This window comes from Acanthochromis polyacanthus, chromosome 13 (genome assembly GCF_021347895.1).
Source record: "Acanthochromis polyacanthus isolate Apoly-LR-REF ecotype Palm Island chromosome 13, KAUST_Apoly_ChrSc, whole genome shotgun sequence".
Taxonomy (NCBI): domain Eukaryota; kingdom Metazoa; phylum Chordata; class Actinopteri; family Pomacentridae; genus Acanthochromis; species Acanthochromis polyacanthus.
The window spans coordinates 1,088,497-1,160,585 of record NC_067125.1 but is presented as its reverse complement, the minus strand read 5'-3'; the positions used below and the strand labels follow the sequence as shown (position 1 = coordinate 1,160,585).

At 40.5% G+C, this 72,089-nt stretch overlaps 1 protein-coding gene, 3 long non-coding RNA genes and 3 other non-coding genes across 15 annotated transcripts; 4 read left to right on the top strand and 3 right to left on the bottom strand.

Annotated features, from left to right (window-relative positions):
* Positions 1-23,787: 23,787 nt before the first annotated feature.
* trnag-ucc (transfer RNA glycine (anticodon UCC)) lies at positions 23,788-23,859 on the bottom strand. Its single transcript has one exon. It is a non-coding gene; the product is annotated as a tRNA-Gly (tRNA).
* Positions 23,860-24,259: 400 nt separating this feature from the next.
* On the bottom strand, positions 24,260-29,377 carry LOC127536936 (uncharacterized). The gene is made up of 2 exons (XR_007946176.1): positions 28,704-29,377; positions 24,260-24,870 (listed from the first exon to the last, which is right to left on the bottom strand). It is a non-coding gene; the product is annotated as an uncharacterized LOC127536936 (long non-coding RNA).
* trnas-aga (transfer RNA serine (anticodon AGA)) lies at positions 24,664-24,745 on the top strand. The gene has a single exon. It is a non-coding gene; the product is annotated as a tRNA-Ser (tRNA).
* On the top strand, positions 28,498-28,579 carry trnas-aga (transfer RNA serine (anticodon AGA)). Its single transcript has one exon. It is a non-coding gene; the product is annotated as a tRNA-Ser (tRNA).
* An 8,501-nt stretch (positions 29,378-37,878) lies between the features above and the next one.
* LOC127536932 (zinc finger protein OZF-like) lies at positions 37,879-65,584 on the top strand. 6 transcript variants are annotated; one of them, XM_051958387.1, is made up of 6 exons: positions 37,885-38,121; positions 38,824-38,988; positions 39,320-39,421; positions 42,208-43,239; positions 59,877-61,076; positions 61,444-65,584. In XM_051958387.1, the coding sequence occupies exons 3-6, from the start codon at positions 39,404-39,406 to the stop codon at positions 61,690-61,692; spliced, it is 2,499 nt and encodes an 832-aa protein (XP_051814347.1). In that variant the 5' UTR covers positions 37,885-38,121; positions 38,824-38,988; positions 39,320-39,403; the 3' UTR covers positions 61,693-65,584. The 6 variants fall into 6 exon arrangements, with proteins under 6 accessions (XP_051814352.1, XP_051814349.1, XP_051814348.1 ...); XM_051958390.1 differs by having other exon boundaries at positions 37,886-38,121; positions 61,447-65,584; XM_051958389.1 differs by lacking the exon at positions 38,824-38,988 and having other exon boundaries at positions 37,880-38,121.
* Positions 44,298-56,448, bottom strand: LOC127536934 (uncharacterized). The gene is made up of 3 exons (XR_007946174.1): positions 54,940-56,448; positions 52,693-53,015; positions 44,298-44,421 (listed from the first exon to the last, which is right to left on the bottom strand). It is a non-coding gene; the product is annotated as an uncharacterized LOC127536934 (long non-coding RNA).
* LOC127536933 (uncharacterized) lies at positions 45,188-59,479 on the top strand. Of its 4 annotated transcripts, XR_007946173.1 has the most exons (4): positions 47,142-47,445; positions 50,086-51,483; positions 53,410-53,566; positions 57,590-59,479. It is a non-coding gene; the product is annotated as an uncharacterized LOC127536933 (long non-coding RNA). The 4 variants fall into 4 exon arrangements; XR_007946169.1 differs by lacking the exons at positions 47,142-47,445; positions 57,590-59,479 and adding an exon at positions 45,188-45,443 and having other exon boundaries at positions 51,393-51,483; positions 53,410-54,113; XR_007946171.1 differs by lacking the exon at positions 57,590-59,479 and having other exon boundaries at positions 47,140-47,445; positions 53,410-54,113.
* Positions 65,585-72,089: the final 6,505 nt, after the last annotated feature.

Below are 72,089 nucleotides of genomic sequence, written 5' to 3'. Positions count from 1 at the left end.
CATGTGTTCCTACACAACTTGAGTCAATAACTATTAAAGACTAGAGCATGCCATATTTGTATGTGACTGATTATATTGTTTAGGAGAATTGCTTTAAATTAATAAATATATTATTTATAAAGCAACTGTTTGTGAGTGTTTTGGGCTATTTTTCTGTATATCCAGGTAAAGTGTTCTTTTCTGGGGAATTCAGAATATCTGTTTAACTGAGTTTGAAGCACAGAAAGCCCCCTGACCCACGGAAAACCCCTAAAAATGGGGGGGACTGAAAATTTTTCGCCCGCGAGCTGGAAGTGTGTCCTCTTTTCAGAGAAACAGAATATGGTCACCCTAAGCTACTGGGTTCTTTAACATGGTAAGGAGCTGTGCCTCTAACTCTCCTCCAGAGCTACAGATAAATTCATTTATTCCAGAAACCATTTTCACTGAAGGAGGCGCTGAGCAGCTGAACATACGACACACTGAGCAGGAGGAAGACGCCATGTTTAGCTGTTAGCTGCTCGGCTAGCGGATCCGAATCACCAACTATATTAATATCTGTGGAGCATTTTGCATAAAAGCGCTTTAGGAGCAGTCTGTGTAGTGATGTAATTTATCGTACAGACGGGTTTTAGTCCGAGAAGGCAGAAATTAATAACAATAACTGACAAAGAGCTGGAACATTTTTAACCATAGATATGAAGAGTAGATACGACACGCCCCTCAGAGCAGCGTGTCTACAGAGACACAAAGCGGGGGCAAAGTGGGGGCAAAGTTTCAGTATTTTCCATTGGTGTGTACGGGGCGAAAACAAAAAAAGCAACAATGCCGGCTCATTGCACTGCATTTAATTGCACACTACATCGAACGATCAAGACAAGGAAACTTGGAATAACTTTCCATTGGTAATAGTTTTTGGCTCTTTTTTCATTGTTAAATCTTGTTGAGAGTCTATGAGAGCTAACTAGTTAGCAGCTAGCAAAACACTAACGCGAGCTAACAGCTGGAACACAGTTATTTTACAGTCTGAAGAGAAATCCTTCGTGCTTGAATCACAGAGTGACTATTTTCTCAGGAGTATGTGTGATGTTGTGACTAGTTAATGTTGTTGTCATGTTTATGTTATCTATTTAGTGGATGTTTCTATTTTCTGCATGTGCTTATTATGGTAACGAGCCGATGTCACGGCAACGGTACGCTCGTTAAGCGTATATGAAGCCACTCAGTGAGTTAATCCGAGTCACGTGAAGCTCATTATTCTGTGTTTATTCTACACTTCATTTTTTTATTCATTAGAAATAAATACATGAAGTGTAGCTTTTGGAGGCTGGAGATGAAGATCTAAAACTCTGATTATTGTCACAACCTCCTTCAACAATCACAGTCTTCTCATTGGATAGAAATCAAACTGCAGTTCTGCACATTCAAGTCCAATAACCAGAAAACAGAGCAGCAGATTTAGTTTGTTGTTGAAGGAGTGGTGGAATTCACCGCTTTAGATTTCCTCATACTTCTGGCTGATTGACATGTTGTTTTGTTTTCAGTCACAGTTGTTCCTCAGAAACCAAAGTTTGAAGAATGTGGAAGAACTGGAACAAGAATGTACATGACACTGAGCTCCAACCTGACTCCACTGGTTCTGGTCCAACACAAACATGAAACCTTTACCCGTACACTACTAAATATGCGAACACTGCTAAAGATTCTAATGATGCTAACACTGCTGACAGTGCTACTGACTCTAATGATGTTTACAATGCTAACCTGAACAACGAGGTGGAGCTAAAAATAAAAGAGTTTTAAACGACTCACTGCAGCAGCATGAAACAATTTAATCAGCTGCCTTTATATGGAGTTTGTTGATTTGAGCTTTTCTCCACAGAGTCCTCCCCCTCATAGAGCTGAACTGAGCCCAACAACCACCTGAAGCTCATGTCTGACTGTTTCCACAACCTGCTGCTTCTGTGCTCAACGACTGCTTACAATTAGTCACCAGCTGAAGTCATTTATTGTCAGCTCTCATAGAGTTCATCTGGTCAACATGAAGCTGCTCTTCAGCCCCTTTCTGCAGCAGTCATTTCTGTTCGCTGCAACCCGGTCTCACAAGGATTTGTGAAACTGTCACGTAAATTTTTGTTTGAGTTTCGTGCGCACCAACACGATTTTGTCATGTTTTTTGTGCCGCTCACAACAAAATGTTTTTCGTGTTGCTCACAACGAAACCCGCTGTGGTAATCACATCTGAAAGTGGTTTATACCGGCGGATTCATGACAATCTAAGCTGTCCATCGGCGTATACTGTTTGTGTAATCGCATTTGCAGCCGTCGGACATTCTTATAATCGCGTTTGCAGCCTTCGGACATTCTTTAAATTCCTATGCAAATTGGTAAGTGTACCACTGGGTTATGGTTAGGGTTATGGTTATGGTTATGGTTGGGGTTATGGTTAGGGACAATGTAATGCAAAATATAGTGTTGGATTCGCAACGCTTTTACATTAAAAATATAATATACCCATTCGTTTTAAATTCGTTCTGAGTGGCACGAAAAGTCCCCCGTTTAAAATACATTGGTGTGAATTTCGTTGTGAGCGGCACCAAAAACATGACAAAATCGTGTTGGTGCGCACGAAACCCAAACAAAAATTTACGTGACAGTTTCACGAATCCTCGTGAGATCGGGCTGTCTGTTCTGTTTCCACCTGATGATTTACTGCCCCCCACTGGTCAAACTGAGTCATTACAACTCTCTCCATACAGTAACACTGACATTATTGCACAGCTGCTGCAGCACTGAAATGCTGCCATCATCCAGTTTGATCATGAAACCGTACATGAGACCACAGACGTTATTAAACTGAAAAAAACTGAGATTGTTGGTCGTAATCAGAGAAATTTCTGCCCTCCAGTGGTCACTCTGAGTCACTACAACAGCACATCACACAAAGGCTGCATTCTGAGTTTAACACTTTTTCTTTTTACTTTAAGTACCTCAGCTGTCCTTCCAAAGTACTTCCTGTTCTGTGCAGTATGAGTACATTGGGGTCGTACTACTTGGTCTTAATAATCTTAAATTTGAACATTGCATTCAGTAAAATGAGTCGTCGTCTGTCAATGTGGTTCAACTTTCTTTCTACTGCAGGAGGATTGTGACCAGTTAAGTGTACTGGTTTATATACTCCACAATCTAACCAGATATAGAAGGACATGTGGGTATTTTGGCATCCTACGTTTGACAGATTGTGTACTGGGACATCCTAAATCTATCTCTGGCATACTGTACAGTATATTATTATGCTTTAATGCAGACGTCCCACTGATTGAACTCAAAGACTTTAGCTTCATTTAAATAATATTTCAACTCACTATATCAGAGAAAATTTAAAACACGATAAAAGCACGTCAGTCAGCCCACTTCCTGTCTGTTTTGCCACATTAAATTTGACTCAGTGTTTTTATTATTGTGATTATTAAAGATAAAAGCTGAAATGTTGACCGTTAGTTGTCATCATGTCATTGACTGAGAACCTGCAGTGATGGACAGTAGATGAAATAAAGTGAGAGTCTGAAGCCAGACATGATGAATAAAGTCAGAGACAAACAGACTCCTGGGGCCTATTTCACGAAGCAGGTTTAGTGAAAACTCTGACTTTGTTACCCCTGAAATGAGGGGAAACTCAGAGTTTTCCGTTTCACGAAGCGAGGTAACTCTAACCAGGGAATGCGGGGTAACTCTAGCCTGTTTCACAAAGAGGGGTAACTTCAACTCTCGGTCAGTTACTGCAGTAACAGACTCTATGACTCTAACCTGGGGCCTATTTCACGAAGCAGGTTCAAGAAACTCTGAGTTTCTTCCTCAACTCTGAGTTGATCTACTCTGAGATAGAAAACTCTGAGTTTTCGGTTTCACAACGGCTGATTTAAGTTGGGTTGATCAACTCGGAGTAGGTTGACCCGGAGTTACGCGCCTGCACCGCAACTCTGAAAAGACAGCATCAATGGAACCCCGATTCAACGAGTCACCATGGAAACGGGGAAGCGAAAGGCTGCGTTTTTGAAATGGAAGTTTTTAACACTCTCATATGGCGAGTTTGAACACGTTTTTAGAAAGAAGTGCAACACCGCTGCAGCTGCAAAAGAGAGAGAGAGAGACGGCGTGGAGAACACTGCTGCCCGGATCAATGCGTAAAGTTTAAATGTAGTCCTTTGTAATCGTAATAATATTACAGGGAATAACTGTCTGAATAGCAGCCTAGTAAGTTATTTCATTTAGGTGAAATCCCGCTGGGGAGAAGCACACGGGGCAGCGGCTTAAGATGAAATATAAAAACATTGTTCAAACAGGTCAGACCTCGGCATTATTTCATGGAGGTACTTCGTGTTGATCATGTTTTACATTGTAAAGTAGCCTAAATATTAAGTGGCTGTTTGACTGTGCAGTTGTTTTATCCACACATAGCCTAAATGTCTGCATCCATATCATGTTCTGTTAAATAATTAAGCCTATTTAAACTAACACAGACTTCTGCTCAGCCAACAAAAAGAAAGTAGAATAAAAGATGCATATATATATGGTGGAATAAAAGATGCATATATATCTATATCTATATATATCTATCTATATATATATATATATATATATATAATTATTTAGTTCTCTTTTGTGTCTTTTTTGTCTTTTGGCCCCTTCACACCACAGACCTTGTAACTGTAAGTAGGCAATACTCCAAAGATTTATGTAACATCAAAAGGAGTTCCACAGAATTGCAGGTGAATGATGTAGAGATCTGTTAAATTCATTTTAAATCATATTCTGTTAGTGACATTGTGCTGGAGCCTCACACTGGGATTAGTCATTTGAATTTCTTTTAGGATTTCCCAGTGTGATTGGCTGCATAGATGCACACACATCCCCATCACAGCTCCCTCTCATCATGAACAGGAAGTCCATTCACAGCATAAATGTGCAGGTAGGCTACAGGTAGACTGACTACTGTTTCTAAATGTTAAAGACTGCATCATAGTTCAACATCTGTCATTCTCTGCACTGTCCAGATCATATGTGATGCTGCATACATCATTTCTAATGTGGAGGCCAAGTGGTCTGGGTCTGTTCATGACTCCAGGATTTATGGAGAGTCTAACCTGAGCAACAGACTGCAGCATGGTCAGCAGCCTAAAGATTTTCACAATAGAATTCTCTTGTCTCCCTCCTTTAATATACTCTGATGGATCCACTATACATTACAGGAGAGTTTGATGGCCTTCTGCTGGGTGACAGGGGTTACCATAACAACCCAGGCTGATGACCTCATACCCTGACCCTGAACCAGGTCCCCAACAGAACTTCAACCGGGCTCACTGCAGGACTGGAGCCTGGGTGGAGATGACCATAGGCCTGCTGAAAGCCCGTTTCCAGAGCCTACGTCTCCTCAGGGTGACCCCTGAGAGGGCCTGTGATATTACTGTGGCATGTGTTGTTCTTCATAATATTACCACTATTAGAGGAGAGCAACACCCTGCCCTACAAACTGAAGACCCAGATGATGAGCCCATCCACCTGCAGCTATCCAGGACAGCAGAGCAGTCAGAGACACCGTATGCAATAATCACTTTAGAGTTTAAGTCACCATCATCACCACCACAGCAAATAAAGACATGATACACATTTCATTTTGTCTTCTTTATTTCTTACAAATAAAAGATAGTTCAGTTCATGTTCCAGTAGTTAACATAATTCACCTGTGACCATCACCACCTCTAACTTGTGCTCCAGTATTTCAATTTCCAGATCTGCCCTCCTAATATGTTGTTTTGGATTTTTCTCAGCAAATGCAGTTTGTAAATCTGTTTTACTGATAACTGGGAATACATAGAGGACATTAAATTATACAGTTGCACATGAATTCCACAGAATGAAGCTCTGGTGTTTCCTGAACATCCATCTCACTGTGTCAGTCTGTGCAGTGGAAGTTGAGGAACCATCCTGCTGCTGTCCAGCCATGCTCTGTTAAAAAGGATGAGAATGTGCGATACTTCAGTGTAGGCTAAATGTCACACTCTATATTCCACCCAAAATGTGAATGAGAAGAGAACTATCAGTAACATACCTCTGTATGCCTTTCTGGATCCCCCTCTGTAAAGGCAGCAGACACAGTTTCATCCTCTTCATCCTAGATCAGTGACATGTTTCAGTAAACTTAAACTACCATTTGGATAAATGTTTGGAGTATTGACTACTTACAGTTACAAGGTCTGTTGTGGTGTGAAGGGGCCAAAAGACAAAAAAAGACACAAAAGAGAACTAAATAATCTTATGTACATATATATATATATATATATATATATATATATATATATATATATGCACATGCATCCATGACCTTTTATACCACCGTTTTACAGGCATCTGCTTTCTTTCTGTTGGCTGAGCAGAAGTCTGTGTTAGTTTAAATATGCTTAATTATTTAACAGAACATGATATGGATGCAGACATTTAGGCTATGTGGATAAAACAACTGCACAGTCAAACAGCCACTTAATATTTAGGCTACTTTACAATGTAAAACATGATCAACATGATAAGATAAGATAAGATAAGATAAGATAAGATAAGATAAGATAAGATAAGATAAGATAGACTTTATTAATCTCACAAAGGAGAAATTTAACATTACAGGGCTCTTAGAAACAAAAACAAAAAACAGGAGTGCAAAAGTCACGAAAGTGCAAGAACAAGATAATAAATATTGCACATAATAACAACTACACAGTAGTGTTATACAGTCTGATGACCTGCAGTAGCGCTCCTTCTTGCACTGAGGGTGTCTGAGTCTCGTGCTAAAGGAGCTGCTCAGCTCCACTACAGTCCGGTGCAGTGGGTGGGAGCTGTTGTCCATGATGGATGAGAGCTTGGTCAACATCCTCCTCTCACCCACATCCATCACAGAGTCCAGTGGGCAGCCCAGGACAGAGCTGGCCCTCTTGGTCAGCTTGTTCAGTCTCTTCATGTCCCGCTCTGTGCTGCCCGGGGCCCAGCAGACGACAGCGTAGAGGAAAGCAGAGGCTACCACAGTGTCGTAGAAAGTCCTTAGTAGAGGTCTGCACACTCCGAAGGACCTCAGCCTCCTCAGAAGGTGGAGGCGACTCTGGCCCTTCTTGTACAGAGCATCAGTGTTGTGGGACCAGTCCAGTTTATTGTTGAGGTGAACACCCTGGTACTTGAAACTGTCCACTGTTTCAATGTCCTGCCCCTGGATGTTCACTGGTGGATGTGGGAGTGTCCTTCTCCTGAAGTCGACCACCATCTCCTTCGTCTTACTGGTGTTGAGGCACAGATAGTTGCGCTCACACCAGTCCACAAAGTCCATGATGACCGACCGATACTCCAGCTCGTTCCCCTCAGACACACGGCCCACAATGGCGGAGTCATCAGAGAACTTCTGGAGATGGCAGCTGTCCGTGTTGTAGGTGAAGTCCGAGGTGTAGATGGTGAAGAGGAAGGGCGAGAGGACGGTGCCCTGGGGTGCCCCCGTGCTGCAGACTACCACCTCTGACTCACAGCCGCGCAACCGCACGTACTGTGGACGGTCAGTGAGGTAGTCAGTGGTCCAGGCAGCGAGATGTCCATCAACTCCCGCGTCCACCAGCTTCCCCCGCAGCAGCGCCGGCCTGATGGTGTTGAAGGCGCTGGAGAAGTCAAAGAACATGACTCTCACAGCGCTGCTGGCGCTCTCCAGGTGAGTGAGCGCTCGCTGCAGCAGGTAGATGACAGCGTCTTCTACCCCCATGTTGGGCCTGTAGGCAAACTGCAGCGGGTCCAGGTCGGAGCTCACCACTGAGCGGAGGTAGTGGAGGAGGAGCCTCTCCATGGTCTTCATGAGGTGGGAGGTGAGGGCGACAGGTCTGTAGAGGGCCAGTTCCTTGGCGTGAGCTGTTTTAGGGACTGGGACCACACAGGAGGTTTTCCACAGGACGGGGACCCGCTCCAGGCTGAGGCTCAGGTTGTAGAGGTGGCAGAGGACCTCACAGAGCTGGTCTGCGCAGGTCCTCAGCAGCCTGGGACTGATGCCGTCTGGTCCAGCAGATTTCCTCTGCTTCAGTCGCCTCAGCTCTCTCCTCACCTGGTCCGGTGTGAAGGAGAGGGGGGAGTGAGGGGGGGAGTGAGGTGGACTGCAGGGGGTGGGAGTAGTTCGTGAGGGTGAGTTGGGGGCCGGTGAAGGTGTCGCAGGAAGGGGAGGGTCTGCTGGGCTGGGGATGTGTGAAGAGGGGGGAGCAGGAAAGGGGGCAGAGGGGGTGGGGGGAGAGTCAAATCTGTTAAAGTAACAGTTCAGCCCGTCCGCCCTGCGCTGGTCCCCATCAGCTGTCCCTCTGGCACTCTGTCCATGTCCAGAAATGTTCTTAAGTCCTCTCCACACGTCCCGCGCGTTGTTCTGAACCAGCTTCTCCTCCAGCCTCTTCCCATAGTCCTTCTTGGCCCTTCTGATCCGCCACTGGAGCTCACGCTGCACTCTCTTCTGCTCCTCTCTGTCCCCTGAGATGAAAGCCCGTTTCTTCTGGTTCAGGAGGGCTTTGAGCTCAGGGGTGACCCAGGAGAGTTGTTGGAGAAGCACCGTACCGTCCGAGTTGGCACAGTGCTGTCCACGCAGAAGTTGATGTAATCTGTGATGCAGTGCGTGAGGCCATCGATGTCATCTCCATGAGGACTGTAGAGCACGCTCCAGTCTGTGGTCTGGAAACAGTCTCTGAGTCTCTCACTGGCCTCATCTGTCCATGCCTTCACAGTTCTCTTCTGCACAGGTCCTCTTCTCACCTTGGGTGTGTAGTGGGGGAGCAGATGAACCAGGTTGTGGTCCGAGCAGCCCAGTGGGCGGAGGGGGGCAGCGGTGTAGGCGCCTTTCACATTCACATACAGTAAGTCCAGTGTCTTGTCGCCCCGCGTGTGACACGTGACATACTGTGTGAAAGTTGGGAGAAAGGCAGAGAGGGAGGCGTGGTTGAAGTCTCCACTGATCAGGACGAGCGCCCGGGGATGGCGGCTCTGGGCTTCGCTCACGGCGCTGTGGAGTCTTTCACACGCTGTCCCTGCATGAGCTGATGGTGGGATGTACACGCAAAACACAATCACATGCGAGAACTCCCTCGGTAGATAATACGGCCGCAGCGCCACCGTAAGCATCTCCAAGTCCCGCGTGCACAGCTGTTCCTTCACATGCACGTTTGCTGGGTTACACCACCGCTCATTCACGTACACAGCCAGTCCTCCCCCAGACTTTTTGCTGCTTCCCACCGCGTTCCAGTCCGCGCGCGTGAGTGTAAAACCGTTCAGGGAAACCACAGAGTCCGGTGTATGTCCATTCAGCCACGTCTCCGTGAAACACATGAGGCTACACTCACGATGCTCCTTCAGCCACGTCAGCGTGGCCAGCTCCTCTACCTTGTTGGTGATGGAGAGGACGTTCCCCATGATGATAGACGGAAAGTAAGTCCTGCGCTTTCGCCGTCCTTGCAGCCTCTTCTTTTCCTCCATATCTCCGCGGGGACATGGGGCCTCTCCGTGTAGAGAAAGGATGAGCTGCGGAGGCCGAGAAGGGTCTCACGTGTGTAGCGTCTTTGTTCCTCAGAGCGGCCGCCGCTGTGTCCAGAGGGCTCACCTGAAGCAAGTCCAAAAAGTGCAAAAAACAGCACAACTCCGAATAAAAGTGTGATAAAAGTGGGTTTCCTATATGCACGATTGCACAAAGCTTCACCCACTTTAAGGAAAAATAGGAAAAAGTGCCTATTTACAATAGAAAAAACGAAAAGTAAGAAAAAAGGGTTGAGAGCTCCCGTAACCAGCTGCTGCTCGCACAGCGCCATCATAGACCTGCAGACACTAATAAAACTAGTGGCTCACATCAACATAGTGTTTCTGAGGTCAGTTCAGGCAGCAGACTCTAGAAAGTGGAATAAACATCCCAGTCCTCTACAAGTCACAGCTACTAACGTTCCATTGAGGGAGCTGTCTGTTCTATGATCAACCTGATGATTAAAGTCAACATACTGGAGGAGATTGAGGCTTTTTAACGCTTTAATCACTGATGGTACTGACAGGGAAACAGGCAGAGATCACAGTCAAATCCACTTAGTTTGAGCAGTGGGATCATTTTCAGTCCTGGAGTTTGAGGCCTCAGACCAGCCCACTTTAGATCAGAACCCGTTCTTATTAAAATCATGTCATTAGAACCTCACATGTTCAGTCTGTTATAGAACACTGTTCTGTAAAACCTCTAGTTCAGTGTATTTTTCTACAATATTTCCAATTCAGAACAAGTAAGGGTTGCTCTAAAAACATGCAGGTTTATTTCAGATTACTTTCATCTTCTTCCCTTTCAGTTGTGTTACTTTTTATGATCAAAATAGAACAGGTCACTATTATGGTGTGAGCATAGAAAGTGGTTCTATTGGAACTAATGCTTGTTTGTTCTCTCTGTTCCAGCAGCTCACCTGTTCCTTTACAGACAGGAATAATCCTCTCATCACTACTGGATCTGCTTCTGACTATAAATCACACTTTAAAATGCTCACAATTCTCAGCACAAATCTCCACTTTTTACAAAGCCTTCTGATCATTTCAGGTGAGTTTCATTCATGTAGATCTGAATCATCTTCTCCTACAGAGCAGCTCTATACCAGACTCTTCATTAGATTCATTCTGATAAGATTCACTCTGGACTTGTGGCTCATGGCTGATGTTGGTTCTGGATCTTTCTTCTGACTCTGAGGAGCTACAAGACAAAGTTTACCAGCATCAGACTATTATTTACATTATATAACGTGATGTTTTACGCCACAACCACACACAATTCATTGACTTGATAATGAATTAAACTGAACGTTGGTCTGAAGAAAAGTTCAGCATCTTTCTGTATCTTTTCCATCGTCCTCATTTGTTTCAAACCGTGAGCTCGTTTCACAGAAATAGTTTCCATTATGAGCACATTTGTCTGCTTCTGTTTCCACAGATTTCCTCTTTGAAATTCTTGCCTTCTTATTAGAGATAGACCGATATGGGTTTTTCAGGACCGATACCGATACCGATTATTAGTAGTTAGAGGAGGCAGATAACCGATATTTGGAGCCGATATTCATTTGCAGTAAAAGGGTAAAAATTGGCGTAAAAAAAATTGAATAATGCAAACACTGAACTTTATTGAAATGCCTAAAGCATGTTTATTGAATCTCACAAATAGAAAAAATTAGCTCCAGAAGTGCCTGAATTTCCTAGATTCAGAAACATCTCTTATAAAGTTGAATAAAAGGTTAAATAAATAGCTCTCTGAAATTTTTCCACAGAAAATACAGTCAAATTTAAATATAACTCCAATTACTTGTCTTTGTTTTAAGTTCAAACAACAAAAACACAGGGAGTTCTCAGGCTCAGCAGCACCTCTTGTAAAGTTAAATAAAAACTTAAATAATAGCTCCCTAAATTATTTTCACAGTAAATAAAGTAAAATTTCAATACAACTGAAATGACTTATCTTTTTTAAAAAACTTCAAACAAAAACAAAAAGTGCAGGAGTTCTCAGGCTCAGCATTATCTCTAGTAAATGCAAATAAAAACTTAAATAATAGCTCCCTGAATTTTTCACAATAAAGTAAAAGTTCAACATAACTGAAATAATTTAACTTTGTTTTAACTTCAAACAAAAAGTGCAGGAGTTCTCAGGCTCAGCAGTATCTCTAGTAAATGTAAATAAAAACTTGCTTCCAGAGATTTTATAAAGTAATATCATTTCTGAATTTTACTCTCTCATCTTCCCATTCATTTTCAGATCATAGGACCAGATAGCTCATAGCAACGTTAGTAGTCGTGAGTTGTAGAGTGTTTCACGTGACTTTAACTACATACTATTCTCCACATTACATACCGTGATTTCAGGACTATTGAGCGCACCTGAATATAAGGATCCGAATATTCGGATCTCAAAATAAATACGTGCAGTAGCTCTGTTTACTTCTTTGACCGACAGATTGATTGCCTTTAACTTAAAAGCTAAATCATATGCATTCCTTCGTGTGTTTTCCATGATGAGGGTGTGTGCATGAAGCGCAAAATGACTGATCTGAAGAATTTAGTGTGAGTGCGTTTGATTTAATTCGAACAGTTTCATTGGTCCACTGTGACCGGTTCGGTAATTTCATTCTGACGAGGATAAACGTATTGACGGCATGAAGCTGGCCCGTAGAAATCTATACATTAGCCACATCGTTGTATAAGCTGTAGGGTTCGAAGCGTGAGAAAAAGTAACGGCTTACTGTCCGGAAAGTAAAGTGTATTTTCCCCATTGCTAATACATAGTCTGCAGAGCGTTTAGAGCTAGATCGACGAACTAATTGTATGGTAAAAGCTAAGCAGCCTCCACCTTAGCGCTCCCTAAAACAAGTGAACTGAGTTTTTATGAACTCTCTCTTAATCACACACACATGCTTTTCTATCATGGACTGTTTCCATCTCGATATTATCAGCAGTCTTCAGCTGCAGTCAATTCCAGCCATTTTCAGTACAAAAAAATCGCTAATATTCTATTTGTAAATAAAAACATGACGAGAAATACAGGGAATATTGGACGCGCATCGCGAGGTGCATTTCCTTGAAAACGACCTATTCGTGGATCATATACCGACTTCAAGACATGTTTTGGACAAAATATGTGACTGGCTTGTTTCGTCTGGATGTCCAAGGTTGGATTATGGCCATTTTTGTGGAATATTTTCATCTGTGTGTAATAATGAACCCGGAAATGTGAGTCGCGCTGTGTGCGTTGAAGCCGTGTATAGAGAACAGATGGATGGATATTCGTTGTTTGTCGGACAAATGTGTTTATATTATATTATCACATCTGAAAGTGGTTTATACCGGCGAATTCATGAGAATCTAAGCTTTCCATCGGCGTATAGTGTTTGTATAATCGCGTTTGCAGTTTCAGACATTTAGCAAATTCCTTATGCAGATCTCAAAGTGTACCGCGGGCGGAACACTGAAGCGCAACTGAAGCGCAATGGGTTCAATAATTCACAGCAGAGCTGCCGCTAAGGTTTACTCTGCTCTTATGTTATTCTGCTGCTCACTGTAACGTTAGTAGTAGTTGTGAGATGCAGAGTACTGGGATGTTTATTACAATTTCGGAAGAGCTTTCTGCATTTACCTTTGACACGTGTTTTCTGTCCGGAGCTTCTCACACAAGAAAACTTTTCCTCTCACTCTCCAGTTTGTGAGGACAGCTTCTTCTTCGGAGGCTCTGCCTCTGCCGCTTAACCAATCAGAGGACGGGGTGAATAGTGCAGGAGACAGCAGGCAGGCGAGAGAGAGAGGCGCGGTTGCTTTTGAGCCGAAATAACCCAGTTTTAAATTGATTTCTTCATATCGGCCGGTTGGATTAAAAAAGGCTGATGCCGATATACGTCAAATTTCCAAATATCGGCGCCGATAATTGGTCGATCTCTACTTCTTATCCTTCCTCTTTCTATTCTCCATCTTTCAAACACCTCTGACCGTTTGAACGGACGAGTTACGTCAGACTGAGTCTGCAAAAAAAAGAAAAGGAAAACATGAGAAATAAGAGAAAAAGAGCTGCTATGGAGGAGGCCCAGGAACAGCGGTAGCAGCTAATGATCAACCCAGAGCCATGACTGAACAAAAAATAATAAAATTAATTAAAGGGTGAACATCAGACCGACCCACCGGGAATAGTCCCGCTCCTCCCGATCAGCTCGTTAAGGGGACGGCTAGAGAACGGCCTCCTGCTGTCTGGATCCAGTCAGACCGGGTCTCTGCCGGTTGTCAGGCCGAGCTCAGGTCTCTCTGAACGGCTTGGAGCAGCTCCTCACTCCGCCTCCTCCACAGGCTGATTCAGGCACCACAAAGCGGAGATACCAGAGAGCCTCAAGTTTCTGTTGCTTTTCTGAACAAATGTCCAACAATAAAGAGTTGAGAGCTGCTGACATTACCTTCACACGGAGTATGGACTGGAGGACGTAAACTGCGCCACAGCTTTGGAAGAACGAACCTGAAAGTTACACAGAGAGGCGTTTGGGTTCCAGATGAAAAATCAGACATCAGAGAGTTCAACTGGAGATGAACCGCGTTTCGGGAAATCAAACACCGTGAAAGATCTCTGAATGTTTGCTGAGCTTCAGGAATAATTACACTGAAAACATCATGTAGTTGTTTTTATTTATGGCTGTAATCTGACACTGGGAATCCAAAACATGACGAACCACAGATGAAAGATTTATCCATATTTATGTGAGAACTATTATTATTATTATTGTTTTACATTTTATCCTCTTCTACCTCTTCATGTTTTAGTGGATCTGCTTTATTTTTACTGTCATTCTTTAATATATTTTATTTATTTTCATGTCAGACACATGAGAGCTCTGTTGATTATTAGTAAAGTCTCCCTCATTCATTAAACACATCAAAAACAAAAACAGACGTCGTGCCAAAGTGTTTTCCTGCAGACAAATCAGATTGGTTTGACAAATGAAATGAAGCAGTTTAAATACTGAGATTCAGACCCTCCAGTATTACTGATCATAGAGAGAAACTAACATGTAGAAATATGAAGGTTTAGAGCCAACAGTGTTAGAAATGATGGAGATTCATCAGACTCATTTAAATATTAACAGTAAAACTATCACAAATAGCAATAAAATGACCAAGAAATGGATAAAGCGACCAGAAATCTGAATAAAATGACCGACATATGAGACAGAACTACCACAAAAGTGTATAAAATGACAAAAATATGAGATAAAACTACCACAAAGATTTTAAAAAATGACCGAAATATGCCTCAAAACTACCCAAAATATATTAAAAATTACTAATATATGAGCTACAACTACCACAAATATGTATAAACTGATCAAAATATGAGAAAAAACGACCATAAATATCGTTAATCTTGGTTTATTTGTTGATGATGTATCAGTATTGTTATTGATTATTGATGGTTGCAGGGACAGACTTTTTGTGTGAGTCTCTGCTGCCATCTAGTGGTGGATCAACAACATGACTTTTCCCAGATTGAATCCCAGAGAGTCCTGACTTGTTAGTTGGATCAGAGAGACTTCCATTAAGATGGAGCTCTGAGCAGCAACACTTTCCTGAAATCTTCAAACGCTCCCTCATAGTTTGTTTCATCTGAAGTTTAGTCTAAATAAATGAAGTGTAGGACTTTGAACAGAAAGGAGACTCATTTTCTCTTCCTTTGTGGATGTTTGGATCACCACTACTCATTGGTACCAGGAAGAAAATCCTAGAAGCTGTCAATCTGCTCACAGACAGGTTTGATATCCAGGAAAAACACATGGAAGAGCTGAGCAGAAAAATGGAGGAAAAGTGCAGCCTGGTAGCAGTGATGAGAGAGGAGGTTACCGAATACAAGAAGAAAAGAGTGGAGCTGGAAGAACAGGTGGGAAAAGTGCAGAAAGAAGTGAAGACGCTGACTGAGAAATGACACCAACAAGAAACTCTATCAGAAGAGAATTTAGAAGCAAACACCAACTGATCATATTTTAGTGAATTGTGTTTCTGACCAATGGTTGGATAGACTCCCTACCAAACATGTGGAGCACAAATACAATCAAAACATCAAAACATTTGGCACAAATGGAGACATAGTGATCCTCATTTCAGATGTTTTCATGGATCAGGCCTCATGGAAGTTGTAAATCAAGAACAGATCTGTGGCTGACAACTCGAGAAATGTTCAAATGTGTCTGTCAGACTGAAATGTGAGCGGCTCCTACTACTGATCCCTGTGGAATTACTGTTCCATTAATGCCTGAAACAGGAAGAACATTTAGACAGAAAGACTGGAAATTCAACGCTGGTTTCTGAGAAGATGAGCAGAACTGTAGTATGGAGAGAAAAATCTGATCTTCAGTTCACCCTCGTGTCGTCCTGAGGCTCAGATTGACCCGTTTTAAAGTTTGAAAATGTGGAAAAAAAATATAGATTTCCACAGTGAAACTTCTGATGTCCATATTTTAACATTTTGGGGAAAGTTTCGAACATTTTTGGTGGGAAAATGAAACGTTAGACATGTTTGTTAAGAATATTCTCATAAAAATCAACCAAAATCCAGTGAATTTTTTGTGAATGTTCTTAAAGAAAATATCAGAAGTTTTACTGATAAAAATGGAATCACATTAGATATTTTTAGGATTTTTATGGAAGATTTTTGCTCATTTTATGAAAATATTTACAAGAATTTTCTTGTCAAATTTGGGGGATTTTGTTTTATTTTTAAAATAAAAGTTTGAAGGAATTATTGTAATTTTCTTCCTGAAGGTTTTACACATTTTCAGAATTTTGGTGAATTTTGTTGCTGAATTTTTGGATTTTTTCAGAGCAGGAAACAATATTTCTGGTGAATGAAGACAACAGGAGGGTTAAAGTCAGACGATGGCGTTGGTTCTTCTGGAAGTAAATGTGAATTTTTCCAACATAAAGTGAGAGAAAACTCAGTAGATTGTGGTCAAAGAATGTGTCAGAAAGCAAAAGAATGAGAAAGACAGTTGATGAATGATGTGAATGAGTGTTGTAAAATGAATGTGTTCTCTGATAGGAAGAAAGAAGAAGTGATTGGGTTCCAATCTAAAGGAGATGAACTGGATTGGAATAAAGCACCAGGTGCATTTCTAGCATCCAGAGCTAAATGGATGGAAGATGGGGAGAAAAACAGTTCCTATTTCAGTGGATTAGAGAGAAATGCAATCAGCCTCTAAATGTTGATGATCAAACTGGGAGCAATCCAGAAGAAAGAGCAGATGAAAGATTTAGATTCTATCAGCATTTACATTCAGCAGCTTTTTCTTTCAAAAGTCAAAGCATTTCTTCCTCAGACTGACTTTAAAAGCACGTGTTTGGAGAGATTGATAGAGCTGGAATGAAAATGTCTTTGGGGAAATCAGCGGCTCCAGATGGACTTACAACCAACTTTGATCCGTTTTTCTGGGCTGATATTAGAGAATGACTGTTTGAAGCATTCAAAGAAGCTTTCAGTCAGGGAGTCACACTCATTTTAGTTCAGGTTCCACATTTAGCCCAGTTTGATCTCAAGTGGGCCGGACCGCTTTTTACTACAAAAGTCAGATTAAAAAAGACACAAAATGAGACAAAAACCAGACAAAATATTGTGAAAATGAGACACAAAACGTTAAAAATAGAGACAAACAACACGAAATAAAAAAAATAGAGAAACAAGGTACAAAGCAGCAAAAAAATGGATAAAGGGCAAAAACGAGGCAAAAATACACAAAACGGCACGCAAAACAACGAATAAAGCAAAACACAAAATGACAGAAATAAGGCAAAAAACACAAGCGAGATAAAAGGAAACACAACACGACAAAAACGAGAAACATGGGATGAACGACAAGTCAGACAAAGAAAGACAAAAAAACAACAAAAACGAGACAAAATATCACAAAAATGAGACAGAAAAGGGCAAAAGAACAATCTAGTATTTGACTTTGTGATCATGGTCTAGAAATGATTTTAAATGGATACTTTGACTCATTTACAATCTGCAGTTCATGTCTTCTCTGGAATTTGGACACTTTGATGATGATTGATGGATTGTGCTCATTTGGTAGAGGATGCTGCTTTTACACTCTTTCTACATTCATTGAAAGCTTCTGACAAGCTTCAACACCACTTTATTTGACATTCACTGCATTATTTTGGATGGAAAATTCATTCATATGCTCTCAGTGTTGTCCAGCAGAATTCCTTCAATGTGGAACTACTAGAAGATGAGATGTTAACAGGAGCAAAGACCAAGGAGACCCATCAGTCCTCTGCTGTTTATTATTAGCTCTGGACATCAACCCTCCTGTTGGCTTCATACGGCACCAAAAAACAGGAAAAAAATCCAGAAATTCAGCAAAAAAATCACCAAATTTATGAAAATGTGCAAAAACCTTCAGAAAGAAAATTCCAATAATTCTTTAAAAGTTTTATTTTAAAAAACAAAACAAAATTCCCCTAATTTGGCAGGAAAATTCTTGTAAATATATTTTTTAAAATGAGTAAAAATCTTCCAAAAAATCCTAAAAATATCTAAAATGATTCCATATTTATCAGTAAAACTTCTGAAATCAAATCTAAAATCCTTGAAGATCTGCTTCCAAAGGAATCTTTCATATTTGGTAGAATATTGAGGACAGAAATGGAAGGATTTCAGGATGAATTTACCACAAAGGACTGTGGACATCTGCTTTATCAGCATCTGTGCATCCACCCCCAGCTATGAATCTGCTGCTGGTCTGATAATGTATCATTCTGTTACCGATATCTGTAAATACAGACTGTGTGAATGACAGCTTTGCAGTTATTTGCACCATTTAATTAATGGGCTGCATTTCGTATGAAATAATTTACATCTAAACCTGCAACATTTGAATCCATGTTTTGTTTTTTTGCTGTTGTTGTTTCAGTTGCACTACCCACAGATTATAGGCTGCTGTTTCAGTCTGGCTCTCCTGGAGCTTTTTGGTGTGAAAATTCCTCAGAGTCCTTCTCAGGTCGTTTCAGATTCATCCCACCCATGCAGTCACACTGACTCGTGGATTACCATTTTCTTTGTGAGGCTAATTGCATTATTGTGGCTTTTTAAAAATCCAGTAGGTGGTGTGTGAGCCGGTGAATGAATGTACAATCACTTATGGATGAGATTTATTTCTTCACATGTAAATGAAATGCTTCGTTTTCACCGTCTGCTGTGAAGTTTCCACAGTCTGGATGGGACACTTTAAATCATTTCACGGTGAGAACTGATTAGGTGTGGATTTTTATTAGCATTTGTAATAAATGTAATCTCAGTATTATCCTGCAGTGGCCTCGGGTTATTTCCTGATATCGCAACGTCATGCCAGAAATTCATGAATTGGTGACTGATGTGCCATTTCTCAAAAGCTGAATGACAAAGATAATGCTGCAAAGTCCCTTCTTGCTGATGTCATCTTTTAAATAGACCAGGCCCATGTAACCTAACACCTTGGTGGGAATGCACTCAGTCAAGCCTATTGTTTCTGCTCACAAACAGTTTCTTGTGTGAGATAAGTATGTCCTGGCTGCAGAGAGAACAACAAGGCCTTAAAAGCATGGATGAGACATCGACTGTCAACGCCTCGATTTGTCAGATTCTTAACCAGATTCGTGCTCAAGCAGCGCCAAAGTTGACGAGAATGAACATTGTAAACAGCAGTGTGTACGTGTGGTGGCTTTCCAGTAAGATATGGTTTCTGATATCACATCATCCCAGACTAATATTCAGACTATTAGTCAGGATGTGATGAGCTGAGCTGGTGCCTGCTGTGATTCATGTAGCAGCTTCTGAATAGGCAGCATAAATGTTATGGCACAGAGGATGTGAGTCAGGACAGAGAGAATCCAGTTCACTGGGCCATTACTGCAGCTGAAAGGAAGAGGAGGAAGTTGGTTTGAAGATTTGTCACCATAAGATCTCTCTGTTTTAGAAAGGGGGTGGGTTCCTCTCAGGAATGTGAAAAGACCTGGGTGTTGGGAAGGTTTTTTCCCCTATAAATAAGACTAACTAGTCACAAGATTCAGTGTTTGAGGGACAGCTAGTTCTATAGTATGGACGCACAGAAGGCACAATGTTAATGTTCTGTTTGGATCACTTCATGTATTTAATTAAGGTGATAGTTTTAAAAGTTCAGTTAAAAAACTTTAAAATCTGTATGTTTTTTTTAAAAGTAAAATAACAGCAAATATCTGTAATTTTTTAGTTTGAAATAAAAGTGCATTTTTACATTCACACATTATATAATAATAAATTATTATTTGTATAAAATTTTTTGTGTGTTTCTCTTTACAATCAACATGTAAATTAATACTTTTTTCTAGGATTTTACTGGAAATTATTGGTAGTTTTACAAAAAAAAGTGAAGTTATGTAAAACAGTTTTAGAATATGTAGAATGTTTTTATTTTACAATTTAAAAATTGTGTAAGATAATAAAATCTTACATTTTTAGGATTTGGATATCTTTAAAATGTTGTTTTGTAGTTTTTGTGTGTTTTGTTGATTTCAATCATTTAATTCAGTTGGTACTATTTTACAGCCAAATGTTATAAAAGGACAAATCACAATTTTAAAAAAACAGACTTTTGATGTGGACATTTTGCACAGCCTGTTTTTCACAGTTAATATGTGAATTTCAAAAATAAATCTGGGATTTTTCCTAGTTATTATTTGTAATTCTGTAAAATGATTAACTATTGCAGTTTAAAAAAGTTTTTTAAAAATGTATTTTTTCAGTATATGGAATATTGGCTAATATGAAAACCAAAAATAGTGCAAAAACTTCCAGTCTTCACCACAGTTATTATTGAAAACCAGCATTATGAGCTAAAGTGGCTGTTCAGTGGCTAAATCTGCATCATGCATGTGCTGAGCCACAGGTTTGTGCAGAGCAACAGGTCAATCAGAAAGCGACCCTCTTCTCTTTGTTGTCCCTCATCCTCCCAACATGCTCTGGTTGGTTCCTTATTTCACTTCAAATCTTTTGACTGCATCTAAAGTTCTGCTTAAAGCTCATTTGGGGCAGTTGTCCTACTCAGGCACTCATCAGCGGTGCTGGGAGGTGATACATCCATCTGCGCCTGTGACGGCCGCTAATCCTTGACAACTGTGCCCCTCTGGCACCGTATCCGTTGCACTGCTGCTTGTGTGATACAATAGGCTCCCATCCTTTGTCCTTGAAATTGTTTGAATTAGCACAACGGCGGGGGCTGGGGTTGCAAACATCAGAGTTACTCAAAAGGATTGACAAAATCACATGAGCATGATAGCTTGGAGGTGGTAGACGTGTTTGACAGATAATCAGCAGTAAAATCGATACAAGTGACAGATATAGAATCAGTGCAGCCCTTTGAATGAGTCTAACTTTGGACCTCTGCTAGTGTGCTGTGCAGCACAGTGGGCAATGTTTGATCAGTGGTTTATGTCAGAACTGATCCCCTGTAGAAGATGGACTTGTAGTGTGTTTTTAAGGGATCACTTCTATTAAAATCTGGCCTAAGTTGCCTTATACCTTTAAACCTTATTTACCTTTATGAATCATGTTTGCACTTTTATTCAAATCAAATTAAATCAAGCTTTATTGTCATTTAGCTGTAAATACAGCAGAAGTGCACACAAGATGAGCGAATGTTTCTTCAGGATCCAGTTTGAAACAATTAAACTTTACAGTAGAGAAAAAAAAACTTCACTTCATTTTAGTTCATGTTTTTCTACTTCATTTATCTTTAACATGCTAATTTTTCCCAGACAGAGCTATACAATGCGGTACTACACTATAAACATTTACAAAATGAACATTTAGTGAAAGCTTTGTGTTGGTGCACAATGTTGTATTATATTACACCACTAACACATCATTCTGGGACATTAATATTCATGCTTTTAATCTTGTTACTGCTTTAGAACTGCTAACTGCCTGATTTACTCTAAAGAAGCTTGTGTCTACATTTATTCACTTAATTTAAAGTCATTTTTTCTATTCCATTTATCTAGTGAATCCTTTTTAATAAGTCCTTAAAATGTGTTGTACTGTTTACCATTGATTTCTTTCTTTTATTTCAACTTTTAAAAAAAATAGATTTATAAACCTATTGTATTTTGACTGATGCACAACAACACAACAAGCCCTCAAAACAAATTTTTCACTTCCAGCACTCATTGCAAAACTCTCAAACCTGTTGTGCTTGTTGATCCATGATCCACTGAACAAATGCTGAGTAGGTGTGTGTGGCTGCATGTATGAGTGTGTGAGCTTAGATAAGCCACATGCAATCACTCGTCCCACCACCAAACTTGCAACATGTCCTAGTCGGACCTCCCAGCAGCTGCCCAGCCCTGCCAGCAAGAGGTGACTAGAAGAAAAGTCTTTACGTGATCCTAGATCCAAGCAGATCATGTGACCTCTAAAACGCTGCTATAATCCAATGTCCAAGTCTGTTGTGCAGGTCACTTTGTCTTGGTAAGTTAAATCTGGGAATTTCTGTGCCATGCCGGTCAAAGCATTAGCAGCAGTTCTTGACAGGGAGAAGAAGTGGTTGACATTTGGAGCAACATTTGCCAGACAGCTCCACAGTATGTTTCTATGGATTGAAAATGGAGGTAAAGTAAACTTAGATTAGCCATTTATGTAAATGCTCACACCCACTTCCAAATTCAGCTCTCCCAAGTCAAATACCCATCCCCCTCATGTTCTCCTCCTCCTCCTGTCCTTACCCCAGGGGTGTCCAAACTTTTTTCACTGAGGGCCACATACATAAAAATATAGGAGGGGCTGGGCCACTTACTAGAAATTAAGCATAGAGCCTTAACTTTAGTCTATTAAAGTTAGAATAATCAACTAAAAGTGGTCAAATATGTTATATTGTTGAATATAATTAAAGACAAAACTGCCTTCATCACATCTTTCCATAAATGGATCTTTATTGATTTATTCAGAAAAAGCTTTAGTCGCTCATTCTCAGAACAGCAGCCTCAGAGAATTAAAGAGCACAAATAAATAGAATGCACCTTTTCTCTCAGAACACTGTCTATGCCTCACCTTTCTGTCTGTCCTGTGTTTGTTTTATGTTTCACTTGGGTGTGCACAGCCCTCAATGGCATAATGCAGGAAACAGCTTGAAATAAACATGATAGGTTAATTTGCCATGAGGGCAGGTGATGGTCACAGTCACAAAGAAGAAAAAAATTGCATGAAGCTTAAGTAATGACGCCATGGTTGGTTGGTGTCATTTTTGAGCGGATTTGCAGACAAAAACAAAAAAAGAACAGCAGCCTCAGATTTATTCTGAGACAGAAGATTTATAGTAGAGAAAAAAATAATAAAGGGGACAATGGGACAGGTAAATTTCAAGCTTGTTATTTAAGTTGCAGCACACCTATTAACGTTAGTTTGAAACGGTTAACATTAACAGACTGAACTGGACTTAATAACAGGAGTGCATATAATTTTAGTAAGTTATTCTTGTGAGTATCAGCTGCGCTGGGTATGTAAATCGGGCCATCCAGCTGCGGTGCTGATCCGACGCCACTCGTGCCAAAAATCCGGACAAATGTCACTTGATCAAGGAGCAAATCTGCATCACATGAGATCAGCTGACTTTGGGTGTGCAGTGTGTGCGCTGTGCACAGCGGTGTGGGAACGACCTGCTTCGCTTGCTGCCTCCGTGACCCGGCCCCGGATAAGCGGAAGAAAATGGATGGATAGATGGAGAACAGAAATTAGTACCACAGGAGTTCTTGTGGCCAAGTGGTTAAGGTGATGGACTAGAAATTCACTGGGGTCTCCCCATGCAGGTTTGAAAACATTGAACTGTTTTCTGCTGTGGCAGTAAGACATAGGTTGAAAATCCCCTCCAAACAGTTAATCCTGGCCATCTATGAAACTAGAAGAGATGATGATATTTAACTGATGATCTTATTATGAGCAAGTCTGAATATCATGTCAGTTCTGCAAAGTCATTCACCTTCTATGTACAGGATGAGAGTGATGGCTTCAATTGTTACACGTTTCCTTCTGCAGTGCATGTTTGAGGCCCCAGCTTCAGACTATGACATGCCCGTCAGTTTCTTTCTGCAAGACACAAAGATCAACCTTCAGACTGAGAAACAGAAACATTACTATTCACATTCTGTGACGAAGTGTTTAGTTGTGTCAGTTAAACCATCACAAATACTAAGCACACAACATTTCATGACCAGCACACATGCGATGGCCGGGAATCGAACCCAGGTCAACTGCTTGGAAGGCAGCTATGCTCACCACTATACCACCATCGCTATGAAATGGACTGTTTTTGTGTGCTCTCAGGAGTTCAAACGGATAAGAGAAGTAGGTGCAGAGAAAAGGGAGGAAATGAGCATCAGCCAGAAGCCCTGATCTCTGTCACGACACACAACATCTTAGTATTTTCTACAGCAAAACAACCTGATGAAAATGAAACTAAATCTTGAATCATTCTCGAAACAACTTCCACATAATGGGAAAGTGATATTGATGAGCCTATTGATTCCACATTCCCATGGTCTGCAGTCTTTTTTTTATAACTTTCTTTTCAGACTTTGGCTAGAGTCATTTTGTTGTTTATAGCCTGTATTATATTTTGAACTGCTGGTATTGATTTCAGATTGTCCTTTGGTGCACTGCAATTATACGGGGCAAACTAACTTTATTTTGTTCTGTTGTTGTGTTATAACTTAGTACTGTGTTTGATGATCTCTGTCAGATGAGAAGATGAGGTGGAGGACAGTGGAGGAAGTTCCATGGTGTAATGGTCATCACTCTGGGCTCTGGATCCTGGTGTCCCTGGACTTAATGGAGATGATAGGGGATGAAAAGTTGTGTGCATTTTTCTGACCACCAAGCCTGTCCTCCAGTACCCACCAACTTTAACCTCCACCAACAGGTGAGCAGAGACTCTGCTGACCTCAGGAGATCTGCACGGAGCAACAGGGAGAGACGGAGCTCCAATATTTAAGTGATTAGATAAATGCGTAAAGCAAGGGTGGGAACACGACAGATGTTTGTATGTGAAGCCAAATTTTGCGCTTTCATCACACAGAACAGAAAGCAGTAGCACAGGAGTTGTCATGGCTGAGTGGTTAAGGCGATGAACTAGAAATCCATTGGGGTCTCCCTGCGCAGGTTCAAATCCTGCTGACAATGTTCGACTCTTTCCTGCAGTGGCAATCTATGAAATAAGAAGAGATGATGTTTAACTGATGATCTCATAATAAGTGTGTGAGAAAGTCCTGATTTGAATATCATGTCATTTCTGCACAGGCACTCACCTTTGATATAGAGGATGTGAGTGATGGTTTCAATTGTCATATGTTTCCTCCAACAGTGCATGTATGAGGCCCCAGCTTCAGACTCTGACATCTCCATCAGTGTACTTCTTCAAGAATTTAAACCCACCAGGTTGATCCAGATTACGTTTAACTCTGTAAATTCGACATTTTTTAGCCTATTCAATTCCATAAATGTTCTGCTTGGATGTTAAAGGAGGTCTTCCTCACATTTTGGTGTATTTTAACCCTTCCATGGTCTAAATTCTTTGAACAGATCTTGTGCTGTAATCAATGTCTAACTGAGTTTTTATTTTCATTGCAGTGGTTGATTTTTCCAGAGCAAGATCAATGATTTTTAATACATCTTTCTCCACTTTTATTTATTATTGAAGGCTCTGGACATTGTTGGACTGTCTTGGTTGACACGTCTATACAATGTCACGTGGGCATTGGGTACAGTACCTGTGGAGTGGCAAACCGGGGTGGTGGTCCCTATTTTCAAAAAGGGGGACCGGAGAGTGTGTGCCAACTACCGGGGTGTCACACTTCGCAGCCTCCCCTTGAAAGTTTACTCTAGGGTGCTGGAAGAGAGGCTCCAACTGATAGTCGAACCTCGGATTCAGGAGGAGCAATGCGGATTTCATCCCGGTCATGGAACAGCAGACCAGCTCTTTACCCTTGTGGAGCTGCTGAGGGGGTCATGGGAGTTTGACCTGCCAGTCTACATGTGTTTTGTGGATCTGGAGAAGGCCTATGACCATGTCCCCCGAGGGGCACTGTGGGGGGTACTGCGGGAGTATGGGGTACCGGGCTCATTGCTACGAGCCGTTCGGTCCCTGTCCGACCCAAGTGAGAGCTGTGTCCGCATACTCGGGACTAAATCAGACACGTTTCCAGTGGGTGTTGGACTCCGCCAAGGCTGCCCCTTGTCTCCAATCCTGTTTGTGGTTGTCATGGACAGGATCTCAAGGCGCAGTCGTGGTGGGGAGGGTGTCCGGTTTGGGGCTCTCAGGATCGCATCTCTGCTTTTTGCAGATGATGTGGTTTTGTCGGCATCCTCCGACCTTGACCTCCAGCACGCACTGGAGCGGTTTGCAGCCGAGTTGAAGCAGCAGGGATGCAGATCAGCACCTCCAAGTCCAAGGCCATGGCTCTCTGCCGGAAACCGGTGGATTGATCCCTCTGGGTTGGGGGGGAGTTGCTTCCCCAAGCGAAGGAGTTCAAGTATCTCTGGATCTTGTTCACGAGTGATGGGAAAATGGAGCGAGAGATAGACAAGCGGATTGGTGCTGCGGCAGCAGTAATGCGGACGTTGTACCGGACCGTCGTGGTGAAGAGGGCGCTGAGCTGTAACGCGAAGCTCTCGATTTACCAGTCCATCTACGTTACAACCCTCACCTATGGTCATGAGCTTTGTGTAGTGACCGAAACGGATACAAGCGGCCGAAATGAGCTTCCTCCGTAGGGTGTCTGGACTCAGCCTTAGAGATAGGGTGAGTAGCTCAGACATCCGGAGGGAGCGCGGAGTAGAGCTGCTGCTCCTTCGCATCGAAAGGAGCCAGTTGAGGTGGTTTGGCCATCTGATTCGGATGCCTCCAGGGAGACTTCCTTTGGAGGTTTTCCGAGCACGTCCGTCTGGGAGGAGACCCCGGGGTAGACCCAGAACTCGCTGGAGGGATTATATATCTCGTCTGGCCTGGGAACGCCTCGGGATCCCCCAGGGAGAGCTGGAAAGCGTTGGTGGGGGGAGGGACATCTGGAACGACCTGCTTGGCCTGCTGCCTCCACGACCCGGCCCCAGATAAGCGGAAGAAAATGGATGAATGGATGGAGAACAGAAATTAGTACCACAGGAGTTCTTGTGGCCAAGTGGTTAAGGTGATGGACTAGAAATTCACTGGGGTCTCCCCATGCAGGTTCGAAAACATTGAACTGTTTTCTGCTGTGGCAGTAAGACATAGGTTGAAAATCCCCTCCAAACAGTTAATCCTGGCCATCTATGAAACTAGAAGAGATGATGATATTTAACTGATGATCTTATTATGAGCAAATCTGAATATCATGTCATTTCTGCAAAGTCATTCACCTTCTATGTACAGGATGTGAGTGATGGCTTCAATTGTTATACGTTTCCTTCTGCAGTGCATGTTTGAGGCCCCAGCTTCAGACTACGACATGCCCGTTACTTTCTTTCTGCAAGACACGAAGCTCAACCTTCAGACTGAGAAACAGAAACATTACAGAATATGATACACAACATTGATACTATTCACATTCTGTGACAAAGTGTTTAGTTGTGTCAGTTAAACCATCACAAACACTAAGCACACAACACTTCATGACCAGCACACATGCGATGGCCAGGAACCAAACCCGGATCAACTGCTTGGAAGGCAGCTATGCTCACCACTATACCATCATCACTATGAAATGGACTGTTTTTGTGTGCTCTCAGGAGTTCAAACGGATAAGAGAAGTAGATGCAGAGAAAAGGGAGGAAATGAACATCAGCCAGAAGCCCTGATCTCTGTCACGACACACAACATCTTAGTATTTTCTACAGCAAAACAACCTGATGAAAATGAAACTAAATTAACCCTATAAAGTACAGTCAATTTCCGCCTGAAATTTCTACTGAAGATGTACGCAAAGTAAATTGAATGCCGTTCTTGAACTGTTTGGAGTACATGCATGGTTATGGTCTCATTTGAAAGCTGACAACCTGAATCTTCACCCAGTGCAGTCAGAATTATTCTAAGTGCTACTGGCACAGAGTATTGTATGTTGGAAGACAATTTTTTCCCTAATAAAACACCTGAAAATAAGTGTGGCAGCACTGTGAAAGCTTGAAAACACAATATTGCAACAGCCTGGGTTCTTACATAGTTCAGGACAACCTTGCTAAGCCAACTGTTTTCTATTCAGCAGGCTCATTGGCTACAAGGCTTGTCAGTCAAAAATTTCCTTCGACTTGATTTACTCGCGGTTACTAGGGAAACAAGCCCCGTCCAATTTTGTCACAAGCGACAACGGTTGGCTGTTAGGCTCAGGAAGGCCGACCAGAGTCACTTGATTGGTTGAAATGCGATGTCAATCAAAAGGTTAGCCTTCAGCTGCCATTTTGAGCAGCAGTTTGGTAAAAAAAAAATATGCCACATAAGCTTATATAAAGATGTGAAGAGAAATGTAGAGAGTACAGAGCGCGCATTGTGTGCACGAAGCCGAGCTATTTGTGGATTATTTACTGATTTCAAGACATGTTTTGGACAAAATATTTTACTTGGCTAGTTTTGTCTGGATGCCCAAGCTTGGATTATGGCCGTGTCTCATGGAAATTTTTCATTTCTGACCAGTTATGAACCTTCAAATGTGAGTTATGCTGTTTATGTGATTTGTTGTTTGTTGGACAAATGTGTTTATATTACCCACTGTGGTAATCACATCTGAAAGTGAGCAGAGACCCTGCTGACCTCAGGACAGCTGCACGGCGCAACAGGGAGAGACGGAGCTCCAATATTTAAGTGATTAGATAAATGCGTAAAGCAAGGGTGGGAACACGACAGATGTTTGTATGTGAAGCCAAATTTTGCGCTTTCATCACACAGAACAGAAAGCAGTAGCACAGGAGTTGTCATGGCTGAGTGGTTAAGGTGATGGACTAGAAATCCATTGGGGTCTCCCTGCGCAGGTTCAAATCCTGCTGACAATGTTGGACTCTTTCCACAGTGGCAATCTATGAAATAAGAAGAGATGATGTTTAACTGATGATCTCATAATAAGCGCGTGAGAAAGTCCTGATTTGAATATCATGTCATTTCTGCACAGGTGCTCACCTTTGATATAGAGGATGTGAGTGATGCTTTCAATTGTCATATGTTTCCTCCAACAGTGCATGCATGAGGCCCCAGCTTCAGACTCTGACATCTCCATCAGTGTACTTCTTCAAGAATTTAAACCCACCAGGACTATCCAGATTACATTTAACTCTGTAAATTCAACATTTTTCAGCCTGTTCAATGTTATAAATGTTCTGTTTGGCCGTTAAAGGAGGTCTTCCTCACATTTTGGTGTATTTTAACCCTTCCATGGTCTAAATTCTTTGAACAGATCTTGTGCTGTAATCAATGTCTAACTGAGTTTTTATTTTCATTGCAGTGGTTGATTTTTCCAGAGCAAGATCAATGATTTTTTAATACATCTTTCTCCAGTTTTATTTGCTCTACCTGTGGGTTTCAACTATTATAACTTTTTTCATTTAATAAATGACTAATAACACACTTTGATCTTCATGTTTGTTTGCTTATTTGTTGAAAAGTGGAATTTAATTTTCCATGTTGGATAATCACAGCTTTTTTATTTGGACAATGTTTATCCTCTTCCATGGCAAAAATGAATTGTTAAAATGAAAATAGAAAAAAGATCTTTTGTAAAGCAGTAAAACTAATGTTTTTATTTTTGTTCTGATCTTTTTCTCGCCATTTTCAATTATATTCAATTAAAATATGCCCTGAAAAATCCAAGTAAAAAACACGTAGAAGCCATAACAACAAGTGTCTCATCTTTTCAACAATAAATAATTAGTAGTAGTTGTGTGTTTTTTTTTTCCTGTAAATAGCGAGCTTTCATCCACTGGATAATAAGTACACCGCTCGGACCGGCGTCAGTGGAGAGAATGATAGTCATTGCACAACCGAAGCTTAACGTTTCACCCGTGTGGCACACATTAACAGGCTTCCCTCAACACAGCCGACCCACAATCAGTAACCCTCACCGGTAAACACACAGGCGGGAGGCCGCTCTTCATCTAACAGTGCAACTTTAGAAACGTAGCCCTTGGCTCCCGGATGTGGAACAAGATGGACGTCTGAAGCGAGAGCTCCGCAAAGTTAGGCAAATAAAACCCCCTGAATCCAGCTACACGATTTACTATCTTCACAGAAGACTCAGAATATGAGCGGGGGATTGAGAAGCAGAACGATGACGGATAAATCAGAAAGAACAGATCCCAAAGTTATCGATGCGAGTTCGAGTGATGCTAATGCTAACCCCGCTAGCAAAATCGAGCACGGCAGTAAGACGTCTCATCTGACCCTAAAAGACATAAGTGACCAGATAAGTGGCCTTCGGACCGAGCTCAATGGAGATTTTATGTCATTCAAAGAAGATTTCAAGAGAGAAATGAAGGAGGAACTGACTGAGTTTAGACATGAAATCAACCAGCAGCTAGCTGCCACTAAGCTAACTCTGCAGGACCATGACGATAAACTCGAGGAGGCCGCAGCACGTATTGAGCAATTGGAAAGATGGTCAGCCACGGCTCACGAAGTACTGCAAGATACTTTAAAAGAACAAAGATTTCTGAAAGATAAAGCTAACGACGTGGAGTCAAGAGCAAGACGTAATAACCTCAGGATATACGGGGTACGCGAGGAAATGGAGGGCTCCTCTATGATTCATTTTGTGGAGAAGCTGCTAGTGAATGAAAAGTTGATTGACGAGGGGACAGATGCCCAAATTCAACGCGCACATCGCTCACTTGGGCCGAAACCAAGCCCAAACACACCCCCGAGATCAATAGTTGTGAACTTTCTGCAATATCGTGTTAAGGAAACTGTTCTCCGAAATGCCTGGAAAAGGAAGATTCAACTCGGGGAAAACACTCTCTCATTTGACCATGATTACACATCTGAGGTGATCCAGCAGCGTAAAGCTTACAAAAAGATAAAAGTGGTTTTGAGAGAGAAGGGAATTCGCTTCCAGACACCATATACCCGGATGCGCATTCATTGGGAGAGTGGCCCCGCTATGTATAACAGCGCAGATGAGGCAGAAAAGGACTTACGTCGGAAGGGGCTACTTGACAACCACGGCACCGGCGGAGGAGAAGCCAGCGGCGCGCATCCTCGGAACATGGAGCCGACTCCCCCTTGGCAACAAGCACACCGACGCGGAGAGAGAGAAGCCGGCCAGCGGGCGCGGGAACGCCTCCAGGAATTCCAGTGGAAAAACACGACTTGAGCAAAGAGGGCGAGTGACGGACATAGATGCCAAAAAGAAATAAGTATAATCCGACTAGGGACAATATTGTGATATCCTATACAAGAACACTGATTTGTGTTGTCGTTAAGATTCACATTTTTTTTTTTTTTTTTTTGCCTAACTTAAAGGAGCTAGAACACCTTAGGTAGAATTAGTGGAAAGTTCACTGATTCCATGAGGGGGCCCTTTCTTAAAGGGAGGCCTCCCCCCTTGCCTGCAAAAGGTAAGCATTTGGGACTATTGATTACCCTACCTTGGGAGTCTATTCATTTGTGTGATGTTCAATTTAAAGTTCAGTTTTGTTTTTGTTCAGTATATTTGAGTTCTTTGAAAGTTTTTATTTTTCAGACACGCAACCAATTTAAAACATTTCTTTTATGGTGCAGAGCTATAAACTTAGAATAATGTCATTGAATGTCAATGGATTAGGTAACCCAGTTAAACGAGCAAGGGTGATGAAGAAGATTAGAAAAGATGATATGCATATTATTATGCTTCAGGAAACTCATTTAGGACCACAGGAACATGAGAAACTTGCAAAATTTGGCTATAACGTTTTTTATAGTTCATTCTCACAAAATCATAGAAGGGGTGTAGCAACACTGATCTCCAAAAAATTGAAATGTGATGATTTAAAGGAAATCAAAGACACAGAGGGTCGATTCTCCATAGTAAAGGGTAAAGTTGAAAATAACTTGATGACAATGGTGAACATTTATGCTCCTCCCGAAAGTGAAATGTCATTCTACAAAATGTTACTTGATACCGTGATAGCTCAAACTGAAGGCATTTGTGTGTGTGGAGGGGACTGGAATGTGGTTTTAAATCTTAAATGGGATACTACCAGTAACAACAGAAGTAAAAAGAAAATCACAAACCGACTTAACACAATTCTGGGGGAAACTGGTATGGTGGATGTGTGGAGGAAATTTCACCCCACTGTGAAAGATTACACATTTTATTCCTCACCTCACTTGGTTCATTCAAGAATTGACTATTTTATAATAAGGCAGGAAGACTTACACAGGATAAATGAATGTAGGATTGGGGTTGCAGATGTTTCGGATCACAATGCAATTTATTTGACCATCAACCTACAGAATAACCCCAAAAACGTAGTATGGAAACTTAATGTAGGATTACTAAATAACCAATCAGTAGTTAGTTATGTTAAACAGGAAATTAAAACCTTTATGAAAGAAAATGACAATGGAGAGGTAGACTCATCAATTTTGTGGGACTCACTAAAAGCAGTCCTCAGGGGGAAATTAATTGCCAAGGCAACACACATAAAGAAAACCAGAAAAGAGGAATATAGCAGATTGACGAGGGACCTAAAGGAACAAGAAGATAAATTAAAGCTTAAAAAAGACCAAGACACACAAAAGGAGATTCAAAATTCAAAATCACGACTTGAAAAATATTTGGATGATGAAGTAGAGAAAAAAGCCAGATACACCAAACAGTCATATTACGAATTAGGACCAAAGTCAGCTAAGCTGCTTGCTCGGAAATTGCGTAAACAACAGGCAGATTCAACTATTCTAAAAATTAAAGACCCCATCACCCAAAAAACGTTGACAGAACCGAAAGAAATTGAACACATTTTTTATGAATATTATAGCAACTTATATTCACCTCAGGACAATTCTGATAAGGGATCAATTAAAACATTTTTAGACCAATTAGAGCTTCCCAGTATTGGAGAAATCCAAAATAAAAGATACTTGCTGAAATTACACCAAAAGAACTCGAAAAAGCAATAGGAAGGTTGAAGACAAATAAAACACCTGGTAGCGATGGCTTCCCTGGCGAGTGGTACAAGATGTTTAAGGAAGATCTGCAACCACTGCTACTTAAAACGCTAAATTATATTCATAAAGAAGGTAGGGCCCCCCCATCATGGAGGGAGGCGATAATTTCATTAATTCCCAAGGAAAATAAAGATCGAGAAAATTGCTCCAACTATAGACCAATTTCAATTTTAAATGTCGACTATAAATTATACACATCAATTATCTCCAAGCGATTTGAAACTTTTATCTCAGATATAATAGATGAAGATCAGACAGGTTTTATAGTCGGCAGACAAACACAAGATAACATTAGAAGAAGCCTCCAAATTATTCATAATATTAATAAAAATAAGATTAAAGCTGCCTTACTTAGTTTAGATGCGGAGAAGGCCTTTGATCGGGTCAATTGGGACTTTTTATACCAAACCTTAGAGAAATTTGGCCTTACTAAAGAAGCTATTCAGTGTATAAAGACAATTTATGATAAGCCCACGGCAAGATTAAAAGTGAATGGATCCCTGACAGATCGGTTTGAGCTTGGAAGAGGTTGTAGACAGGGGTGTGGATTGAGCCCTATCCTCTTTGCGTTATATATCGAACCACTGGCGCAGGCGATCCGACAGAAAGCTGATTTGAAGGGAATTATGTTTAATGGAAGGGAGCAGAAGATTGGATTATTTGCAGATGACATATTGATGTATCTCAACGATATTAACATAGGTTTACCCAAATTAGTGGAGCTTTTAGATGAATACAATATACATGCAGGATACAAACTGAATATTTCTAAAACTCAAATTTTGCTTTTCAACCATACACCCTCTACTGAAATTTCACATAAATATGACCTAAAATGGAGCGTCAACAAAATTAAATACCTAGGAGTATTCTTGTCTAAAGACCCATCTTTATTATACGACTTCAATTATAACCCAATTAATCAAACAATCAGAACGGATATCCAGAGATGGTCCACATACCCCCTTGATCTTAGTGATAGAATAAATGTGGTGAAAATGAACATCTTACCAAGGCTGTTATATTTGTTTCAATCTTTACCTGTCGACGTACCACACAAACAATTCACAGAATGGGACAAAATGCTATCAAAATTCATTTGGGACGGCAAGAAGGCCAGGGTCAGATATTCAACACTACAGCTGTCAAAAGAGAAGGGGGGTATGGCCCTTCCCAATTTAAAAATGTATTTTTATGCTGCTCAATTGCGATTTCTGTGTTGCTGGTGTGACCCTGGATACTACGCTAAATGGAAAGAGATGGAGACATGCATCCCTGGGCTTAACATACAGACAATCATAGGAGAAGACTGTGTACCAACTGATCTAAAGAATGAAATTAATTCAATAACTAAATTTTCACTTGACATTTGGTTTATTGTTGCAAGACAACAGACACTAAATAAAGAAAGAAAATTATTGAGATGGATAGCTTACGACAAAGAATTTAGACCAGGAGTGCATGACTCCACATTTAAATATTGGATCACAAAGGGTGTCACAGCATTCTGTACTTTAATCAACAATGGTGAAATGAGGAGTTTTCAATATCTAAAGGAGAAATTTGACCTTAAAAATCAGGACTTTTTTAGATACTTACAGTTGAGAGAATATTATAACAAAGAAATAAGAGAAAGAGGAAGTGAACCCAACGCCGTTTTAGATGCACTATGTGGGGCATACCAACAGAAAACACGCAAAATTATATCAAAGCTGTATATTAGCCTAATGTCGTGCCAGAAACATTCAACTATATATGTCAAAGAAAAGTGGGAAAAGGAAACATTAACAACCATCTCTAATGAAGAGTGGTATCAAATCTGCCGACTATCTCAGACTTCTACAAATTCACAAAAATGGAGAGAATTTAATTGGAAAAACTTAATAAGATTTTTTATTACACCGTTGATAAAAAGTAAACAATTGTCCTCCCAACAAATATGTTGGAGGCAATGTGGTTGTATCAATGCAAACCACACTCATATCTTCTGGGATTGCCCGCAGATAAAAACCTTTTGGGCTTCAATTCACCTTTCCATATGTAAGATATTAAAATACAATGTATCAATGTCTTTCACAACATTATACCTTGGCCTCCTCACTGAAATTGTTCAGAAAGATGACCAATATTTAATTAAAATATTATTGACAGCCGGAAGGAAGGCAATAACAAGACGATGGCTTCAACCCGATCCACCCAGCCATTCTCAATGGATAAATGTTGTGCAAGAGATTTTTACAATGGAGAAAATTACCTTCGCTCTAAGGCTGAAAGCTGTTGAATTCAATGACAAATGGGAGAAATGGTCAATATATTATAAGTCAATAGATCAGGAAAACTGATGTTTTATTTTAAGTTAGCTAACAAGGGGAAATGGTTGCAGTCCTTTTTCTTTATGTTTTGTTTTATTTGTTTATTGTTGATAACCATGTAAACAATCATTGAAAAAACATGTTTAACTGTAAATGTGAAAACTGAAAAACCAATAAAAATCTAAGTTGAAAAAAAAAAAATGCCCTGAAAGCAAATATAAAGAACTGCAAAGACTGGAACAAAAAAATACATATTTTTTGTCGTGAAGACTCAGAAACAAAACTTCAAAATAATATTTTGTGTTTTAATTTATATCTGTTCTTATTATCACAGTCAGTGACTGAGTAAAACATGAACAATATAAAGTTATAACTTGAACTTCTTTCAAACTGATTTTTCTCTGAACAATGAAAATAAAGTGTGAGGTCAATGTGTGATGATTAGATCAACATAAACTACTAATATCCTGTTTAAGTGCTATAGAAGCGTCAGAGCAGCAGATTGTAAAGTCTGGTCCAGATAAGGAGCTCTACAGTGAGGCTGACCGTCCATCATAGCTGTCTAACCTGGACCTCACATCTCTGAAACCGTTGGAGCTCATTTTTAATCAGCTTCATCTGGATAAACTGACCACAGATTGGACGTTTTTACAACCACTTTCTCACCTCAAATCATCTGAAAACTACATTTTGTGTCACAATAACAGCAGTATTCCCAAAATACTTGTGTTTCCTCTGAAAGTTTCCTCCTCGATCTTTGCTGCTGGTCTAAATGCATTCTGGGTTATTTGGTTCCAAATCCTCACTCGTCTGGTCTGATGATCCTCCATAATGTGGGCGGAGCCAGAACACATCCAGGTATTTCATTGGTTCTTGATCAGATGCTGCTTTGAACTGGATCAGTACTTGGTCTCAGACTGATGACGTTTTATAAGAACACCAGAACTTAAAAGGAAACTTTTTTTTTTTCAACCTGAGGTCTGTTTTCATTTGTCATTTCATACATGTGAGTGATGGAGAAATGAATTTTCGACACAGCTCCAGTATTTAGCCAGGCAAGCAGCTTCGCAGCTCAGCTAGTGAAAAGTGTGGGGCGTTTTCACAAGAAAACGTGCGATTTCACGAGAAATCGCACGATAGCTCGCTTGATTGCTTTCTCACGTCCAGAGCTTTGGATACAGACCACAACAAATAGCAATCGCCAAGTAATGTGGAGGTTTTCGTTCACTTCTCATCTGTTTTATGTTGTAAATACCAGCGGTATTTTCTCTTAAACTTTTTGGGAATTAAATATAATCTAGATGGAAGATTTTCTGTGGAATTTAAGTGTTTTCTCAGTAGCATGACTGTTAGGAACCATTTTAGCTCCTGTTAGCACCTTTATTTATCCCATTGTGTGGTTTCCAGACTTTATGCTAAGCTAACTGGCTGCTGGCTGTAGATATGTGTGTAGATCACTACACACAATTAACACAACCACACACACAATACGCACAACACCTCAGGTCCTGTGCAAAATGAAACATACCATTCAAACAAAACCTTCTTATGTTACTACATGAAACACACACATTTCATGAGGATTAATTCTGTCTGAACCAGATACACACTGCTGTGTTTAACTTCAAACACTTTTAGCAGTTCTACCTCTCAGTGGTGAGATTACTGTCAGTGAAGTACACAGAGAAAGTACAAATACACAACATGGTACATTCACCAAACACAACACAAGATCAGTGAAAAAGTCTCCTATGATGATTAATGGCTGCTGGTTAGAGCTTTCATGTTTTCCTGAAGCAGAAGTTTAATTCAGTGTCACTCAAAGCCTGCTGAACCAGTCACATCATGATGTCTCCTGGCTTCGTTTCATGCAAATGATAATTCATTTCTTTTTTAAGGCCACCAATTATCCAAAATGTGCATCCCCAGCACATGAACACGGCAGCTCTTGTAGGTCAGTTGGTGTGCAGGTTAACAGCTTGGATCCAATTTTAGCAGACTTGAGCAGAAAACAGTCTACTGACGCAAACACAAGCGTTCAAAAGTTTGGGGTCACTTAGAAATGTAAAACATGAAAACCCAACTTTTGAACGGTGGTGTATGTAGATCTATAAAGTCCTCTCCAGTACTCACTGCAGCTCAAGCACACCAGCTCACCTACGACCGCTCAAACACTGCGTTATGATTTCCATATCCTTCTGTACACTACCGTTCAAAAGTTTGGGGTGATCCAGACAATTCCATGTTCTCCATGAAAACTCCCACTTTCATTCATGTGCTAACATAACTGCACAAGGGTTTTCTAATCATCAATGAGCCTTTCAACACCATTAGCTAACACAATGTAGCATTAGAACACAGGAGTGATGGTTGCTGGAAATGTTCCTCTGTACCCCTATGGAGATATTCCATTAAAAATCAGCCGTTTCCAGCTACAATAGTCATTTACCACATTAACAAGGTCTAGACTGGATTTATCATTTATTTAATGCTATCTTCATTGAAAAAAAATGATTTCAAGAAAAAGGACATTTCTAAGTGACCTCAAACTTTTGAATAGTAGTGCATATTTATATAATGTCATATTTTTTTAAATTAGTCATGTAAGATGAGATAATATTGATGATAGCTCGTGTCCTTGTTCCTCTTTTAGCACACATCACACAGTATTACAATAATTAAGAACATTCAATCATCAAATACAATCATTTTCATAACAAGCTGCTGTGGAGGCAAAACCGTTTTGTTCTTTGCAATAAATCTTTTGTTCTTTTATTCAGAGCTCTGAAGGTACAGGTGACACAGAGTGCAAAGCAGTCTATATGTAAAGTCAAACTGGAAGGAGCTGAGAACTCAAAGGAGAAGCATTTACGCACAGGTCCTACACTCAGCTGGGGCGGAAACAATCTGCGGCTGCAGGTTTGCCACCGGCGGCAAAAAAAGGGGACACACGCAGCAATGAGAAGGAACTGAGAATGAATGACCGAGTTCAAACAAAGTGTCCGTGAATTTCTGTTGGGAAAGGATCAAGATCTGCGGCAAACTGTTCAGGATTGCCTTCATCTCCAAAATCCGGGTTGCAGCCGGTAAGAGCAGAATTCTGGAGACTCTAAAAGACTGTTTAAGCTGCCGATGTGTGCCACTGCAGTATGTGTTAGCATTAGCATTAGCCACGGAGTAAACTTTGTCTGTTTACCAATTATTTCCGTGTGTTTTGTAATTGTTCAGTTGAAAATAAGATTGCAGGCTAATTGGTGCTAATTAGAGGGTTCCAGCTCAGACCAGTGAATTCATCCTGTTTGTAATGGTGGGTTTTTACGATGCCCTTTATTTATTTATTGGATCTGGAAAGGATTGCACTTTAAAAGCACTTTATGCACTTTAAATACTTTTAAAACCATGAAGTAAAGAGTATAAAATAGTTTAAAAAATGCTCAGAGTAATTTGTTAAACTGTGATTCAAAATCAACTCTTTAAAATGCAGATAAATTCATGTGTGGTATAGTATTGGGTTGAATATTGCTCATGCCATGATTTGTCGCTTCAGTTTATGTGGTGTTGAGGTTGACAAACATAAATTGAGTGGAGTAGCATTTGCCAATGTGGTGAAAATGTCCATGAGGAATGGTTGTTACTATTTGCTGAATACAATGATGTGAACATTGTCCTTTTGTGTTCTGTTTAAAGGTTTTTCACCTTAATCTATCAACTAAACTTATGGAAGTTGCCACCTCTGTATCTCATGAATTTGTGACCACTGCAAAATAAAAGAGGGAAAAGAAAGAAAGCAACTGTCTGATTGATGAGTGGAGTCCTGCTCAAACCCTGGGTAGATGAAACATCCTTTTTCAAGTGGGGAAACTGCACAAACTGAGAAAAATCATCAATGAGAATCACCTGTCATTGAAAGTGGGAGGACACTTGACACTATGGGAGAGTGCAAAGAACAGAGAGTGAGAGCTGCCTTTAAACAGAACACTGAGCAGTAAAATACATTCACTAACTTACAGCATGAACAGTTTTCTACCAGCAGTCCTGTCTTGAATCACCTGCAGTAGCATCTTTATGTTCTCTTTATTCTCTTTTTCCATGTCTGTTTTCTGTCTATGTTCCTTATTTTTAACAGTTTAAGTTCATTTGTATCAGTTTTAGGTGAAACTGAAAAGAGCTAAAAGTGAACTATTGAGTTGAAATGTGTCCTCTGTGTTGGCTGATGAACATATGGGACACTCTGACACTTGTGTATAGAGTGGTATCCTAATGAAGATGTGTTTGATGTGACAGGTGATTGGCAGGAGGAGGAGAGTCTGACGGAGGAGCAGAGGAATGTTGGCAGCCATTTAGTCTGAGCTCAACAATGGAGGAAACATGGATTCTTCACAAAAAGTGAGAAACATACCACTGTAACATTATTATCATTCATTTGTTGTTTAAAATGTGTAAAGTTGCTCCAGTTGGTTAGATGGGCCGACCAAAGCCAGGTGACGTTGGCTGGAGAGATGTAGCTCTGCAGAAGCAGCTGTACTGAGGATATAATGGTGGACTGCTAGGAAGCTGCTTGTTTTTTGTTTGAGGCTGAACTAGCTGCTGATCATACTTTCTGAAAATGTCTTACATGGTGATGAAGATAAGTAACGGAAGAAAAGTCTTGTTTTTCAAGCAAGTTGTTCAGGAAGGTAAAGAGCAGCATTTTCTTTGGTAGACAATAATACTTTTGAGCATTGTGAGTTTACCAGCCTTTTCCTTCTCAAGAAATTCAGACAGTTGAACCCAGAAGTTTACTTACACTGTATAAACGACACATAACCCTTTTTTTGAATTTACATGATCTGACATTAATTCTGGCAATGCTTCTCCTGTTTTATGTCAGTTAAGATGACCAAAATTATCTTTAAATGCCAGAATAACGAAAGAGAGATTTTTTTTTTTTTTAGAGAATTTTAATTACTTTCTTCACAATCAGAAGTTTGCATACACTAAGATTGCTATGCCTTAAAGATGATGATGTCCTGACTTTGAAAGCTTTTGATAGATTAAGATGTATTTTCAGGCACACCTCAAACACACTGCTTCCTTGTGTGACGACATTAGAAAACCTAAAGAAATCAACCAAGACATCAGGAAGACATTTGTGGGCCTCCACAGGTGTGGTTCATCCTTGGGTGCAATTTCCAGATTGCTGTAGTTTGATGTTTATCTGTCCAAACAATTACATGCACAGATCAACACCATGGGAATGTCAAGCCATCCTACTGCTCAAGATGGAGATTGGTTAAGGTTAGGATTGTTTTGGAGGGAAATGTGCTCATCAAGCCCAGAACAAAAGCAAACGATCTTGTGAAGATGCTGGCTGAGGATGGCCTGAGTACACCATCCCAACTGTGAAGCATGGGGGTGGCAGCACCATGTTGTGGGAATGTTTTTGCTGCAGGAGGGACTGGTGCACTTCACAAAATAGATGGCATCAAGAGGATAGAACATTATGTGGAAATATTGAAGCAACATCAGCCAGCAAATGAAAGCTTGGGCACAAGTGGGTCTTCCAAATGGACAAGGACAGCGCTGGTGCAAATCTCCCACTGTCCTGGAGAAACTGTGCACTACTGACTTAGAACTGCTTTCTGTTTCACTGTGCCCTCAATATCTGCCTCATGAATTTCTCCAGATATTTGTGAAACCTGTCTATATCCGTCCAAAGGCCAGTGGAATAAATGCCTGTGGGCTTATCCATCAGGTCATCCAGAGACCACTCCTCACTAAAACACACACTGAGAGACTTCCATCAGTACATCACATGTCCCACGAGATGAGACAAAATCTTTGATCTGCTACAACAATGTAAAAGGTGCTTCTCCTGTGGGTTCCTCTGACCACAACTGCATCCTCCTTATCCCTGTCTACTACTGTACTGAAGCAAGGCAAAGTGCAGAACATCAGAGTGAAAGTTTGTCACACTCTGCAGGGATGTCTGGAGGTTACTGACTGGGACGTGTTTAAGGAGTCCTCAGCTGATATTGATGAACCGACTGATGTTGTGAGCAGCTGGGTCACAGACTGTGAAACCAGTGTTATTCCTGAAAAAACTGTTAAACTATATCCAAACACTAAGCCATGGCTTTCTAAGAAGCTTAAAGACCTACTGTACAGAAAGAAAACAGTCTTCAGAGAAGGAAATACACTAAATCTGTATAACCGACAGAAGGAAATAAAGTTGGAGATCAGGACCCACAAAAGACAATACAAAGACAAACTTGAGTCTCAGCTCAAAATGAACAACCTCAGTTCAGTCTGGGACGGCATGAATCTGATCACTGGGACTAATTAATGTGTCAATGAGAGAGTTCAGCTCAGTGGTTATAATTCTGATTTAGAGCTGGCTCAAAGTCTAAACAGTTTTTATGTCAGGTTTGACTCCCATGATTTTAGGGCTAAACATGCTGAGACTAAAAACTGTCTCATGTCAGCCTCTCCACAGAATCCCTTTCTTGATGTGGGCAATGTAATCTGGTGTCTCAAACAGTGCAGACCAAAGAAAAGTCCTCTACCTGATTACATCGGTGGCCGTTGATTGAAAACTTTTACTACGTCTGACTAAATGACCAAGATTGCTGCCAATGTCCCTGTCTGTCTTATGTTTTGTTTGATTTTTCTTTAAATGGCTTTTATTTTGCTTGAAATTGTTTTACTGTGTTTTTTACATTTTTAAAATATTTCCTTTAATTGTTGCTATTCGTTCAACTGTTTTTTACTGTTTTGTTGCTTTTGTTGTTTGATGGTGAACGCTTGTGTAACTGCTGCACAACAAATTGGACTGGTATCAACATCTGATCCCCGAGGAGAAACTATAAAGTGTTGGTGGTCTGAATTGACCCTGCTGCCATTAAGACCTAAATCTGGACATTGATGTTGTATGCTTTTCATATTGTACATTTCTCCAGTAATGTAACTTAACGGAAAGTCTATCGGCCTGTGAAAATAGTTTTGTTGACATTATGAGTATGCTGTTGACACATTTCTAGGTTTCTAATGACAACGCTGCTAGCATGTCTGCAGATTCTTGATCTTGTTTCATCCTCATGTCCAACGACATGGAATTGAGACTTTTAGGTTCAATTTTTTCATGATTGCTCTTCCATCACTGCCTCTGTTTTTATCTTTGTCTTTTGCTACAGAAATATAAACACAGCAATGGAGTGAGATGTCGGACCTCTGAAGAAGATAAGGATGGTTCGGCAACAACAGCAAAAAGAGATGAATCACTGAGTTGTGAGCAATGTGACAAGACTTTTATCACAGCAACAAAGCTAAGAATTCACAAACGTATTCACACTGTGGACAAACCATTCAGCTGTGATCAGTGTGGAAAGGCTTTTACTCTGAAGAGTGACTTAAAAAGACATCAACTCATTCACAGTGGAGTTAAACCATTCAGCTGTGATCAGTGTGGAAAGGCTTTTACTCAGAAGAGTGCTCTAACAAGTCATCAACTCATTCACAGTGGAGTTAAACCATTCAGCTGTGATCAGTGTGGAAAGGATTTTACTTACAAGAGGAATCTAACAAGTCATCAACTCATTCACAGTGGATTTAAACCATTCAACTGTGATCAATGTGGAAAGGCTTTTACTGATAAGAGTGCGTTAAGACGTCATCAACTCATTCACAGTAGAGTTAAACCGTTCAACTGTGATCAGTGTGGAAAGGATTTTACTCATAAGAGTCATCTAACAAGGCATCAACTCATTCACAGTGGAGTTAAATCATTCAACTGTGATCAGTGTGTGAAAACCTTTACTCAACATGAACAGTTGTTGATCCATCAATGCCCCCATTCTGGTCGAAAGCGGTACCACTGTGACTCCTGTGAAAAAACTTTCAAACACCAACAGAGCTTAAAATGTCACCAACGCATCCACACTGGACATGATGTGTACGTATGTGATCACTGTGGTGAACCTTTTGTACGGTACTCACAGTTAAAAGCTCATGAAGTGACCCACACTGGGGTTAAACCATACCTTTGTGATCAGTGTGGGAAACGCTACAGCTACATTGGAAACCTCAAAGGTCACCAATGTGTCCACACTGGGGAGAGACCATACAGATGTGACGAGTGTAAGAAGACTTTTACAACTTTGGGTTCCCTGACACAACACCAGCAGATCCACACCAGAAAGAAAGCATTCAATCAGTGTCACAGTGAGGTATGTAAAGACTGGTCTCAGTCACAGTGTACACACAATTACGTATTGGATCATTTTGGATATTGCTGCAAAATTGTTTTAAAACAGTTTTGAACAACTGTGGTCAGTTGAATTCTGTTAACACATTATCAGCTATCGTTCAGTCTAACCTGTATTCGTTTTGACACAGAAATCTGGTCCAGGTTAATCTGGGGATGTAGGTTAGATTAGGAGTTGTGATGTAATCAGACAACTGAATGTTAAATTCCAACAGGTAAGTGTCTTCAGATTAGGGATGTGCGGACTCGTCTTTTAATTGTTTCACCGCCTACTCCTTTATTAAACATTTAGTATTTTACTAGTCGGTTAAACTAGTAAACCGACGGCGATTCTCGTCTCCTCGGTTTTCAAACTGTGTAAACTCCAAAACTTTGAATGAAAACACGCCCACAACTGATGCTCAGATTGAAGTTCCAGATGTCCGCCATCTCCTGGTGTATAGTACATGAGGCACACGAGGCAGTATATTTGAAGCTATGGCTTGTTATGTTCAGCAATGTTGCTTGTCGCAATATTGCGACAAGCAACAGTGCAGACCAAAGAAAAGTCCTCTACCTGATTACATCGGTGGCCGTTTATTGAAAACTTTTACTACGTCTGACTAAATGACCAAGATTGCCGCCGATGTCCCTGTCTATCTTATTAGGATCCGAGCACCGAGGATGCGAAGGACAGGCGGTGCAAGGGCACCGACTGTCCAAGGCACCAGCGGTGCCTAAGGACCCTATTGAAACCCTAGGGTTTATTATTAGGGTCCGAGCACCGAGGGTGCGAAGGACAGGCGGTGCAAGGGCACCGACTGTCCAAGGCACCAGCGGTGCCAAGGACCCTATTGAAACCCTCGGGTTTATTATTATTAGGGTCCGAGCACCGAGGGTGCGAAGGACAGGCGGTGCCAGGGCACCGACTGTCCAAGGCACCAGCGGTGCCAAGGACCCTATTGAAACCCTAGGGTTTATTATTATTATTTTTTTTTTTTTTTTTTTTTTTTTTTTTTTTTCTCCCGTAAAGTAAATTGGCTTTTTGGCGGCCTTATCATACTCCAAAACGCGTGAAATTTGGCATGCACATCAGGACTGGCGAAAAATTTGATATTTTATGGGAGTTGCGCATGTGCGTGGCAAAATGGCTCTATAGCGCCACCTGCAAACTTGAAAAAGTAGTCATTAGGCCAACTGCCACAATGTTTCATGTACAGCTACAATATTTGGTGGGCATATGCAGAACATCTGGACACACCAAAAAGTCAATTACAGCCACGCCCTAAACCCAACAGGAAGTCGGCCACCTTCAATTTGCTGTAAATTTTTCAAACTTAATCGCTCCTCGGGAAATGACTTGCCTTTTTGGCGGCCTTATCATGAACCAAAACGCGTGAAATTTGGCGTGCACATCAGGACTGGCGAAAAATTTGATATTTTATGGGAGTTGCGCATATGTGTGAAAAAATGGCTCTATAGCGCCACCTGCAAAATTGAAACAGTGGTCATTAGGCCAACTTCCACAATGTTTTATTTACAGCTACAATATTTGGTGGGCATATGCACCACATCAGGACACACCAAAAAGTCAATCACAGCCACACCCTAAACCCAACAGGAAGTCGGCCATCTTGAATTTGCTGTACATTTGTCAAAATTTATAGCTCCTAGTGGATAAGTCTGAGAGAACTGAAATTTGGCCAGTACATGCACCAGACCTTTCTGATGAAAAGTTATCAAAAACTCAACCAGAAGCCAAAAGGTGTGGCCATGGCGGAGCCTCAAACAACTGATCCTTCGCCATGAAACAGGAAGTGGTGTCTAATTCTTCTCAACATGCTCCAATCTGCCTGAAACTTTACATGTATGATGACAGTCCTGTCCTGATGTCATCCACATAGGGATATTCATTGACAGTCATAGCGCCACCTTGTGGTTTCAGGAAATAGACATCTTTTACACTTTCATGCCCTATTGTTACCCAGTTGATCATATTCACTTCAAATGCAGTGACAACAGCCTAAACACATTGATGATGCATCCCAGTGAAAATGGTGACTTGTCATCAAAGGGCGTGTCTGTGGCGGCCAAACCAATTTCGATGTTTCGCCATGAAAATTTAACGATTCATATCTCAGCTGAACAACATCCTATCTGCCTCAGACTTCACATGCTGGATACCAGGTCCAGTCTGAACACATCCACACTCATAAATTTTGAAAAAGTCATAGCGCCACCTGTTGGTAATAGTAAGTTTAAGGCCTTATATTTTCAGGTACAATGGCCCCAAACTTGGTGATATCATGCTGGAAATTGGTCAGTCGAGTCTTCACCTCTTGACAATCACACACTGTGAAGGGTGTGACATTTCATGTAACGCTGTTGCCGTAGCAACCAAATATCGCCATGAAAAACAAAGCCCTTTCTGACAGGTTAGGAATACTCCAATGCTCACAAAAATTACCACACACATCACCATTGACCCAAGGAACAACACTGTATGCATCTCGGCACTGCACATGCTATAGCGCCCCCTACAGTATTTTTAACAAACAGCCCCCCCAGCACGTTTCACCTACATCCATGAAATTTGGGAGGCTTATAGAGCACATCAGGACGCACAAAAAAGCCTCTTGGAGCCATGTCCTAAACCCAACAGGAAGTCGGCCATCTTGGATTAATTGTGAGATTTTTGATGATTTTTCTCATTTTTGAGAGTTAATACCTCCAAGGGGATAATTCCAGGAGACCTGAAATTTTGTCAGTCCACACAGCAGGACTTGGTGATGAAAAGTTATCAAAAGTTTAACCAGAAGCCAAATGGCGTGGCCATGGCGACCATCAGCGTTTTGATGCTTCGCCATGAAACATCAACTGCTGTATAACTCTCCTCTGCATGCTCCAATCTGCCTCAAACTTTCCATGTGTGATCACAATCCAATCCTGATCACATCTACAGGCCAACAGACACTCTCAGTCGCAGCGCCACCTGATGGAGGGACAGTAAATGCTGTATAACTGGCCTCTACATGATCAAATCAGCCTGAAACTTTTCATGAGTGATCAGAGTCCAACCCTCATCACATCCACTGTGTGAAATACACTCTGAGTTACAGCGCCACCTGGTGGATAGACAGGAAATGCTCTATAACTGCTCTGAACATGCTACAGTCTGGCTGAAATTTTAAATGTATGATTGGACTCTGGTCCAGATGCGATTCAGAGGCCGACATACACTCTCAGTCACAGCGCCACCTGGTGGACGTGCGTGGATTCACGACCAGCGTGGATGCGAGGACCCGTCCATCGCTGCTTGCAGCTTTAATTTTTATTTATTTTTTCTCCCGGAAAGTAAATTGGCTTTTTGGCGGCCTTATCATACTCCAAAACGCATGAAATTTGGCATGCACATCAGGACTGGCGAAAAATTTGATATTTCATGGGAGTTGCGCATGCGCGTGGCAAAATGGCTCTATAGCGCCACCTGCAAAGTTGAAAAAGTAGTCATTAGGCCAACTGCCACAATGTTTCATGTACAGCTACAATATTTGGTGGGCATATGCAGAACATCAGGACACACCAAAAAGTCAAGTACAGCCACGCCCTAAACCCAACAGGAAGTCGGCCATCTTCCATTTGCTGTAAATTTTTCAAACTTAATAGCTCCTCGGGAAATGAATTGCCTTTTTGGCGGCCTTATCATTTTCCAAAATGCGTGAAATTTGGCGTGCACAGCAGGACTGGCGAAAAATTTGATATTTTATGGGAGTTGCGCATGTGTGTGGCAAAATGGCTCTATAGCGCCACCTGCAAAATTGAAAAGTGGTCATTAGGCCAACTTCCACAATGTGCCACCTTGTGGTTTCAGGAAATAGACATCTTTTACACTTTCATGCCCTATTGTTACCCGGTTGATCATATTCACTTCAAATGCAGTGACAACAGCCTGAACACATTGATGATGCATCCCATTGAAAATGGTGACTTGTCATCAAAGGGCGTGTCTGTGGCGGCCAAACCAATTTCGATGTTTCGCCATGAAAATTTAACGATTCATATCTCAGCTGAACAACATCCTATCTGCCTCAGACTTCACATGCTGGATACCAGGTCCAGTCTGAACACATCCACACTCATAAATTTTGAAAAAGTCATAGCGCCACCTGTTGGTAATAGTAAGTTTAAGGTCTTATATTTTCAGGTACAATGGCCCCAAACTTGGTGATATCATGCTGGAAATTGGTCAGTCGAGTCTTCACCTCTTGACAATCCCACACTGTGAAGGGTGTGACATTTCATGCAACGCTGTTGCCGTAGCAACCAAATATCGCCATGAAAAACAAAGCCCTTTCTGACAGGTTAGGAATACTCCAATGCTCACAAAAATTACCACACACATCACCATTGACCCAAGGAACAACACTGTATGCATCTCGGCACTGCACATGCTATAGCGCCCCCTACAGTATTTTTAACAAACAGCCCCCCCAGCACGTTTCACCTACATCCATGAAATTTGGGAGGCTTATAGAGCACATCAGGATGCACAAAAAAGCCTCTTGGAGCCATGCCCTAAATCCAACAGGAAGTTGGCCATCTTGGATTGATTGTGAGATTTTTGATGATTTTTCTCATTTTTGAGAGTGAATACCTTCAAGGGGATAATTTCAGGAGACCTGAAATTTTGTCAGTCCACACAGCAGGACTTGGTGATGAAAAGTTATCAAAAGTTTAACCAGAAGCCAAATGGTGTGGCCAAGACGACCATGACAGTTTTGATGCTTCGCCATGAAACAACAGCTGCTTTATAACTCTCCTCTGAATGCACCAATCTGCCTCAAACTTTACATGTGTAATCACACTGCAATCCTGATCAATTCCATAGGCCAACATACCCTTTCAGTCATGGCGCCACCTGTTGGATGGACAGGAAATGCTTTATAAGTAGCCTGTACGTTTTCCAATCAGCCTTAAACTTTACATGACTGATCAGAGTCCAACCCTGATCACATCCACTGCTTGAAATACATTCTCAGTCACAGCGCCACCTGGTGGATAGACAGGAAATGCTCTATAACTGCTCTGAACATGCTACAGTCTGGCTGAAATTTTACATGTATGATTGGACTCTGGTCCAGATGCGATTCAGAGGCCGACATACACTCTCAGTCACAGCGCCACCTGGTGGACGTGCGTGGATTCACCGACCAGCGTGGATGCGAGGACCCGTCCATCGCTGCTTGCAGCTTTAATTTTTTTTTTTTCTCCCGTAAAGTAAATTGGCTTTTTGGCAGCCTTATCATACTCCAAAACGCATGAAATTTGGCATGCACATCAGGACTGGCGAAAAATTTTATATTTCATGGGAGTTGCGCATGTGCGTGGAAAAATGGCTCTATTGTGCCACCTGCAAACTTGAAAAAGTAGTCATTAGGCCAACTGCCAAAATGTTTCATGTACAGCTACAATATTTGGTGGGCATATGCAGAACATCAGGACACACCAAAAAGTCAATTACAGCCACACCCTAAACCCAACAGGAAGTCGGCCATCTTGAATTTGCTGTAAAGTTTTCAAACTTAATAGCTCCTCGGGAAATGAATTGCCTTTTTAGGGGCCTTATCATATCCCAAAACGCGCGAAATTTGGCGTGCACATCAGGACTGGCGAAAAATTTGATATTTTATGGGAGTTGCGCATGTGTGTGGCAAAAATGGCTCTATAGCGCCACCTGCAAAATTGAAAAGTGGTCATTAGGCCAACTTCCACAATGTTTCATTTACAGCTACAATATTTGGTGGGCATATGCACCACATCAGGACACACCAAAAAGTCAATCACAGGCACGCCCTAAACCCAACAGGAAGTCGGCCATCTTGAATTTGCTGTAAATTTGTCAAAATTAATTTCTCCCGTTAAGTAAATTAGATTTTTGGGGGCCTTATCATCCTCCAAAACGCATGAAATTTGGCGTGCACATCAGGACTGGCGAAAAATTTGATATTTTATGGGAGTTGCGCATGCGCGTGGCAAAATGGCTCTATAGCGCCACCTGCAAAATTGAAAAGTGGTCATAAGTCCAACTTCCACAATATTCCATTTACAGCGACAATATTTGGTGGGCATATGCACCACATCAGGACACACCAAAAAGTCAATCACAGCCACACCCTAAACCCAACAGAAAGTCAGACATCTTGAATTTACTGTACATTTGTCAAAATTAATAGCTCCTTGTGGATAAGTCTGAGAGAACTGAAATTTGGCCAGTACATGCACCAGACCTTTCTGATGAAAAGTTATCAAAAACTCAACCAGAAGCCAAAAGGTGTGGCCATGGCGGAGCCTCAAAAAACTGATCCTTCGCCATGAAAGAGGAAGTGGTGTCTAATTCTTCTGACCATTCTCCAATCTGCCTGAAACTGTACATGTATGATGACAGTCCTGTCCTGATGTCATCCACATAGGGATATTCATTGACAGTCATAGCGCCACCTTGTGGTTTCAGGAAATAGACATCTTTTACACTTTCATGCCCTATTGTTACCCGGTTGATCATATTCACTTCAAATGCGGTGACAACAGGCTGAACACATTGATGATGCATCCCAGTGAAAATGGTGACTTGTCATCAAAGGGCGTGTCTGTGGCGGCCAAACCAATTTTGATGTTTCGCCATGAAAATTTAACGATTCATATCTCAGCTGAACAAGATCCTATCTGCCCCAAACTTCACATGATGGACACCAGGTCCAGTCTGAACACGTCCACACTCATAAATTCTGAAAAAGTCATAGCGCCACCTGTTGGTAATAGTAAGTTTAAGGCCTTATATTTTCAGGTACAATGGCCCCGAACTTGATGATATCATGCTGGAAATAGGTCAGTCGAGTCTTCACCTCTTGAAAATTCCACACTGAGAAGGGTGTGACATTTCATGCAACGTTGTTGCCGTAGCAACCACATATCACCATGCAAAACAAAGTGCTTTTTTGACGGTCTTATCATATTCTAAAACGCGTGAAATTCGCCATGGTCATCAGGACTGGTGAATAATTTGATATTTTATAGGAGCTGCGCATGTGCGTGGCAAAATGGCTCTATAGCGCCCCCTACAAAATTCAAAAAGGGGTCATTTGGCCAACTGCCGCAATGTTTCATTTACAGCTACAATATTTGGTGTGCATATGCACCACATCAGGACACACCATAAAGTCAATCACAGCCACGCCCTAAACCCAACAGGAAGTCGGCCATCTTGAATTTGCTGTAAATTTTTCAAACTTAATAGCTCCTCGGGAAATGAATTGCCTTTTTAGGGGCCTTATCACAATCCAAAACGCGTGAAATTTGGCGTGCACATCAGGACTGGCGAAAAATTTGATATTTTATGGACGTTGCACATGTGTGTGGCAAAATGGCTCTATAGCGCCACCTGCAAAATTGAAAAGTGGTCATTAGGCCAACTTCCACAATGTTTCATTTACAGCTACAATATTTGGTGGGCATATGCACCACATCAGGACACACCAAAAAGTCAATCACAGCCACGCCCTGAACCCAACAGGAAGTCAGACATCTTGAATTTACTGTACATTTGTCAAAATTAATAGCTCCTAGTGAATACGTCTGACAGAACTGAAATTTGGCCAGTACATGCACCAGACCTTTCTGATGAAAAGTTATCAAAAACTCAACCAGAAGCCAAAAGGTGTGGCCATGGTGGAGCCTCAAAAAACTGATCCTTCGCCATGAAACAGGAAGTGGTGTCTAATTCTTCTGACCATTCTCCAATCTGCCTGAAACTTTACATGTATGATGACAGTCCTGTCCTGATGTCATCCACATAGGGATATTCATTGACAGTCATAGCGCCACCTTGTGGTTTCAGGAAATAGACATCTTTTACACTTTCATGCCCTATTGTTACCCGGTTGATCATATTCACTTCAAATGCGGTGACAACAGGCTGAACACATTGATGATGCATCCCAGTGAAAATGGTGACTTGTCATCAAATGGCGTGTCTGTGGCGGCCAAACCAATTTCGATGTTTCGCCATGACAATTTAACGATTCATATCTCAGCTGAACAAGATCCTATCTGCCCCAAACTTCACATGATGGACACCAGGTCCAGTCTGAACACATCCACACTCATAAATTCTGAAAAAGTCATAGCGCCACCTGTTGGTAATAGTAAGTTTAAGGCCTTATATTTTCAGGTACAATGGCCCCAAACGTGGTGATATCATGCTGGAAATTAGTCAGTCGAGTCTTCACCTCTTGACAATCACACACTGTGAAGGGTGTGACATTTCATGCAACGCTGTTGCCGTAGCAACCAAATATCGCCATGAAAAACAAAGTGCTGTTTGACAGGTTAGAAATACTCCAATGCTCACTAAAATTACCACACACATCACCATCGACCCAAGGAACGACACCGTGTGCATCTCGGCACTGCACATGCTATAGCGCCCCCTACAGTATTTTCAACAAACAGCCCCCCCAGCACGTTTCACCTACATCCATGAAATTTGGGAGGCTTATAGAGCACATCAGGACGCACAAAAAAGCCTCTTGGAGCCATGTCCTAAATCCAACAGGAAGTCGGCCATCTTGGATTAATTGTGAGATTTTTGATGATTTTTCTCATTTTTGAGAGTTAATACCTTCTAGGGGATAATTCCAGGAGACCTGAAATTTTGTCAGTCCACACAGCAGGACTTGGTGATGAAAAGTTATCAAAAGTTTAACCAGAAGCCAAATGGCGTGGCCATGGCGACCATCAGAGTTTTGATGCTTCTCCATGAAACAACAACTGCTGTATAACTCTCTTCTGCATGCTCCAATCTGCCTCAAACTTTACATGTGTGATCACAATCCAATCCTGATCACATCGACAGGCCAACAGACACTCTCAGTCGCAGCGCCACCTGATGGAGGGACAGTAAATGCTGTATAACTGGCCTCTACATGATCAAATCAGCCTGAAACTTTTCATGAGTGATCAGAGTCCAACCCTCATCACATCCACTGTGTGAAATACACTCTGAGTTACAGCGCCACCTGGTGGATAGACAGGAAATGCTCTATAACTGCTCTGAACATGCTACAGTCTGGCTGAAATTTTAAATGTATGATTGGACTCTGGTCCAGATGCGATTCAGAGGCCGACATACACTCTCAGTCACAGCGCCACCTGGTGGACGTGCGTGGATTCACGACCAGCGTGGATGCGAGGACCCGTCCATCGCTGCTTGCAGCTTTAATTTTTATTTATTTTTTCTCCCGGAAAGTAAATTGGCTTTTTGGCGGCCTTATCATACTCCAAAACGCATGAAATTTGGCATGCACATCAGGACTGGCGAAAAATTTGATATTTCATGGGAGTTGCGCATGCGCGTGGCAAAATGGCTCTATAGCGCCACCTGCAAAGTTGAAAAAGTAGTCATTAGGCCAACTGCCACAATGTTTCATGTACAGCTACAATATTTGGTGGGCATATGCAGAACATCAGGACACACCAAAAAGTCAAGTACAGCCACGCCCTAAACCCAACAGGAAGTCGGCCATCTTCCATTTGCTGTAAATTTTTCAAACTTAATAGCTCCTCGGGAAATGAATTGCCTTTTTGGCGGCCTTATCATTTTCCAAAATGCGTGAAATTTGGCGTGCACATCAGGACTGGCGAAAAATTTGATATTTTATGGGAGTTGCGCATGTGTGTGGCAAAATGGCTCTATAGCGCCACCTGCAAAATTGAAAAGTGGTCATTAGGCCAACTTCCACAATGTGCCACCTTGTGGTTTCAGGAAATAGACATCTTTTACACTTTCATGCCCTATTGTTACCCGGTTGATCATATTCACTTCAAATGCAGTGACAACAGCCTGAACACATTGATGATGCATCCCATTGAAAATGGTGACTTGTCATCAAAGGGCGTGTCTGTGGCGGCCAAACCAATTTCGATGTTTCGCCATGAAAATTTAACGATTCATATCTCAGCTGAACAACATCCTATCTGCCTCAGACTTCACATGCTGGATACCAGGTCCAGTCTGAACACATCCACACTCATAAATTTTGAAAAAGTCATAGCGCCACCTGTTGGTAATAGTAAGTTTAAGGTCTTATATTTTCAGGTACGATGGCCCCAAACTTGGTGATATCATGCTGGAAATTGGTCAGTCGAGTCTTCACCTCTTGACAATCCCACACTGTGAAGGGTGTGACATTTCATGCAACGCTGTTGCCGTAGCAACCAAATATCGCCATGAAAAACAAAGCCCTTTCTGACAGGTTAGGAATACTCCAATGCTCACAAAAATTACCACACACATCACCATTGACCCAAGGAACAACACTGTATGCATCTCGGCACTGCACATGCTATAGCGCCCCCTACAGTATTTTTAACAAACAGCCCCCCCAGCACGTTTCACCTACATCCATGAAATTTGGGAGGCTTATAGAGCACATCAGGATGCACAAAAAAGCCTCTTGGAGCCATGCCCTAAATCCAACAGGAAGTTGGCCATCTTGGATTGATTGTGAGATTTTTGATGATTTTTCTCATTTTTGAGAGTGAATACCTTCAAGGGGATAATTTCAGGAGACCTGAAATTTTGTCAGTCCACACAGCAGGACTTGGTGATGAAAAGTTATCAAAAGTTTAACCAGAAGCCAAATGGTGTGGCCAAGACGACCATGACAGTTTTGATGCTTCGCCATGAAACAACAGCTGCTTTATAACTCTCCTCTGAATGCACCAATCTGCCTCAAACTTTACATGTGTAATCACACTGCAATCCTGATCAATTCCATAGGCCAACATACCCTTTCAGTCATGGCGCCACCTGTTGGATGGACAGGAAATGCTTTATAAGTAGCCTGTACGTTTTCCAATCAGCCTTAAACTTTACATGACTGATCAGAGTCCAACCCTGATCACATCCACTGCTTGAAATACATTCTCAGTCACAGCGCCACCTGGTGGATAGACAGGAAATGCTCTATAACTGCTCTGAACATGCTACAGTCTGGCTGAAATTTTACATGTATGATTGGACTCTGGTCCAGATGCGATTCAGAGGCCGACATACACTCTCAGTCACAGCGCCACCTGGTGGACGTGCGTGGATTCACCGACCAGCGTGGATGCGAGGACCCGTCCATCGCTGCTTGCAGCTTTAATTTTTTTTTTTTCTCCCGTAAAGTAAATTGGCTTTTTGGCAGCCTTATCATACTCCAAAACGCATGAAATTTGGCATGCACATCAGGACTGGCGAAAAATTTTATATTTCATGGGAGTTGCGCATGTGCGTGGAAAAATGGCTCTATTGCGCCACCTGCAAACTTGAAAAAGTAGTCATTAGGCCAACTGCCAAAATGTTTCATGTACAGCTACAATATTTGGTGGGCATATGCAGAACATCAGGACACACCAAAAAGTCAATTACAGCCACACCCTAAACCCAACAGGAAGTCGGCCATCTTGAATTTGCTGTAAAGTTTTCAAACTTAATAGCTCCTCGGGAAATGAATTGCCTTTTTAGGGGCCTTATCATATCCCAAAACGCGCGAAATTTGGCGTGCACATCAGGACTGGCGAAAAATTTGATATTTTATGGGAGTTGCGCATGTGTGTGGCAAAAATGGCTCTATAGCGCCACCTGCAAAATTGAAAAGTGGTCATTAGGCCAACTTCCACAATGTTTCATTTACAGCTACAATATTTGGTGGGCATATGCACCACATCAGGACACACCAAAAAGTCAATCACAGGCACGCCCTAAACCCAACAGGAAGTCGGCCATCTTGAATTTGCTGTAAATTTGTCAAAATTAATTTCTCCCGTTAAGTAAATTAGATTTTTGGGGGCCTTATCATCCTCCAAAACGCATGAAATTTGGCGTGCACATCAGGACTGGCGAAAAATTTGATATTTTATGGGAGTTGCGCATGCGCGTGGCAAAATGGCTCTATAGCGCCACCTGCAAAATTGAAAAGTGGTCATAAGTCCAACTTCCACAATATTCCATTTACAGCGACAATATTTGGTGGGCATATGCACCACATCAGGACACACCAAAAAGTCAATCACAGCCACACCCTAAACCCAACAGAAAGTCAGACATCTTGAATTTACTGTACATTTGTCAAAATTAATAGCTCCTTGTGGATAAGTCTGAGAGAACTGAAATTTGGCCAGTACATGCACCAGACCTTTCTGATGAAAAGTTATCAAAAACTCAACCAGAAGCCAAAAGGTGTGGCCATGGCGGAGCCTCAAAAAACTGATCCTTCGCCATGAAAGAGGAAGTGGTGTCTAATTCTTCTGACCATTCTCCAATCTGCCTGAAACTGTACATGTATGATGACAGTCCTGTCCTGATGTCATCCACATAGGGATATTCATTGACAGTCATAGCGCCACCTTGTGGTTTCAGGAAATAGACATCTTTTACACTTTCATGCCCTATTGTTACCCGGTTGATCATATTCACTTCAAATGCGGTGACAACAGGCTGAACACATTGATGATGCATCCCAGTGAAAATGGTGACTTGTCATCAAAGGGCGTGTCTGTGGCGGCCAAACCAATTTTGATGTTTCGCCATGAAAATTTAACGATTCATATCTCAGCTGAACAAGATCCTATCTGCCCCAAACTTCACATGATGGACACCAGGTCCAGTCTGAACACGTCCACACTCATAAATTCTGAAAAAGTCATAGCGCCACCTGTTGGTAATAGTAAGTTTAAGGCCTTATATTTTCAGGTACAATGGCCCCGAACTTGATGATATCATGCTGGAAATAGGTCAGTCGAGTCTTCACCTCTTGAAAATTCCACACTGAGAAGGGTGTGACATTTCATGCAACGTTGTTGCCGTAGCAACCACATATCACCATGCAAAACAAAGTGCTTTTTTGACGGTCTTATCATATTCTAAAACGCGTGAAATTCGCCATGGTCATCAGGACTGGTGAATAATTTGATATTTTATAGGAGCTGCGCATGTGCGTGGCAAAATGGCTCTATAGCGCCCCCTACAAAATTCAAAAAGGGGTCATTTGGCCAACTGCCGCAATGTTTCATTTACAGCTACAATATTTGGTGTGCATATGCACCACATCAGGACACACCATAAAGTCAATCACAGCCACGCCCTAAACCCAACAGGAAGTCGGCCATCTTGAATTTGCTGTAAATTTTTCAAACTTAATAGCTCCTCGGGAAATGAATTGCCTTTTTAGGGGCCTTATCACAATCCAAAACGCGTGAAATTTGGCGTGCACATCAGGACTGGCGAAAAATTTGATATTTTATGGACGTTGCACATGTGTGTGGCAAAATGGCTCTATAGCGCCACCTGCAAAATTGAAAAGTGGTCATTAGGCCAACTTCCACAATGTTTCATTTACAGCTACAATATTTGGTGGGCATATGCACCACATCAGGACACACCAAAAAGTCAATCACAGCCACGCCCTGAACCCAACAGGAAGTCAGACATCTTGAATTTACTGTACATTTGTCAAAATTAATAGCTCCTAGTGAATACGTCTGACAGAACTGAAATTTGGCCAGTACATGCACCAGACCTTTCTGATGAAAAGTTATCAAAAACTCAACCAGAAGCCAAAAGGTGTGGCCATGGTGGAGCCTCAAAAAACTGATCCTTCGCCATGAAACAGGAAGTGGTGTCTAATTCTTCTGACCATTCTCCAATCTGCCTGAAACTTTACATGTATGATGACAGTCCTGTCCTGATGTCATCCACATAGGGATATTCATTGACAGTCATAGCGCCACCTTGTGGTTTCAGGAAATAGACATCTTTTACACTTTCATGCCCTATTGTTACCCGGTTGATCATATTCACTTCAAATGCGGTGACAACAGGCTGAACACATTGATGATGCATCCCAGTGAAAATGGTGACTTGTCATCAAATGGCGTGTCTGTGGCGGCCAAACCAATTTCGATGTTTCGCCATGACAATTTAACGATTCATATCTCAGCTGAACAAGATCCTATCTGCCCCAAACTTCACATGATGGACACCAGGTCCAGTCTGAACACATCCACACTCATAAATTCTGAAAAAGTCATAGCGCCACCTGTTGGTAATAGTAAGTTTAAGGCCTTATATTTTCAGGTACAATGGCCCCAAACGTGGTGATATCATGCTGGAAATTAGTCAGTCGAGTCTTCACCTCTTGACAATCACACACTGTGAAGGGTGTGACATTTCATGCAACGCTGTTGCCGTAGCAACCAAATATCGCCATGAAAAACAAAGTGCTGTTTGACAGGTTAGAAATACTCCAATGCTCACTAAAATTACCACACACATCACCATCGACCCAAGGAACGACACCGTGTGCATCTCGGCACTGCACATGCTATAGCGCCCCCTACAGTATTTTCAACAAACAGCCCCCCCAGCACGTTTCACCTACATCCATGAAATTTGGGAGGCTTATAGAGCACATCAGGACGCACAAAAAAGCCTCTTGGAGCCATGTCCTAAATCCAACAGGAAGTCGGCCATCTTGGATTAATTGTGAGATTTTTGATGATTTTTCTCATTTTTGAGAGTTAATACCTTCTAGGGGATAATTCCAGGAGACCTGAAATTTTGTCAGTCCACACAGCAGGACTTGGTGATGAAAAGTTATCAAAAGTTTAACCAGAAGCCAAATGGCGTGGCCATGGCGACCATCAGAGTTTTGATGCTTCTCCATGAAACAACAACTGCTGTATAACTCTCTTCTGCATGCTCCAATCTGCCTCAAACTTTACATGTGTGATCACAATCCAATCCTGATCACATCGACAGGCCAACAGACACTCTCAGTTGCAGCGCCACCTGTTGGGGGGACAGTAAATGCTGTATAACTGGCCTCTACATGATCAAATCAGCCTGAAACTTTTCATGAGTGATCAGAGTCCAACCCTCATCACATCCACTGTTTGAAATACACTCTGAGTTACAGCACCACCTGGTGGTGGATGGGCAGGAAATGCTGTATAACTAGTCTGAACATGCTCCATCTGGCTGAAATTTTACGTGTGATTAAACTCTGGTCCAGATGTGATTCAGAGGCCGGCACACACTCTCAGTCACAGTGCCACCTGATGGACGTGCATGGATTCGCCGACCAGCGTGGATGCGAGGACCCGTCCATCGCTGCTTGCAGCTTTAATGTTTTGTTTGATTTTTCTTGAAATGGCTTTTATTTTGCTTGTAATTGTTTTACTGTGTTTTTTACATTTTAAAAACATTTCCTTTAATCGTTGCTATTCTTTTAACTGTTTTACTGTTTTGTTGTTTGATGGTGAACGCTTGTGTAACTGCTGCACAACAAATTGCCCGGGTCGTTGGGGTCAAATCCAGAATTCAGTGGCAGAATTACAGATCTTTTCTGGACTGGTATCAACATCTGATCCCCAAGGAGAAACTAGAAAGTGCTGGTGGTCTGAATTGACCCTGCTGCCATTAAGACCTAAATCTGGACGTTGATGTTGTATGTTTTTCATATTGTACATTTCTCCAGTAATGTAACTTAACGGAAAGTCTGGGGATGAAGAGATCCTTGTGGTACAATCCCATCAGTGTATGCTTTTCATATTGTATACTGACAGTCAATAGAAACTTTGAGGTAGAAATGTACGCAGAATTCTACTTGTAGGGGGGTTGTAATTATTCATTGTGGATTTACTGATGATCTAGTGCCCTGGTAGTTGAGATAATGATGATTTATTTTGTCATGACTCATTGCACATGGGTTGGTCACTTTGCAAAAGTGAACCAAATACACACCAAGCGATACTCAGTGAGTATCCGCACAATTTCAGAATGGGTTTTGAAGGCCTATAAAAAGGCCACCATTGTTAGTCCAGTGAACAGCATCATGTCGCGTCTATCACATGAACAACGTCTCTGGGCACTGGGTATGGTGGAGGCCGGTTTGAGCTACAGTGATGTAGCCAGGCTTATGGGCTGTTCCCAACCCACAATCAGAAGCCTGGTCCAAAGCATGCGCCGACGGATTGCTGCCAGCATCGAAGCAAATGGAGGCCATACTCGGTATTTGTTTTGTCTTTTGTGAAATTCTTTATTTTGAAATCATTCTTGAAACTTTAGATTTTTGTTTCTGTATGCCAATATGCTAAACAAATAAAAATTATGTTGAAAAATATGGTCTCAACGTTTTTAATGACTGTCAGTGTACATTTCTCCAGTAATGTAACTTAACGGAAAGTCTGGGGATCAAGAGATCCTGGTGGTGCAATCCCATCAGTCCCAGCCCTGCTTTGCTTTTCACAGTGATGGACAGATTTTACTACCCAATATTCTAAAACTGCCGTGCAGAAAGCTGAAACCTATAGGCCTGTGAAAATAGTTTTGTTGACATTGTGAGTGTGCTGTTGACAAATTTCTAGGTTTCTAATGACAAAGCTGCTAGCATGTCTGCAGATTCTTGATCTTGTTTCAGCTTCATGTCCAACTACATGGAATTGAGACTTTTAGGTTCAATTTTTTCATGATTGCTCTTCCATCACTGCCTCTGTTTTTATCTTTGTCTTTTGTTACAGAAATGTAAACACAGCAATGGAGTGAGATGTCGGACCTCTGAGGTGGATAAGGATGGTTCAGCAACAACAGCAAAAAGAGATGAATCACTGAGTTGTGAGCAATGTTGCAAGACTTTTATCACAGCAACAAAGCTAAGAATTCACAAATGTATTCACACTGTGGACAAACCATTGAGCTGTGATCAGTGTGGAAAGGCTTTTACTAAGAAGAGTACTCTAGCAAAACATCAACTCATCCACAGTGGAGTTAAACCATTCAGCTGTAAACGGTGTGGAAAGGCTTTTACTCAGAAGAGTCACTTAAAAAGACATCAACTCATTCACAGTGGATTTAAACCATTCAGCTGTGATCAGTGTGGAAAGGCTTTTACTGACAAGAGTCACTTAAAAAGACATCAATACATTCACAGTGGAGTTAAACCATTCAACTGTGATCAGTGTGGAAAGGGTTTTACTCACAAGAGTACGTTAAGAGATCATCAACTCATTCACAGTGGAGTTAAACCATTCAACTGTGATCAGTGTGGAAAGGCTTTTCCTCACAAGAGTAATTTAAAAAGTCATCAACTCATTCACAGTGGAGTTAAACCATTCAACTGTGATCAGTGTGGAAAGACCTTTACTGTCAAGAGTCACTTAAAAAGACATCAACTCATTCACAGTGGAGTTAAACCATTCAACTGTGATCAGTGTGGAAAGGCTTTTACTGACAAGAGAAACTTAAAAAGTCATCAACTCATTCACAGTAGAGTTAAACCATTCAGCTGTGATCAGTGTGTGAAAACCTTTACTCAACATGAACAGTTGTTGATTTATCAATGCCCCCATTCTGGTAGAAAGCGGTACCACTGTGACTCCTGTGAAAAAACTTTCAAGAACCAACAAAGCTTAAAATGTCACCAACGCATCCACACTGGACATGATGTGTATGTATGTGATCACTGTGGCAAACTATTTGTACAGTACTCACAGTTAAAAGCTCATGAAGTGACCCACACTGGGGTTAAACCATACATTTGTGACCAGTGTGGGAAGCGCTACAGCTCCATTGCATACCTCAAAGTTCACCAACGTGTCCACACTGGGGAGACACCATACAGATGTGATGAGTGTAAGAAGACTTTTACAACTTTGGGTTCCCTGAAACAACACCAGCAGATCCACACCAGAAAGAAAGCATGGAATCAATGTCACAGTGAGGTATGTAAAGACTGGTCTCAGTCACAGTGTACACACAATTATGTATTGGATCATTTTTGCTATTGCTGCAAACATTTTTCAAAACTGTTTTGATCAACTGTGGTCAGTTGAATTCTGTTAACACATTATCAGCTATCGTTCAGTCTAACCTGTATTCGTTTTGACACAGAAATCTGGTCCAGGTTAATCTGGGGGTGAAGGTTAGATTAGGAATTGTGACGAAATCGGACAACTGAGTGTTAAATTCCAACGGGTAAAAGTGTCTTCAGATGTCATTTGGGGTGCTCTCTATCTCAGACAAGGCATCAGTTCTTCAATGCTGCAGGAAACACTGACGTTCTCTGTGTTTGTTTGTTTGTTTTCCAAGCAGAACGGAAGAGATGGACAAAAGTCTCAGACTTGTCAGCACTCTGCCAATGGTGAACAGTGCTGCTTTGACCACTCTGGACCAACATCCAACCAACAAGAAACCCTACAACGACACCAGCGTATGCACACTGGACACAGACTGAACCCCTGCCAAGAAGATTTCTCCATGCAGGGTTCAATAAAAGTTCATGAAGTCCTCCACAAACTTAAAGTCCTTGAGATCCGGCTTCAGAGAATTCAGGTCTAATTTCTTGTTTAGTGTCTTTGTTGCTTCGTTGCAAAATCCATTAAGAGGAAAGCTGTCGTTAACAGACGTGACTGGTAAATGAATGAAACCATTCAAAGTGGTTACTCAGTTAAATGAATTATCAGTGGCAGAGGGATAGATGTCTGGATGGAGGCAGTGAGCAGCAGGGTGAATTTCCTTGATTACCACCTTAATTGTTCCTCAGATCCCTCTGGGCTGCAGGAACCCGTTAGATGCAGAGCTGGTTCAGTGATTCTCTGATGGTTAATCATAATTAATTTAGGAGATTACTGACCGTAGGTATCTATCTATCCATCTATAATCTATCATCTATCTATAGGAATCTCTAATATTGAACAAGTAGATCAACTAATCTCTGATTGTGTGTGAGTTGAAATATAAAAACATGAAGTGTTCTATGAAAAGTCCAATCTTTGAAAGCTGACATGTAGTTTAGAATCATTTCTTTGTAAATTATCTGCATCCAGTCATTACCATGATATTGGCATCATGGAACAATGACCACATATATGTGTCTGGAGATGGTGGCATTTTTATAACAGCATATTTTCATGCTTTGACAGATACAGTGAGGGAAAAAACGTTTTCAGACACCCTGAAAGGTTTTACACAATCTTAAATATCATGGAATATTTGTTGTAAAGTATTGTTTGTGTGTTTCTAAGGGTGTGGCTGCATCAGACAGACACAAATACAAATGATATATTTTTTTGTTTGTTGTTTACAAGAAAAACTAACAAAACTAAATTCTACCAAATTTCTCGTTTTATGGAACCAGTCAATTTTCAGTTTTTAATGTCTTTTTAGGATGTGTTTAGTTTTATGATTGTACTAAAATAAATGACTCTTGAAGACCTCAAAGTGATTCTTAATGCAGTATTTCACAAAGGTATGGGATGTCCAAAAACTTTTTTCCACTGCTGTATTTAACAACAATCTGATCTGCTGTTGTTGGCAAGACAAACAAGTGAAGGTTTCAGGCTTTTATCTGGAATTGTTCTTGAGATATTCGTCTTCAAACAGCCTCAAATTTCAATGTGAGAAAAGAAAAACGAGTGAAACTGGGTCTACAGTCCACTGAAAAACCTCTAAGAAAGTATCTGACATATTGGGTGATGTGTACGACCCAGCACCCACAGCTGGTTGGGTGTCATGTGGCTCTGCATTCTGATTGGATGATTGTCCAACCACTGCCACAAGTATGAAGGTCATCCTGCAGGCGTGGCAGGAACACGGAGTGGAAACACAATAGATGTGTTCATCTGGCTATGCTGAGGGAACCCTCTGCTTCAAGCTAGTGGAGAACATCATAGTAGGTAGAGTCCCTATATTATCAGAGTATCGACATGACGTGTCCAAAAAATTTTGGTCATGTGATCTATATGCGCCATTTTGTTTCCTATTCATGAACGCCGGGTTTTCTGTTAACGTTGTTTACACTGCAGAGAGTAATTCTTGGTCCTTTTTCGCTTCATAAATACCTGAAAAATGACAGGCTGTTGTGCCTTTGGGTGCACAAATCGATCGTAGAAGGGATTCCACATGTTTAGATTTCCCAGTAATAGTCAAAGAAGGAAACTGGGAAAATAAAGTCCGGAGAGTGGGATGGAAACCGACTAAATCATCGTTTTTGTGCCAGGTTAGTCCCATGTATGTACTTTCATGTTATGATGTATGGGTGAATAACAGATAGAAAAGTTTGATGTGATTTTAGGCAGTTGTGGTTATTTTGACTTTGACCATATTCATGCATGTAGATGTGTTACTGGTGACTGTTGGGTACCGTAACCCGTTAAACTTCCGTATTCGGGCCGTCTTGAGATGTGCAAACGTATTTTGCTAAACTGACCAAAGCTGCAAACTCGATGACAGAAACATTAAACACCTATGGAAAGCTTAGATTCTCATGAATCCACCGGTATAAACCACTTTCAGATGTGATTACCACAGCGGGTAATATAAACACATTTGTCCAACAAATAACGTAAACAGCAAAACTCACCTTTGAATCCTCATAACTAGTCACAGATGAAAATATTCCACTAAAAACGGCCATAATCCAACCTTGGACATCCAGAAAAAACAAGCCAGTAATATTTTGTCCAAAACATGTCTTCAAATCAGTAAACAATCCACAAGTAGCAAGTTTTTGTGAATGTGCGCCTCGCGCTGCGCGTCCCATATTGAGTGAATGGAAACAAAATGGCTTCAAATCCCCAGTTGTCGCTGCTCTGATAATACAGGGGCTCTAATAGTAGGTGCTGGTTACTGCCCCCTACAGGTCTCTACACAGTCCTTAATCCTGGAGAATTAGAAAATGACTAAAAAATATATTTCAACTTCATATAATAAAAAATTAACTTACACTCGACTTCTCACGTGACTAATTAACCCTGTCCTGTGGGTCAAAATGGACTCGTTTTAAAGTTTGAAAATGTGGGAAGAAATATATATTTTCACAGTGAAACTTCTGATGTCCACGTTTTCAACATTTTTGGGAAATCTGAACATTTTTAGGTGGAAATAAAAACTTAAAAATATTTCTAAAGAACAGTCACAAAAAATCAACCAAAATCCAGTGAAATTCACTGGATTGTTGATGATGTTTTTAAAGAAAATAGAAGTTTTCCTGAAATGTATGTAATCAGTTTAGATATTTTTAGGATTTTTTTGGGAAGATTTTTACTCATTTTTTAAAAAAATAGTTACAACAATTTTCTTGCCAAATTTGGGTGATTTTTTGAAAAGAAAACTTTTATAAAATTACTGGAATTTTCTTCCTGAAGGTTTTGCAAATTTTCAGAAATTTGAGGAATTTTTTTTATTTTTTTAGACAAGGAAACAATGTTTTTTGTGCCTGTAAAATGAGGACAACAGGAGGGTTAAAACATTAAAAGGCAACATTATTAAGGTTTCTTTTATGAAACGTTTTTCATCAACAAGTACACAAAATAGATTAAAAATATAATCTAACATATTTACTGATTAAAAACTTTGAATTTCTTCTTCATGTTGTTCTTCTGCATAACTCACTATTTCAAACTGGCTCATGTTACTTCCATGTGATCTGCCATTAAAACGGCCACATTCTACCATAAACACTGTAAATAATAACACACCTGCTCAAAGTTAAAGGCCAACATACGACCCAAACATGACATGGATTTGGTGCCACTTTGAACTAAGATGATCTCTTCTGTTAAACAAACCGTTGATTGTGAATCTTTTTTCCAGATGTGAAGCTGCTCCTTCCAGGTCCACAGACAGTAAACAAAACGACGCTCTCTGTAAAAACCCTCAGAATGTTGAATAGAATAAATGTGGACAGTTTCATGACTGGAAGAGAATATTTCTGGATCATTTTGTGTCTCATTTGTGTCATTATGTGTTTTGTTTTGTTCAGTTTACGTCTTTCTGTCAGGTTTTAAACATTTTTCATCTTTTCATGTTATTTTTCTTCCATTTTGGTCATTTTGTGCCTTAATTTTGACCATTTTGTGGTTCATTTTGGTCATTTTGTGTGTTTTTAAGTTTGTTTCTGTTTAAAATTGTTCATCTTGTTAGTTCTTTTGATCAGTTCACGTCTATTTCATCATTCTGTGACTCAGTGGCCATTTCTATTTCAGTTTTCATCTCATTTTTGCTCTGAATTGCTCATTTTATCTCTCATTTTAGTCATTTTCCATCACTTTCAGGTTGTTTTTGTTCAATTTTGGTCATTTTCCATCTTATTGGATCATTTTGTGCATTTCAGCATGTCTAGAAAAATAAATGTATCAATCAGACAGTAAATGATCTATGAACAAACCTCTGTGTAAAACCTTCAGAATGTTGAATAGAATAAATTTGGACCGTGATGAATGTAAGTAAAGATTTCTGGATCAGTTTGGTCATTTTGAGGCTAATTTTGGTCATGTTTTTATCTAATTCAGGTCATTTTTTTGTCTGTCTTTGTGCCATTTGTCCCCTCGAGGACAAATGGCACAATCCCAGAATGAGGGTATGTATTGAAAAATATTATCCAAAATTAGTCCAGAGTAGTGACTATAATTTGAATTTTAATACACTTAACCAAGTGCTATAGGTGGAAAAAAACATGTTTACACAGCATGATGTTGCTTTGTGATGTTGCAACTGACATGCTGATTTCAAAATGGAAGCATTTTAATTTCTAATGCTCTCATAGAAGATGACTGGTCAATAAAATTGACTCCTGTGACTCTGATGTCATGCAGAGTCTTTATGCTATGATGTGGAAAGAGTGAAAGAAGACAGACTGGACATTTCTGAGTGAAACTGAACAGGGCATGTACTGATTCATAAAAACAAGTGTAGTATTATCTTTAATCAAGCCTTACATAGTATTTACTAGCTGAAGTACTTCGGTTTTGAACACAAGAATTACTTGTCAAGACGACGTTGACTGGAGCTCTGCTACAGAAAGGCAGTTCATTTTCTGCTGGGGTTCATAACATACAAGATTTCTCAAATCTACAGAGATGTTTTTGATTTGAAATTAGAGTTACCTTAAATTAATAATATATATTTTTGATACTTTCCCTAAAAAACTCTAAAAAAGCTTCAGGTGTAGCTGCTGGAAAAGAGCCTGAAAGTCACATGGTGGGACATGTGAACATAGTTCAAGGAAGCAAGGCTGGGAGCAAGAGCCCAAACAGAGGAGGTAAAAGAAAAGGTCAAACTACAGGTATGTAGAACATGTTTTAATGTCAATCCTATTATGTCTGACTATTTGCTGAGTCAGTGAAAGTTATTATAGAGCAATGTTTGTATTATTTCAATACTGAGATATTGTTGCAGTGTCATTTGCCATTTGTTTCCATTTGGATGTATTGTACAGTTAGATTCTATTGAGTTTCCATACCACATTACATTGCTGTTAAGGTGTCTGAATCATTCAGTGAGGGTTTGGTCATGTACTACTATAAGGCCGTGCATAAAAGAAAATCAAGCCTGTTACAGTGTTGCTCTAGTCCCCTCTGTTAAATGGCATCAAAACAATGGTCAACGTGAACAAATCATGAGTGTTGACATTGACTCACAACAGTACCTCTCAACTGTTCCAATTTTGATCTATTTAGGAGAACAATGTGATGAGTGCACCGAGAGATCCAATACAGGGAGCTTTCCTTTTTCAAAGATCATTAGAAGGACAGAAGACAAAGTAAGTTTCAGCAAACAGCTTTTTATTTTCTAATGAGCCAATCTATAGTATTTAAAGTGCAGAGTTATTTGTGTTAGATTTGAACAAAATTCTTCCAACAGTGTAAGGACTTAGTCTTTCTACTTTAATCTGCAATTGTTCTAGAAACCTATCATCTGGGTCAGGTGGTCACTCTGCAGCACAAGGAGTACTATCCCACATTGGATCTGATGTTAATATTTCCCTTAGACATGGTAAATTGACTGACTGGCTGATATTGTAGAGTTAGTAAATATAGGCAGTTAACAAAAGGAAATGAATGCTACTTTGTGGAGGTACCAGAATTTGGCCATTTAACAAAAAATCTAATGCTAATATTCTTTTATTTCACCAGACTGTTATTGTTTACACTTCAATGAATGATGCTGTTGTACATGTATAGTAATTTTATTCATCTTCATGCATACAGTGTTTGTGTACAGTATGCGTGATCATATTTTAAAAATATATATATTAGCAAGGCCAACAACAACAATGTGTTGTGTTACAGGTGCTTCTTCAGTGGCGTCCCTGCACAACATGGTAAATGTCAAATAATGTCTTGTCTACTTTTGCAGTGAGAGGACAGATTTGGTAAATAGTCAGCACTGGCAGTCCACAACAAATGCAGGGTGTTGCACAGGCAGATTCTAGATGACATCGTGTTATGTAAGACATCCTTGTAGGTTTTTCATCTTTCTACTCTCTGTGAAAGAGCAAAATTGTATTAGATTAAGTCACAGACATCTTCAATCTCCAATGAGAGTTTGTCTTTGCTTCTTTAACCCTCTAAGACCAAAAAATAAAGACAACTTAAAAAGTTTCTATAAATAAATAATGTAAGGAGGCTGTATTTTTGCAGCAGTGGGTTTTACAGGGTTAAAAAGATATTTCTGTATTGAAATCACAAGTATTTAGATGTCAGTTGTTCTCCAGCTGCTTAAATATATAGTTTGTTAAATTATGCTCCATAAACCAGCTCTAAATGAGGTCAACTTAAGCCTCTCAGACCAAAAAATAAAGAAAACTTAAAAACATACACATGTGAGAAAGAATTGATATAGAAAAAATAAAATTAAGTCAAACAAAAAGTTTCTCTAAATAATGTACGGAGGCTGTATTTTTGCAGCAGTAACAGTAACAGTTTCTACCCCACAGCAATAACTACCCTCAATGCCTTAAGGAATGTCTGATTGAGTATTTATTTATTGTTTTTCTATTTATTAACTTGTGTTGTCTTTTTTAATGATGCTCTGACTGTCTGGTACTTTTAAATGTCGTTGTACTGGTTACAATGACAATAAAGGACTATTCTATTCTATTCAGTGGGTTTTACAGGATTAAAAGGTATTTCTGTATTGAAATCACAATTATTTGGATATCAGTTGTTCTACAGATATATAGTTTGTTAAATTAGGCTCCATAAACCCAGCTCTACAAAAGAAAAAGTTAGAACTTGCTCGCACAAGCACAGGCATGTCGAAACATGTCTGAGCTCAACAAAAGAAAAAGTTAAGAGTTCGCACGCACAAGCTCAGGCATGTCTGAGCTCAACAAAAGCACAGTAGCCAATTATGTTTATTCCGCCTGATTAACATCCCTGTGAAACAAGCAGAGGACACCTTTTTTATGGAAAGGCTACTTCATGTGACACAGCTGACCCAGACCCCAGTACCTTACAACGGACTCTGTCGCTCCTGTTCTATTACAGACGATGACTTCATTTAACGGTAGGCATGCAGATGTACCTTTTACATATATATTATACTGCATGTATTCTGTGTGTACAACGAGATGAAGCAATCAGATGAAACAAAATCAGATGATATTACTAATGGCACAGCAACAAACCTCCAAATATAGAAGAAAATCTCATGTACAACTGTAGAAACCTTTATAGATGCTTATTTGTTCTACTAAAGGTTGTAAATAACACAAAATAATAATATATTTGGTGTACACATCACTTTTTTTAATGTAAAATTGTGTTTTTGCTGATATATTGTTTGAAAAATGAAATATTAATGACAAAAAATGACTGTTATTGGCAGCAAGTAAAAGAAGGCCTCACAAGAAAATAGTTCAAAGTAGAAATAGATAAATAGATTGATTTAACACGAGGCGCTTATCAGTATAAGTAGACTATAAAACCCATAAACTCCCATTTTACTGGAACTTATGTGGTATCAGATACAAGCAGTTCTCTTATTTACTTTTATTTCTATTCCTTTTTTTTAAATACACAAATGAATTACAAAGAAAAAACAGCAGTTTAGCTGCACATTTCTGCACATGTATGACAACATAATAATGTAAAACAGTGCAGAAATTACATAGAAGGTGCAGTTTGTATGTAAACGTGTAGTTTCAGTAAATAAATACAAAGTGCATGAGGAAGTAGGTGCAGATATTTCCAGATTCTGTAAATTCAAAAGTGAGTAAATGATATTAAATTTAAGTACTACTTTGTATTTTATCAGATCTGAAGCATCTACTGGGTTTAAAATCCAGTTTTTCAGTTAGTTTGAAGTCACTGAATAAATATTTATTGCAGTAAAACCATTTAAAGATGACTTGGAGGAAGAATTCACCCGTTTTAGACAAGAAAAGCAAACAAAAGTGCATTTTTTACAGTTAAACAGATCATTTTGGGGTTTGTTTTGAGGTTTTTATCTGCATCCCAATAGAAATAATTCAGTTTCTGCTACTCACAGCTTTTTCCAGAGGTGTTTTTCTATTACTGTTAGGAATCTACAACAAAATCTGACTTTTCTGTGTGTGCTGCTGTTTATTTCCACTAATTCGGACAGTGTGTCTGTAAATAAATGTGGCTGTTGAATACAAAATAAATTCCCCATGGAGGCAGAAATGTAACACATATCTCCAAATAAAACCAAAACCACATATGTAAATGCTCAGAAAATACAGTTTTATATCATTTATGTGATGCAGAACTTCTCGTTTTCCATCCTAAAGCCGACATGTTTGTATAAATGTCAGATTTTAGTGGTGAGTCGGTCATGAGGCGGTGCAGCCTTCCCTCCATCAGTGGATGCTGATGTGAGGTGAATCCACATTTAGATCTTCATATGTGTCTGTTTGAGTAATTATTAAACCTCCGTCTAGTTTCCTGTGAACATACGTATGGGAGAAACGGACTTTATCAGAGAGGGAATGGAACGATCTCTTCCTGTAGAGTCACACTTGAAACCAATCCTCCAGCTGTGACTCTGAGTGGCTCCAATTTGTTTCTTCACTCCTTTGTTCGTCCGTTGGGGAAGCTTCACGTCGTCTTTCTGGATTGTTTTTGTTTTTCTCTCCTTCAGTTCGACTCGTGTCCCCGTTGGAGAGGACCAGGTCCAGCATCTGGAGCTGGCTCAGGATCTCGCTCACATCTTCAACCACCGATTCTGAGACTTTTTCCCTGAACCTGGAGCTCTGCTGAGCAAGAAAACACAAACACACACTCACATTCAGTAGGATTTAGCTGGTTTTTAGGGTGTAACTGGTGGAAAATAGTGATTATTGTTACATAGAATCACAGAGGATGAAAAATAAAGAGAAAATGTGATGTTTTTCTCCACTTTATATGGTTTTAATTGAAACGGAGTCCAAAGTGACGTCTGATATCTAATTATAGCTGCAAAACTCTGCAGCTTCATGTTTTTATGCGTAAATTGTGAGTTTCGTTGAGTAAAAGTGGGAAACAACTCAATAAAACTTCATCTTGGTGCATTAAACTTCTTTCAAACACACATTTAAGACGTTTCTTCAGTATTAGCAGATGTTCAAATGAAAATTTAACAGGGAGAGTTTATTCACTGTAATTACAGTAATATTGAGTGTTTTTTTCTCCATTTTATATGATGTAATTGGAAATGCTCAATCAGTTAATCCAAAATACACAAGATCATCACTTGCAGTCGATGTCTGATATCCAATAATAGGAACCAAGGAGTTTATTTAGTGAAAGTGGCAAGAACTTCAAGAAAACTCCTTCTTTAAAACACACATTTAAGACATTTCTGCTGCATTAGCATCTGCTTCAACGACAATTTACACTTAAGAAAGACTTTATTTTGGAATTCTCGTGACATTGAATGTTTTTCTCTATTTTATATTATTTGCAGACTTTTATGAAATGGAGGAATGAAGTTTATAGGAGCCAAAACTCTACAGCTTTATGTTTTCGTGCGCAAGACTTCACTTTTTGTTAGTAAAGTTACAAAAACCTCAAAAAAACTAATAATATTTTAATAACATTTAACTATTAGCAGCTGTTTAGATAAGAATTGCAGAGATGACACTTCATTTGTGTGTCTTAGAGGCATAAACATGTGACTCAACTTTCTATAGACATGTATCTTTATTTTCAGCTGACAGATAATCTGTCATTTATAAAGACAGATGTGTCATTCTTCTCTGCCTTAAACATGAATTAATTCAAAAAAACTAAAGATTATCGGTTCCCGTAGACGTCTAATGTCCAATAATAGGAGTGGAATCTCTGCTGCTTTCTGTTTTTATGCGTAAATTGTCAGTTTTGTTGAGTAAATGTTTGAAAAACCTCAAGAAAACTCCGTCTTGACCCGTTTAAACTCCTTTAAAACACACATTGAAGACAATTATTTAGCAGTAGCAGCTGTTTAAATGAGAATTTAAACTTGAGTAAGATTTTATTCTTGAAATTTACATGTAGTGATATTCAATGTTTTGCTCCACTTTGTATGATTTTAATTTTAAATGTTGAATCAGCTAATGCATAAAAACTAAAGATTATCAGCCGCAGGTATCCAACAACAGGAGCCAAAGCTCTGCTGCTTTATGCTTAAAGAAAACAGACGTTTACTGATATATATGTAATCACTTTAGATATTTTTAGGATTTTTTTGGGGAGATTTTTCTCATTTTTGAAAATATTTACAAAAAATTTTTTTTTTCCAAATTCTGGGACTTTGAAATAAAACTTTTAAGGAATTATTGGAATTTTCCTCTTGCGAAGTTTTGCAAATCTGTAAGTTACTTACAACTTCACTAAAAAGGGATTTTTCTCTGCAATCATTTCAAAGGTTTAATTTCAAGAAATGTTCAAATGCTCCTACAGATTTACCTGCTGTTTCTGGATATACAATAGTAGTCTATTTAAGGCGTATACAGTATAGTGAAATATCGGTCA

Excerpts from the sequence above, each read along its gene's own strand:
- LOC127536932 (XM_051958389.1), top strand. Across the intron at positions 43,240-59,876 it reads TCAATCAGTGTCACAGTGAG|AAATGTAAACACAGCAATGG; the intron begins GTATGTAAAGAC and ends CTTTTGTTACAG. Across the intron at positions 61,077-61,443 it reads GGAATCAATGTCACAGTGAG|CAGAACGGAAGAGATGGACA; the intron begins GTATGTAAAGAC and ends TTGTTTTCCAAG.